Source organism: Zea mays, chromosome 1 (assembly GCF_902167145.1).
Source record: "Zea mays cultivar B73 chromosome 1, Zm-B73-REFERENCE-NAM-5.0, whole genome shotgun sequence".
Lineage (NCBI taxonomy): Eukaryota > Viridiplantae > Streptophyta > Magnoliopsida > Poales > Poaceae > Zea > Zea mays.
The window spans coordinates 295,679,756-295,751,545 of NC_050096.1; the positions used below are offsets into that span (position 1 = coordinate 295,679,756).

Sequence of the window (71,790 nt, forward strand, 5' to 3'; positions counted from 1 at the left end):
TTGGTGTTCCTTTCTTCAAAATCATACTATGTGAAGGAAAGTTGTTACTGTTGATGGAGTTTAAAAACTCTATTGGATATAGCATATCATAGGATGCATGCATATTGGGTCCTTTTGCAATGCTATCACAGCTTAGGTATTCCTTTGTGTCACCAGGTAGGGTTGAGACCATATAGTTATTGACAACGTCGACAACTTCATTTGTTGGAGCTAATATGACACGTTCCTTTAGATATTCAATGTTATCATACATTGTTATTTGTTTCTATATTTGGATATGCAGTTTGGACAATGCATAATAGATTGTCTTTGATGGGCATAAGAAGTATTTCAGGGGGTAATTTTATCCAACATTTCTCTGTTTCATTCTCTCTTGCTCTTGCTGGTACTTTTCCTTCACCAATTGCTAAAATCCATTTACTGAATGACTCGACCTCTTTTTTAGCATCAATACTAAGGGCAGTTGAAGATAATCTCATATTTTGTGTTAGGTATAACACGATGATAGAGTGCCATAAATATGAATTAGTTATAGCTGCACCAACAACCTATGATCTAGTGCCGCCTTCAATGACAAGTAGAATTTGTCTTGCATCACCTCCTAAAACAATTACTTTACCACCAAAAGGCATATTTTCACTATTAGATGATTCAAACGACAGTATATCACGGAAGCTTCTATCCGACGCCTCAAACGTCATACTATGAGCCATAAAAGCTTCATCCCAAATGACCAATGAGATACGCTTAATTAATTCAACAAGCATCGTTCCTTTCTTGATATTGCAAGTGCTATTAGAATCTAGATCACATGGAATTTTGAAACGTGTGTTGTGCGACCAACAAGAAGTAGAAGGGAAGCAACTCCAGAAGAGGCAACAGTTAAAACAATTTTCCTTCAGATCGTAAGTATAATACAATTGCATTCCATAAGAATGTTTTTCCAGTGCCACCATATCCAGAAACAAAGTACAAACCAGGTCGACCAGAAATGACACATTCAACAATTGTCACTACAAGAAATCACTTAATCAATGACGGATTTGTGGTGACATATCTATAAAACGTCATAGATAAGTTATTATGTGTGACGATTATCATTTTTTGTCATGGATTTTCTAGGGTGGGCTTCATGGCCCATATTTTATGACACAACCATCGAGATCGTCATAAAAGGAAGTTGTAGTGACGAATTTAAATTGGTCACCATAAGGTGGAGAAAATTATGGCCACGTATACGATAGGGCCTATTAGCCTATTATATATTACTGATGAAATCTCTTACATATAATTTATGATGCGGTAAAAAATAGTAGCAGGTGCATGAAAGTTATGTTTTGTATTTTAAAGATAAATGAAGGAATATCTAAAAACGGAACAAAATATTAGTTGGTGCATGATAGTAATTTTGTGTATCTTAAATACAAAATAAAGGAATATAATGGAACAAAAAATTAACAATATCTAAGATTCAAACCCAAGATGTGATGTTCTGGTTGGATATTTGAATTTAAATATTGATATTTTGTCATTATAATTGTTATGTTATGTGCTGATTGTGCTTTTGGTGTGAGAATGAAATTATTGAAAATTATTGTGCGCTATAGTTATAAATGGTCGATACAATGTCTAGATTTTAGCCTTGGCAAAAATAATCAAACTGAATAAAATAAATGCACAAAATCAACCCACCAGCCATGTTTGCCACGTCAGCATGCATATTGCCATATGTGCCACATGAGTGTCCATGTTGGCATAAATACCTTGTGGCAACTATTTTTGTGACATATTTTATCCTATGTGGCAATAATTTGTGATGTTTATTTTCATCACTAACTGTGGGCTTGGGCTGGATTGTGTGGGCTTAGGAGCATTCTATGACGATCACAAACTGTCACTGATTGCCATGACCTATGATGATTATAGAGAAACGTCACAAAATACAATTTGTGACCCCCATTCCATGACGTTATCAAAATCCATCACAATCTTGGCTTTGTGACGTTTTTTCGCTAATCCATGACAGAATTTGTCTATCATTGATTAAGGGATTTCTTGTAGTGTGTATTGAAGGCACTTAATTGATCATCATTAAGTTGTGAGAAGAGACTTTGGGATTCACTGTGAAGATTTTCACGATCATAAGAAGTTTCCTCTTCAATTAAACGATTGAATTCTTGATGTTGTGTTCCATGTACCTTTTGAGGTAGGTTAAAGTCATGTATATTCCCACCACTTTTGTTAAAGAGAATAGTCAATCGCTCTAGTAATTCATCTTTAAGTTCATTATCTGTCATTTGAAATTTAGGGCAACTAAGTGCTCTTTGTATGTTATATTCAATATCATCAGTCATTAGCTTCCAAATCTTTTCAAAGAATGAATGCTCGTTGTTGATTTGACAATATAGAAGCATTGTAACAAATAGTTGGCATAGTTGCGGAACTGTGGCCCAAGTTGTTGCTTTTTCAAAAGCATGTAACCATTCATTGTCATCACCAAGAAGGCCACGTGCTTGACATGCCTCTTTAAAACTTGGATATACAGTATTGTTAAAAGTTTGAAGAGCTTCGTAGCTACATGCACCTTTACTGTAACTAACAACATCCTTAGATAATATATCTCGCCTGCTGATGGATGGACATAATATAAGCGCCCTATTTTGCTCTCTCTTGCTAGTTTGGCCTCCAACTCCGCGTTTTTTCTTCCCATCTCCATTTCGATGGAAACTCACAATAAGTCAAGTCTCTAGCATTTGAATTATTTGAGTTGCAGACAAACCATTCAGTCAACATTGTTCGACGAAGGAAAGGTTCTGACAATATTTGTGCCATGTTTGATGTAGAGTTATATATAATGTGATTTTGGTTAGGTAAGTGAACATGCATTCTTTCCACAGTAGGATAATGCATATGGATTTCAAAACGAAACACTCGCCAGCAAGCATCCTTGTCACAAATGTATCTATTATCAAGATACTCTTTGACTTCATCCTTTGCATCTGTTTGTTCATTGTATGGAACATCTTCACCAGCTTGTACCCTTCTAAGAAATATTTTGCTACGATCTGGTCCCTTTGTGACATATTTGAAAAGATATTTTATGAAAATGCTTTTATTGCACCATTCAACATTTATATGAGCCTGAAATCTTTTTAGCAATAAAAGGTTATTTGGTACAACTGATCTGTTGTCAAATCTAACACCTCCTTTGGTAATAAAACGACTGAAAGGGAATTAGGCTTACACCTAGTCCTTAATTAATTTTGGTGGTTGAATTGCCCAACACAAATTAATTGGACTAACTAGTTTGCCCAAGTGTATACATTATTCAGGTGTAAAAGGTTCACTCTCAGCCAATAAAAAGATTAAGTTTTGGATTCAACAAAGGAGCAAAGGGCCAACCGAAGGCACCTCTGGTCTGGGGCACCGGACTGTCCGGTGTACACCGGACAGTGTCCGGTGCACCACCGGACAGTGTCCGGTGCACCAGAGGACTCCAACCCGAACTCGCCACCTTCGGGAATTTCCAGAGGCGACTCCGCTATAATTCACCGGACTGTCCGGTGTACACCGGACAGTGTCCGGTGCTCCAAGGGAGAGGCGCCTCAGGAACTCGCCAGCCTCGGGAATTAACTTCAGCCGCTCCGCTATAATTCACCGGACTGTCCGGTGTACACCGGACTGTCCGGTGCAACAGCGGAGCAACGGCTATTTCGGCGCCAACGGCTACCTGCGCTGCATTTAATGCGCGCGCAGCGCGCGCAGAAGTCAGGCGCGCCCATACTGGCGCACCGGACAATGAACAGGAGATGTCCGGTGTGCACCGGACACCCAGGCGGGCCCAGAAGTCAGAAGCTCCAACGGTCAGAATCCAACGGCATTGATGACGTGGCGGGGGCACCGGACATGTCCGGTGTGCACCGGACATGTCCAGTGCGCCATCGTGCAGACAGCCCCCACCAACGGTCAAGTTGGTGGTTGGGGCTATAAATACCCCAACCACCCCCACATTCATTGAATCCAAGTTTTCCACTTCCCAACTACTACAAGAGCTCTAGCATTCAATTCTAGACACACCAAAGAGATCAAATCCTCTCCAAATTCCACACAACGCCATAGTGACTAGAGAGAGTGATTTGCTTGTGTTCTTTCGAGCTCTTGCGCTTGGATTGCTTTCTTCTTTCTTGATTCTTTCATTGCGATCAAACTCACTTGTAATTGAGGCAAGAGACACCAAACTTGTGGTGGTCCTTGTGGGAACTTTGTGTTCCAAGTGATTGAGAAGAGAAAGCTCACTCGGTCCGAGGGATCGTTTGAGAGAGGGAAGGGTTGAAAGAGACCCGGCCTTTGTGGCCTCCTCAACGGGGAGTAGGTTTGCGAGAACCGAACCTCGGTAAAACAAATCCGCGTGTCACACTCTTTATTTTGCTTACGATTTGTTTTGCGCCCTCTCTCGCGGACTCGTTTCTTTATTACTAACGCTAACCCGGCTTGTAGTTGTGTTTATATTTGTAAATTTCAGTTTCGCCCTATTCACCCCCCCTCTAGGCGACTATCAACGACCATTATTTCTTCTTCTATAAACTGTGAAGCCATTTGCATCAATTGTTGTTTCTTCTCGAAAATCTTTTGGATAACCTTTTGAGCATATTCCATTCTTCATACATGGAGCATTCATATTGTTAGGACCACATGGACCAAGGATCATGTGTGCAGCGACCAATGTGTAGCCTAAAGGATCTTGTTGTGGATCCGAAATTTCTACGGTTATAATAGAGTCAATAAGTGTGGGCGTTGGTTGCGAAGTATCAGTGGATACCCAAAAGATGATGTGAACATGAGGCAAACCACGCTTTTGGAATTCAATAGTATACATAACTGTAGGAATTAGGAAAATGCTTAGTCAGCCATGTAATCAGCTCTCTATGAATATATGAATTGGGAATTAAGAATTAGTTTTAAAAATTCTTATTGTAGTTTGCAAGGGCTGAAGTGGTGTGATAGTACCTGTCAATTGTCGACCAAAGATATCTCCAAATCGAATATCATTTAAAAGGTCATTGTGTTTTAAATGGAAGACTCTTACAATAATGTCCGGTCTATCTGAAGTTTTTTTGGCCAGGTTCAAACATGCTTTCTAGTATTTCTGGCCAGTTTGGGTTGCACGTAAACGTTACGAAAAAATCCGGTGGACTGTAGACTCGACAAATTGCTAACCCATCATGATAATTTTGGAACATATATCGTCGTCCACCAATATGAGATGCAGGTAGTACTACTCGTAAGTCCATTTCCTCGCCATCAATACAACCACGACCTACAACGTCTGATATCCCTTCAATACTCTGAGTTCGTAGATTATTCTGATTTTGGAGTATATACTGCAATCTATTTTCATCTATTGCTGCTCGAGCATCCACCTTTGCTTGACTTGATAGAGGTCTGTAGCATAGAAAATGATTTGGTTCATTTTTCTTATAATGGAAACGATAGGAAAAGAAATCATGCATAGCCATGTGAGACCTTGCACTTCTTTGTGCATTTCCCATTCCAACATATGGAACACCAATTTGGAATCCACGCTCACCAAAAGGAAATAGCAATGGATATTGCAGGGCCATACAAACTGGATGTAGAGAAGAAATACGTTTGAGATCTCTGTTATGTTTTGGAATGATAATGTCTCTTTTAAACGTATCAAGAGATAAGTCTCCACAAACTAACATGGCAAGTTCATCAGTAGTTGGAAGATTGTACTGAACTGGATCACCTTCACGTGCTCCTACAATCCTTATAATGAAGTCTCCATCTTCATAATCAGATAATATGTCCCTTGCCGTTCGAAATTTCTTTGCGAATGGGTTGTGTTCGTCAAGCATTTTAATTAATTTTTGAACCATTAAAGGATCGATATTTTGGATAGGCTCTTTTGTAGGATTTAGACACCTCAACCTGTTTTCAACCTCATTGACAGTATCATATATGTAAAGTTGAAGAAAATGAGGAGTAGATCATTCTTGACAGTATCATATATGTAAAGTTGAAGAAATTGAGGAGTAGATCATTCTTGAGGTAAGAGGGAGCCAATTCGATGATGCACCTGACCACATATTTTGAAGAGGGGTGGACCACTACCATCATTTACAACATTATCAATATTAGCACCCATGGATGTGAAAGCAAACAAACAATTGTATTGCCTTATATTTGCTATAAATTTTTTGCTCTTGCATCACCGTCAAATCTAGCGAGTGATTTCAATGGCTCTGGTCTTTCCCTATATGGAGGGAGGTACACTTTGTCTCCTTTACAGCAATTGTAGTATTGGATGACCCTATTTCTCACGGTGCCATGTGTTATTTCCCCGTACCAAAATAATGCACCACACATTTGGCAAGTGTAATCTGGAGTTCCGTGGTCTGACCTCATAGGATACGAAGCTATAGTTTTCATGGGAAAAAAGAAGTCTATGAGTTAATAGATTTTTCTTAATGTTCATGTGTAGTTTTTAATATTGCATCAGGTACAAAACAGTCAAATCCTTATGGTTCGTACCTTTCAGGGCTGCAACATATTCATCAGAGAAAAATCTACATTGCATAGGAACTTCAATATTACGTGGAGGGCCTATATATATAAAAGTTTTAGTGTGTTTCCTTTGAAGGGAAATTATGTGTTTTTTCATTTTCCTTGTAACAGTAGAAAAAATGTATTGGAAACTAATTGTGTGAGGAAGACATAGAATAATATGAATTTAGCAGTTCTAAGCCAATATGGTTTACTGTTGAAGCAGGTAAGCAGCTATTACCTCTAAGAATCAACCGGTGCTATCAACCGGTGCTGATTTAGAACTTGCTTACGATATTGTCGTGCTAAGTTCGCATTTCTATGTGACGGCATAGTATGTATTGGTTCTCCAAGGTTAGAGGTAGGCATTGTCAATGACATTGTGGATGTAGAAGTCTCGCGCATTATTCTCTGTCTATGACCCTGATCGGTTATGGGCACTAAATCAGAGGCGCAGGCATGATTGGAGGTGTCATGCACTACTGATCGCCTTTCACCTTGGCTAGTCATAACCTTAATATTAGACTTGTTGCTCATGTCCTATTAAGGCCATACACAACATAATCCTTATTAGAATTATGAAGGACACATCGGACCACTAAACATGATTTGTATCAGCGAAGACAATGCTATAACATGAACTTAAATGTATTCTATGAATACATCCCCAAGTAACATATCCTGCAGAAGCTTCGAAAAAATAACATTGGACCACTAAACATGATTTGTATTAGCGCGTACCGATCCACCTCTTATTTTAGAGAAACAATACATCCTATTAGACACACATGTAACATAATGCTCATAATTATAAAAAGTAAATGTTAGTAATGTCCCCCCTATATAATATAATGTGTAAAATTGTAAAAGCAAAGATAAGTATCTTTCGAGAGTTGTAACATAATATTAGATGAACACACGCACACCACGTACAAAATAAAATATGAGATAAAATAAAAAGATAATAGCAACATAAAAGAAGAAAGGATGAAACATTTACATATGTAGTAAGAAATAACACAATGTTTACCTATATGATTCTGGTCACTCAAAGATCCAATTCCAGCAAATGTACGCCTTGACTCCTAACTACAAACCACCAAGGAAGCAAATCTAGAACATCACAAAGGGTTTTGGAACATTCGTAACATTTTTTCAGATGCTGTAAGAGTCTTTGAACATTTTTCAGATGTACTAACAAACATTTACATGTGCAGTAAGAAATAACACAATGTTTACCTATGTGATTCTGGTAACTCAATGATCCAATTCCAGCAAATGTACGCCTTGACTCCTAACTACAAACCACCACAGAAGTAAAGCTAGAACATTAGAAAGGGTTTTGGAACATTGCGTAACATTTTTATCTGTTGTAAAATTAGGTTTTCGAACCTTTTCAGTTGTACTAACATTAGGGTTTTGCAAAATAAAACATTAGGGTTTTGCAAAATAAAAAGTCACGGACCTTAGAATGGTATGCTCGGAGGAGACAAATGTCGATGGGAGCAGCTACGTCGTCGCTGTCGATGCCGAGTACGGAAGATGCAGTGAGCTATGGAAAGGGGAAAATGAAGAGAAAGGGATGGTCGGAGGAGGTAGAGCCAGCGGAAGCAGCTTCCGCGTTGGTCGCCCTCGGCAGCGTTGTCTCTTCCAGTATTTGGTCTGCTGACACCATCAAGGAAGAGTGTGGGGAGTTCTTTCACCTTTTTTAATCGAAGGTGGTGGTACATATGTGGCCGAGTTCTTTTCTCTTTTTTATTGCAGTCTTGGCTCTTGGATGTGCAGTCACACACAGAAGCATCATTGTGCTTTAGAACGAGAGTGGAGGCTAGAGTGACACAGGACACGTGGACGACTTTGATTTTTTAAATGAACGGCAGTGATATTTGGAACGACGTGGATACATTGATTGGCCTCGAAGCCGCAGCGGCTTAATAAGAAGAAATTGCAAATTCTTGCTGGTAGCGTACTGCGAATTGCAAATGTTATTGCTCTGCGAATTTCTATCGATTCTTGTTGGTAGCATAGTGTCGGTGTTTAGAGTCCGATCGCACACCTAGGGTTACCCTTGAGGTGCTTTTTGGTAGGACGGTGTTGTTGATTGTAACTCAATGGTTCGTGCTGGACGCACAAGAGAGGGACAGGCGATTTCCTGCAGGTTCAGGCCGCTTGGAAAGGCATAATACCCTACTTCCTGGGGTGGATCTGTATGTGGTGGGTTACAAGCGATGTCTCCTGAATGGAGAAAAGCTAATGAGATAGGTAGATGGTCGATGAAAATGATGGGGTTCCCCCTGGGCCTTATATACACGACCGTGGAGCACTCCATACGTACATGAGGATCACATGTCTCCTAAATAATAGTGAACCGACTGAACTGATCTCCCGACAATCTTGCCGACTTATCCCTAATTCGCCCTGATATTTGAGGACAGCATGCGCGAGAAAGTTGGATGGTAACTGGCCCATGGCCCCGCGCAAGGCCTTTTCGCCTTCTAGTGACCCGGGGGATATCTGTCCCCCACATGCCCCCAATCTTTGAGTTGATTTTGAAATAATCAGCCCAAAGATTCTTGGTCCGGCTTATGGGTTTGTTATATGACCTAATTTCTGCTCAAGGTGCACCCATTGGGTGTAGCCCCCGAGCTTTGAGTGGATTTTGGAAATAATTCATTCAAAGGTCTTCATCTTATGCTTTAGAAATCAGCATTTTGTTTTCATGGGACTATAAATCTATTGGGTGCACCGAAGGTGCACCCAATGGGTGTAGCCCCCGAGCTTTGAGTGGATTTTAGAAATAATCCATTCAAATGTCTCATCTTATGCTTTAGAAATCAACATTTTGTTTTCATGGGACTATAAATCTATTGGGTGCACCGAAGGTACACCCAATGGGTGTAGCCCCCGAGCTTTGAGTGGATTTTGTAAATAATCCATTCAAAGGTCTTCATCTTATGTTTTAGAAATCAACATTTTGTTTTCATGGGACTATAAATCTATTGGGTGCACCGAAGGTGCACCCAATAGGTGTAGCCCCGAGCTTTGAGTGGATTTTGGAAATAATCCATTCAAAGGTCTTCATCTTATGCTTTTGGAAATTCAAACGATGCCATCTGTCCATGCCTTGTTAGGTCTAAAATCAATTTGATCGGTGATAGATTGGACATCTGGCTCGTTGAGGCAGATGGTTCTTAGCTGGACATCACCCTGCTTTGTGCTTCAATGCTTCTGTTGATTAGACTTGTGCTTCAATAGCCACATTTGGACTTCCTTCCATCTCAGTCGATCTCCTCCTTTTGTCGTGGTACATTCATTGCGTATATTTTGTGGATATGACTTCTTCAGAAAATCTTTGAAAATTCTGGGTGACACACCCAATGGGTGTGCCCAAGGGGTGTCTTGGTACACAGAGTGTTTACCACACTGTCCTGGAGTAGTAACTTGATGTGACCGAGAGGTGTAATCATTTGCCTGAGCAGTTGACTTAGGTCCAACCGGTGCCGCGTTACGCGGAGCGGTGCCTCTTGCCTGACTCATTTTCAGGCGGCTTGAATTGCTTATTGAATTCTTGTGACTGTTCGGCGAACGGGGTGGGAAGTGGACGGTCACCCCCAGCCTCTATAAATAACCTGCTTGCCCCGGTTGTTCTCTTCACTTGCTCATTAATCACTTGCTTTCTTCTTCTTCTTCTTCTTCTTCACTCCCTCCCTTTCCAACCGACCATGGGCAGGGGTAGGAGAGGCATTGGTTGGCCTCATCGTGCCAACAGCAAGAGTAAGTGCGCTCTGAGTCCTCCCTCGAAGGACTTCGGTGACTCAGAGTACTCGAAGGAGGCCTCCTTCGAGTATGATCAATCGCTCGCTCCGGCTTCTCCCCCGGTGTCATTTAAGGATTCGGATGACTCCATAGGGCTATCCACCGTGGCCCGGGCGTACTGGCGCTCCATCGAGCGCGCTAGGCTCAGTGGGTCAGACGAGTCGTAGGAAGTCTCCTCGGAGGAGGTGGACTCCTCTAACTCCTCCAAGGAGTGGAGCAGCGGCGATGGTGACGGCAGCAGCAGCGACGACGACGACGAGGACGACGGCAGCAAGGGCGACGACGGCAAGGGTGACGGTGGCAGCGATGATGGCGAGGTCTACGGCAGCAAGGGCGACAACGACAAGGGCGACGGTGACGACAGCAGCGGCAAGGGCGACGGCGGCAACGGCAAGGCCGGTGGCATAATGCCACTGGTTTAAATATTAGTATAGATAGTAGTAGTAGTAGTAAGTAGCAGTAGAGTAAGGTAGTGTTAGTTAGTAGTATAGTGTAGTGTAAGTAGTAGGGTAATATAGTGTAATGTAATGTAGTGACAGGGGTAGAAGAGACCGACTCATAATGAGTCGGCTTCGAGTTTGTGTTAATTCCCCCATTACGAATGAAGGATGAAGTTACTCCACCGTTTACCTGCTTTTTGTTCATGTGCTTGAAAGTTTGTTCGTGTGCTTGACAGTGACGGTATTTTAGAGGTAATGCCCGAGTGACGAGTGCAGCCCTCACTTTTCCGAGTTGTGATCTGGCACTTTAGAGGTAATGCCTGACCTAAGGAACCAACTTATACTCATGCCGACATGCCTTCTTGAGTCCTGAACCCTAAATCTTACTTTTTCTTCTGTCTCTTCTCCGTTTTCTAAATTCTCGAGCCCGCTCGCTCTGCCTGAGAGATTGTCATGGCTCCCAAGCGGAAGAGACAGAGCATCGTTGTTCCGATCATTCCACCCATCGATCCCAACAACCAGCTTCCGTTCGTTGGTAATCACATGTCCATAATTTCTGTATCAGATCTTTTGCATCTTGTGGAGACTGGGGTTTTGCCGCCGAAAGAACTGTGTTCTTGGTGGATCTGGCGCGGGGTCACTGTTCCGGCAGAGGAGACCCACGAGGCTGTTGTTTATGTGTCGTTCCTCATCCGAGGGCTTGCTCTTCCCGTTTCTCCCTTTTTCCGCGGTCTCCTCGACTTCTCTGATTTAAATCTTACACATTTAAATATGAACTCCATTCTTCAAGATGTCATTTTCGTACACCTGTGCGAGGCCTTTCTTGGAATTCTTCCCCACTTTGGACTCTAGAGGTACCTTTACCACTATCGGCCTGGTATGGTTGGTGGACAACATCAGCTTGTTGGTGGTGCCAGTTTGGAGCTTCGCTGGGGGAGGAAAGTGGAATACCTTGACATCCCGCTCAAGGACAGCATCAAGGGATGGCGCCTCGGGTGGTTCACCATGGAGAATCACAACAAATCCCTCCCCCTCGATCAGGAAGGCAGCCCGACGTTCGCACGCCCATCTGGGTAGAATCCCCCACTTATTCAGAGGTAGCCGAAGCCAAGGTGCAGCTTGCTGAAATTTGCCCGCTGAAGGATAAAGGCCTAACTACCGAAGCCGTGGTTGCTGACTTTGTCTTCAAAAACATTCAACCTCTAAAGGACAGAGTCTACCCTGCTTACTTGTATATCGGCGTCAACAATTCTACCCGAGTCACTAACAGGCAAATTCCCAATGAGGACCTGCTAAGCCGACTTGATATGATGATGAGGGGCAAGGTTTTGAATGTTGGTGCTCCCTTATCCTACTCTGCATGGAACCTGTCTCCGCATAGTCCCTTCTCTAACTATGTCTCCAATCCTCCTGTTCGAGATGGTAGCCTGGGTCATAGAGTGCGACCCTCCTCAGAGGACATTGAGGCCTTAATTGCTCCCCTCCGAAATCTTTCCGAGGCTGAGAAGCAAACTCACTTCGAGATGACATCCAGTACCGATGATGCTGAGATGGATGTTGTTCTTAGCCTGCTGGCCGGAGAATCATCTGACTCTTCCCACACTGAAACGATGGCAATTGCGATTGGGCAAGAGTTTGGCGAAGACGAGGAAATTCAGAAACTAGAAGGTGCTCGACAGAAGCGTTCATGCCGAGTGAACCATCCAGCTGCACCTATCGAGGAGAAGAAAAAGAAAAAACAACTCGGACGGTTGTCATGCCTAGAACAAGATGCTAGCCCCTGCACATTATTCCTTGGTGATGGCTCGGCGGGCACCATCCCTGAGGACAATGCTAGAGGTCATTGTGATATCCTGACCCCTGGGATGGTGAAGTCCTGGCCCAAGGCTTAATAGAATTAATAGAGTATCCATACCAACAAGGTGCATCTTCTTTTTCAGAAGCCTATCTCGAAAGAACCTCCAAGTTAAACGTGCTTGACTTGGAGCAATTTGGGATGGGTGACCGATCGGGAAGTTTTCTCGGGTGCGCATGAGTGAGGACAAAGTGTGCACAAAAGACCTGTGTTGGTCCGTGGGGACAATATATGATCCTAGAGAGCTGCCAGGAGTAAGTACCACCGGTCCAAGGATTGGACGGGGTGTTACAGGTGGTATCAGAGCCAACCCTCGAGGTTTCACGGGCATGTGTGGGCTAGGGGGTTCGGGTATATGGCTCATGGCGCATGTGGGCCCGGAGTGGTCACATGGCATGGCATATGACGACACTAGACACACAGACATGGCTAAGAGGGGAGGTTCCTGGATTGGTGTTGACCGACGAGGACGTCAGTCTTCTAAGGGGGTGGATTGTGATATCTTGACCCCTGGGGTGGTGATGTCCTCGCCCAAGGCTTAATAGAATTAATAGAGTATCCATACCAACAAGGTGCATCTTCTTTTTTAGAAGCCTATCTCGAAAGAACCTCCAAGTTAAGTGTGCTTGACTTGGAGCAATTTGGGATGGGTGACCGACCGGGAAGTTTTCTCGGGTGCGCATGAGTGAGGACAAAGTGTGCACAAAAGATCTGTGTTGGCCTGTGGGGATAATATATGATCCTAGAGAGTTGCCAGAAGTAAGTACCACCGGTCTAAGGATTGGACGGGGTGTTACAGTCATGATTATGCTCAGGTTGCTGACGGTGTGCTTGATGAGGAATAAGAGGAGGAAGAAGAAGAAATTCCGCTGATCCACAAGAATAGTCGACGCCACAGAGACAGCGACATTCCCGCGCAAGCTTTGTCAGCACTTGTGAGCCTTCAAGGGTTGTCAATATCTGATTTTGACCAAGCGCTGGAAGAGATCATCCCTGAAGACCTTCTATCAGAGCCTCCTAAAGGTGATAATCCCACTATCTGTTCAGAGGTCCCAGATGATGGTCATATGCCGCATGATTCTGCCGGGCAAGAGATAACACGGGTAGTTTCCCGTGCCTCGTCGACCTTAGAGGGTGGTCTTCCTCGCGAAGACGCTGATCCGAGTCACCTGGCTCCTATGGACGTGGTCGAGGGATCTTCAGTCTTAGAGGTGGCTGCCACGGAGGACCCAGCCCCGAGGGTGGTGTTGGTAGCGACCTAGCCCCCGAGGGTGTTGGGGCAGGTTCCCCTTCTTCTGCTTCTGTGGACATCCACGTTGGATCGCCACAAGTCCAATTCGATGAGGCTGCGGTGACACATCTATCTACGGCTCTTGCTGGTCTGGTTACTTTAGAGGTCAGTGAACCAGACGCCAGAAATCTGCCGCCTGCTGATGGGGTTGAAGTTCCTCCGAGTCATGCCACTGATATCATTACCGCTGATCTCCCCTCCTCAAGCTATGTATCAAATCTTCCTGCATTGGGTCTTCTCTTGTTCGTCTCCAATCTTCAGGTGAGTCAACTTTTGCTTTTTTACTGTTCCCACTAGCAAATTAGCTTTTTTGCTTATCTTTTCATATTCATAGGATGTTCTTGGTGGTGTATCTGCCCAACTGAGATCCTACAGTGCTCCTGTCACCGATCAAGTTTCGTCTCTGATGCAGTGGAACCCTCTACTGCTTCAAAAACAAATAGATGATCTGAGGGCATCAAACATTAGTTAGTGAGCTCATGGTTTCCTTATTTGCTTTTATTGCTCGGCTCATTCTAAATCTTGTGCTTTTCTTCTGTTGCTTTATTAGATTTGGCTCGGCGGTGCTCTGACGTTGAAGAGAAGTATTCCCAGAGCCAGGCCGACTTAATCCAAACTTTTGCTTTCTTGGATGGTGCTCGCTCCTTGAACTCCTCTCTGAATGCACAACTCGACTCCGAGATGATGGCACATGAGGTAAACTCTCTTGGTTGCTCCCGTTTTGCTCCCCTTGCTTCAATGCTTATTGTTGTTCTTGCTTGTAGGAGGAAAACGAGCACTCGTTGCTTCTCGAGATAATTTGGACAGGATGTATCGTGATGCCACCACCTCCTTGACCATTCTGGAGAGGAGCCATCGCTTTAACATATCTGACTTGGACTATCATCGCAACGAGTTGCGGGCATCTCAGGATGAAGTCTCCCGACTCGGCAAGCTATTGTCCACCAAAGATTCCACCATCAAGGAGTTGCGCGCCTCCAAGAAGTTTGTCACACAAGAGTTGGAGGTCGCCTGCCTCACTATCAAGGCCTTGGAGGATGACTGTGTCGTCATGAAGGCAATGTGTGACAAGGCCATGGATAAGGTTGTTCGCACCGGGCGGATCCTGATGAGGAGGCCCGACGTCGTGGTGCCTGAAGACATTATCGCTGATGTCGTGGCCGCGCCTGATGCCGCAAGCCGCCCGTCTTCTTCTGTTGCTCCTGCAAACGATGCTTCCTGCAAGAATACTCCATCACAATGATTTGCCTAAAAAACACTTGTTTATCGAGTTAGCATCTTTTAGAGAAAAAGTGTAATGTGAGTTCGGCATGTGTGCAACAGTTATGTTTGAACTGATTGTTCAGTCGGTAGGGTGCTGAAAAAACATCCTTGACACTGTAAGCGAGATATTTCTTTTTTTGAAGTACTTCCGATTTGAGTTAGCTATTTTGCTACTAGGGTATAGTGATCACCCTAATTTGTTTTCGCATGAGCATGCCACACCGACTTAAGGCGTTTCCGGCTTAGGCCGATTTCTCCGTTAGTAGGGCATAGTGATCACCCTGATTTGTGTAAGCGTGAGCATGTCGCACCGACTTAAGGCGTTTCAGACTTAAGCTGATTGCTCCGTTAGTAGGACATAGTGATCACCCTAATTCGTATAAGCGTGAGCATGTCGCACCGACTTAAGGCGTTTCCGACTTAGCCCGATTGCTCCGTTAGTAGGGCATAGTGATCACCCTAATTTGTGTAAGCGTGAGCATGTCGCACCGACTTAAAGCGTTTTCGACTTAAGCTGATTGCTTCGTTAGTAGGGCATAGTGATCATCCTAATTTGTGTAAGCGTGAGCATGTCGCACCGACTTAAGGCGTTTCCGACTTAAGCCGATTGCTCCGTTAACAGGGCATAGTGATCACCCTAAGTCGTGTCATGCCGATTTGATAGTCGCCTAGAGGGGGGGGTGAATAGGGCGAAACTGAAATTTACAAAAATAATCACAACTACAAGCCGGGATTAGCGTTAGTAATAATAAATGAGTCCGCAAGAGAGGGCGCAAAACAAATCGCAAGCAAATAAGGAGAGTGACACGTGGATTTGTTTTACCGAGGTTCGGTTCTTGCAAACCTACTCCCCGTTGAGGAGGCCACAAAGGCCGGGTCTCTTTCAACCCTTCCCTCTCTCAAACGGTCCCTCGGACCGAGCGAGCTTTCCTTCTTCTCAATCAACCGGGAACAAAACTTCCCCACAAGGGCCACCACACAATCGGTGCCTCTTGCCTCGGTTACAATTGAGTGTTGATCACAAGAGCAAAAGAGAAAGAAAGAATGCGATCCAAGCGCAAGAGCTCAAAAGAACACGGCAAATCTCTCTCGCTAGTCACTAAAGGCTTGAGTGGAATTGGAGAGGATTTGATCTCTTTGTATGTGTCTAGAATTGAATGCCTAGCTCTTGTAAGTGGTTAGAAGTTGGAAAACTTGGATGGCAATGGATGTGGGGTGGTTGGGGTATTTATAGCCCCAACCACCAAACTTGACCGTTGGCTGGAGGCTTCTGTTCGATGGCGCACCGGACAGTCCGGTGCACACCGGACAGTCCGGTGCCCCTGCCACGTCATCACTGCCGTTGGATTCTAGCCGTTGGAGCTTCTGACTTGTGGGCCCGCCTGGGTGTCCGGTGCACACCGGACATGCACTGTTTGATGTCCGGTGCATCGGTATGGGCAGCCCTGACGTCTGCGCGCGCTGCGCGCGCATTTAATGCTGCGCAGGGAGCCGTTGGCGCCGCAGAGAGCCGTTGCTCCGCTGGCACACCGGACAGTCCGGTGCACACCGGACAGTCCGGTGAATTATAGCGGAGCGGCTGTCGTGAAAACCCGAGGATGACGAGTTCCGGAGGCCGCGGTTCGTTGGCGCACCGGACATGTCCGGTGCACACCGGACAGTCCGGTGAATTATAGCGCGCCGGCCTCCGCGAATTCCCGAGGGCGAAGGGTTGGAGTCTGAGTCCTCTGGTGCACCGGACAGGTACTGTTCACTGTCCGGTGGCACACCGGACAGTCCGGTGCGCCAGACCAGGGGTGCCCTCGGTTGCCCCTTTGCTCCTTTATTGAATCCAAAACTTGGTCTTTTTATTGGCTGAGTGTGAACCTTTTACACCTGTATAATCTATACACTTGGGCAAACTAGTTAGTCCAAAGATTTGTGTTGGGCAATTCAACCACCAAAATTATATAGGAACTAGGTGTAAGCCTAATTCCCTTTCAATCTCCCCCTTTTTGGTGATTGATGCCAACACAAACCAAAGCAAATATAGAAGTGCATAATTGAACTAGTTTGCATAATGTAAGTGTAAAGGTTGCTTGGAATTGAGCCAATAAAACTACTTACTGGATATGCAAGGAATGTTTCTTTCTTATGTAACATTTTGGACCACGTTTGCACCACATGTTTTGTTTTTGCAAATTCTTTTTGTAAATCTATTTCAAAGATCTTTTGCAAATAGTCAAAGGTACATGAATAAGAGTTTGCAAAGCATTTTCAAGATTTGAAATTGTCTCCCCCTATTTCAAATGCTTTTCCTTTGACTAAACAAAACTCCCCCTAAAAGAGATCCACCTCTTAGTGTTCAAGAGGGTTTTGATATACCTTTTTTTTTTTGAAATACTACTTTCTCCCCCTTTTGAACACAATAGGATACCAAATGATAAAGACTTTTGGAAAGCACTAAGTTTTTGAATTTGGTGGTGGTGGTGCGGTCCTTTTGCTTTGGGCTCATTTCTCCCCCTTTTTGGCATGAATCGCCAAAAACGGAATCATTAGAGCCCTCGAAGTGCAATCTTCCCCTTTGGTCATAAATAAGTGAGTTAAGATTATACCAAAGACGAAGTCCTTTTGCGTTTAAGCTTTTACTCTCTCCCCCAAGGATGAAGTCCTTTTCCTTGATGCTCATTTCTCCCCTGAGGAAGAGAGAGTTGCTCGGAGTGATGGCGAAGCATGAGTTACGGAGTGGAAGCCTTTGTCTTCGCCGAAGACTCTAATTCCCTTTCAATATACCTATGACTTGGTTTGAAATAGACTTGAAAACACATTAGTCATAGCATATAGAAGAGATATGATCAAAGGTATTCAAATGAGCTATGTGTGCAAGCTTAGCAAAAGAAATTTCTAGAATCAAGAATATTGAGCTCATGCCTAAGTCTGGTAAAAGATTGTTCATCAAGTGGCTTGGTAAAGATATCGGCTAATTGATCTTTAGTATTAATGTAAGAAATCTCGATATCCCCCTTTTGTTGGTGATCCCTAAGAAAATGATACCGAATGGCTATGTGCTTAGTGCGGCTATGCTCGACGGGATTGTCGGCCATTTTGATTGCACTCTCATTATCACATAGCAAAGGGACTTTGGTTAATTTGTAACCGTAGTCCCGCAGGGTTTGCCTCATCCAAAGCAATTGCGCGCAACAATGTCCTGCGGCAATGTACTCGGCTTCGGCGGTGGAAAGAGCGACCGAATTTTGCTTCTTTGAAGCCCAAGACACCAAGGATCTTCCCAAGAACTGGCAAGTCCCTGATGTGCTCTTCCTATTAATTTTGCACCCCGCCCAATCGGCATCCGAATAACCAATTAAATCAAATGTGGATCCCCGAGGGTACCAAAGCCCAAACTTAGGAGTATAAGCCAAATATCTCAAGATTCGTTTTACGGCCGTAAGGTGTGATTCCTTAGGGTCGGATTGGAATCTTGCACACATGCAAACGGAAAGCATAATGTCCGGTCGAGATGCACATAAATAAAGCAATGAACCAATCATTGACCGGTATACCTTTTGATCCACGGACTTACCTCCCGTGTCGAGGTCGAGATGCCCATTAGTTCCCATGGGTGTCTTGATGGGTTTGGCATCCTTCATCCCAAACTTGGTTAGAATGTCTTGAGTGTACTTTGTTTGGCAAATGAAGGTGCCCTCTTGGAGTTGCTTGACTTGGAATCCTAGAAAATACTTCAACTCCCCCATCATCGACATCTCGAATTTCTGTGTCATGATCCTACTAAACTCTTCACATGTAGACTCGTTAGTAGACCCAAATATAATATCATCAACGTAAATTTGGCATACAAACAAGTCATTTTCAAGAGTTTTAGTAAAGAGTGTAGGATCGGCCTTGCCGACTTTGAAGCCATTAGCAATAAGGAAATCTCTAAGGCATTCATACCATGCTCTTGGGGCTTGCTTGAGCCCATAAAGCGCCTTAGAGAGCCTATAGACATGATTAGGATACTCACTGTCTTCAAAGCCGGGAGGTTGCTCAACATAGACCTCTTCCTTGATTGGTCCGTTGAGAAAGGCACTTTTCACGTCCATTTGATAGAGCTTAAAGCCATGGTAAGTAGCATAGGCCAATAATATGCGAATTGACTCAAGCCTAGCTACGGGTGCATAGGTTTCACCAAAATCCAAACCTTCGACTTGTGAATACCCTTTGGCCACGAGTCGAGCTTTGTTCCTTGTCACCACACCATGCTCATCTTGCTTGTTGCGGAAGACCCATTTGGTTCCTACAACATTTTGGTTAGGACGTGGAACTAAATGCCATACCTCGTTCCTCGTGAAATTGTTGAGCTCCTCTTGCATCGCCACCACCCAATCCGAATCTTGGAGAGCTTCCTCTACCCTGTGTGGCTCAATGGAGGAAACAAAAGAGTAATGTTCACAAAAATGAGCAACCCGAGATCGAGTAGTTACCCCCTTATGAATGTCGCCGAGGATGGTGTCGACGGGGTGATCTCGTTGGATTGCTTGGTGAACTCTTGGGTGTGGCGGTCTTGGTTCTTCCTCATCCTCCTTTTCTTGATCATTTGTATCTCCCCCTTGATCATTGCTATCATCTTGAGGTGGCTCGTCTTCTTGATTTTGCTCTTCATCATTTTGAGCCTCATCCTCATTTTGAGTTGGTGGAGATGCTTGCATGGAGGAGGATGGTTGATCTTGCGTACTTGGAGGCTCTTCGGATTCCTTAGGACACACATCCCCGATGGACATGTTCCTTAGCGCGATGCATGGAGCCTGTTCTTCACCTATCTCATCAAGATCAACTTGCTCTACTTGAGAGCCGTTAGTTTCATCAAACACAACGTCACAAGAGACTTCAACTAGTCCAGTGGACTTGTTAAAGACCCTATATGCCCTTGTGTTTGAGTCATAACCAAGTAAAAAGCCTTCTACAGTTTTAGGAGCAAATTTAGATTTTCTACCTCTTTTGATAAGAATGAAGCATTTGCTACCAAAAACTCTAAAATATGAAATGTTGGGCTTTTTACCGGTTAGGAGTTCATATGATGTCTTCTTGAGGATTCGGTGAAGATATAACCGGTTGATGGCGTAGCAGGCGGTGTTGACCGCTTCGGCCCAAAACCGGTCCGGTGTCTTGTACTCATCAAGCATGGTTCTTGCCATGTCCAATAGAGTTCGATTCTTCCTCTCCACTACACCATTTTGTTGTGGCGTGTAGGGAGAAGAGAACTCATGCTTGATGCCCTCCTCCTCAAGGAAGCTTTCAATTTGAGAGTTCTTGAACTCCGTCCCATTGTCGCTTCTTATTTTCTTGATCCTTAAGCCGAACTCATTTTGAGCCCGTCTCAAGAATCCTTTTAAAGTCTCTTGGGTTTGAGATTTTTCCTGTAAAAAGAATACCCAAGTGAAGCGAGAATAATCATCCACAATAACTAGACAGTACTTACTCCCGCCGATGCTTATGTAAGCGATCGGGCCGAATAGATCCATGTGTAGGAGCTCCAGTGGCCTGTCAGTCGTCATTATGTTCTTGTGTGGATGATGAGTGCCAACTTGCTTCCCTGCTTGGCATGCGCTACAAATCCTGTCTTTCTCAAAATGAATATTGGTTAGTCCCAAAATGTGTTCTCCCTTTAGAAGCTTGTGAAGATTCTTCATTCCAACATGGGCTAGTCGGCGGTGCCAAAGCCAACCCAAGTTAGTCTTAGCAACTAAGCAAGCGTCGAGTTCAGCTCTTTCAAAATCTACCAAGTATAGCTGACCCTCTAGCACTCCCTTAAAAGCTATTGAATCGTCACTTCTTCTAAAGACAGTAACACCAGTATCAGTAAAAAGACAGTTGTAGCCCATTTTACATAATTGGGATACGGAAAGCAAATTGTAATCTAAAGAATCTACAAGAAAAACATTGGAAATAGTATGGTCAGGTGATATAGCAATTTTACCCAAACCTTTGACCAAACCTTGATTTCCATCCCCGAATGTGATAGCTCGTTGGGGATCTTGGTTTTTCTCATATGAGGAGAACATCTTTTTCTCCCCTGTCATATGGTTTGTGCACCCACTGTCGAGTATCCAACTTGAGCCCCCGGATGCATAAACCTACAAAACAAATTTAGTTCTTGACTTTAGGTACCCAAACTGTTTTGGGTCCTTTGGCATTAGATACAAGAACTTTGGGTACCCAAACACAAGTCTTGGAACCCTTGTGCTTGCCCCCAACAAATTTGGCAACTACCTTGCCGGATTTGCTAGTAAGCACATAAGATGCATCAAAAGTTTTAAACGAAATGGCATGATCATTTGATGCATTAGGAATTTTCTTTCTAGGCAACTTGGCACGGGTTGGTTGCCTAGAGCTAGATGTCTCACCCTTATACATAAAAGCATGGTTAGGGCCAGAGTGAGACTTCCTAGAGTGAATTCTCCTAATTTTGCTCTCGGGATAACCGGCAGGGTACAAAATGTAACCCTCGTTATCCTGAGGCATGGGAGCCTTGCCCTTAACAAAGTTAGACAAATTTTTAGGTGGGGCATTAAGTTTGACATTGTCTCCCCTTTGGAAACCAATGCCATCCTTGATGCCAGGGCGTCTCCCATTATAGAGCATGCTTCTAGCCAATTTAAATTTTTCATCTTCTAAGTCATGCTCTCTAATCTTAGCATTTAGTTGAGCTATGTGATCATTTTGTTTTTTAATTAAGGCTAGGTGATCATGGATAGCATCAACATTAATATCTCTACATCTAGTACAAATGGAAATATGCTCAACATTAGATGTAGAGGGTTTGCAAGATTTTAGTTCAACAACCTTAGCATGCAACATATCATTTTTAGTTCTAAGGTCGGAAATAGTAGCATTGCAAACATCAAAATCCTTAGCCTTAGCAATCAGTTTCTCATTCTCATTTCTAAGGCTAGCAATGGAAACATTTAACTCATCAATCCTAGCAAGTAAATCAACATTATCATTTCTAGGATCAATGCAAACATGAGAATCTACCTTAGCAATTAATTTAGCATTTTCACTTCTAAGGTTGGCAATAGTGTCATGGCACATGCCTAGCTCACTAGATAATTTGTTACATTTTTCTACTTCTAGAGCATAAGCATTTTTAACCTTAACATGTTTCTTATTTTCCTTGATTAGGAAGTTCTCTTGGGAGTCCAAGAGATCATCCTTTTCATGGATGGCACTAATTAGTTCATTTAATTTTTCCTTTTGTTCCATGTTAAGGTTAGCAAAAAGAATGCGCAAGTTATCCTCCTCATTTTTATCATCATCCTCATCACTAGATGTTTCATATTTAGTGGAGGACCTTGATTTTACCTTCTTTTTGCCGTCCTTGGCCATGAGACACTTGTGGCCGACGTTGGGGAAGAGAAGGCCTTTGGTGACGACGATGTTGGCGGCGTCCTCGTCGTCGGAGGAGTCGCTTGAGCTTTCGTCGGAGTCCCACTCCCGACAAACATGGGCATCGCCGCCCTTCTTCTTGTAATACTTCTTCTTCTCCTTTCTTCTTCCCTTCTTGTCGTCGCCCCTGTCACTGTCACTAGACATAGGACATTTTGCAATAAAGTGACCGGGCTTACCACACTTGTAGCAAACCTTCTTGGAACGGGGTTTGTAGTCCTTCCCCTTCCGTTGCTTGAGAATTTGCCGAAAGCTTTTGATGATTAGGGCCATCTCCTCGTTGTCGAGCTTGGAGGCGTCAATTGGTTGTCTACTTGGTGTAGACTCCTCCTTCTTCTCCTCCGTTGCCTTGAAGGCCACCGGTTGCGCCTCGGAGGTGGAAGGCTCGTCAAGCTCGTTGATCTTCTTGGAGCCCTTAATCATGCATTCAAAACTCACAAAATTCCCGATAACTTCCTCGGGGGTCATTAGTGGATATCTAGGATTCCCACGAATTAATTGTACTTGAGTGGGGTTAAGGAAAATAAGAGCTCTTAGAATAACCTTAACCACTTCGTGGTCATCCCATTTTGTGCTCCCGAGGTTGCGCACTTGGTTCACCAAGGTCTTGAGCCGGTTGTACATGTCTTGTGGCTCCTCCCCTTGGCGAAGACGGAAGCGACCGAGCTCCCCCTCGATCGTTTCCCGTTTGGTGATCTTAGTGAGTTCATCACCCTCGTGCGCCGTCTTGAGTAGGTCCCAAATCTCCTTGGCGTTCTTCAATCCTTGTACTTTGTTGTATTCCTCCTTGCTTAGGGAGGCAAGGAGGATGGTTGCGGCTTGGGAGTTGAAGTGCTCGATTTGGGCCACTTCGTCCGTGTCATAGTCCTCATCCCCTATTGATGGTACCTGTACACCATACTCAACAACATCCCATATTCTTTTGTGGAGAGAGGTTAGATGAAATCGCATCAAATTACTCCACATAGCATAATCTTCACCATTAAAAGTTGGTGGTTTGCCTAATGGGACGGAAAGTAAAGGTGTATGTTTAGGAATGCGAGGGTAGCGTAGGGGGATCTTACTATACTTCTTGCGCTCTTGGCGCTTAGAAGTGACGGAGGGCGCATCGGAGTCGGAGGTAGAAGTTGATGAAGTGTCGGTCTCGTAGTAGACCACCTTTCTCATCCTCTTGTGCTTATCGCCTTTCCGATGCGGCTTGTGGGAAGAAGATTTTTCCTTCTTCTCTTTGTGGTGAGAAGAAGATTTCTTCTCCTTCCCTTTGTTGGAGGAGCTCTTCTTCTTCTCCCTCCTTTTGGTGCGGGACTCTTCCGATGAAGTGCTCCCGTAGCTTGTAGTGGGCTTTTCGCCGGTCTCCATCTCCATCTTGGCGTGATCTCCCGACATCACTTCGAGCGGTTAGGCTCTAATGAAGCACCGGGCTCCGATACCAATTGATAGTCGCCTAGAGGGGGGGTGAATAGGGCGAAACTGAAATTTACAAAAATAATCACAACTACAAGCCGGGATTAGCGTTAGTAATAATAAATGAGTCCGCAAGAGAGGGCGCAAAACAAATCGCAAGCAAATAAGGAGAGTGACACGTGGATTTGTTTTACCGAGGTTCGGTTCTTGCAAACCTACTCCCCGTTGAGGAGGCCACAAAGGCCGGGTCTCTTTCAACCCTTCCCTCTCTCAAACGGTCCCTCGGACCGAGCGAGCTTTCCTTCTTCTCAATCAACCGGGAACAAAACTTCCCCACAAGGGCCACCACACAATCGGTGCCTCTTGCCTCGGTTACAATTGAGTGTTGATCACAAGAGCAAAAGAGAAAGAAAGAATGCGATCCAAGCGCAAGAGCTCAAAAGAACACGGCAAATCTCTCTCGCTAGTCACTAAAGGCTTGAGTGGAATTGGAGAGGATTTGATCTCTTTGTATGTGTCTAGAATTGAATGCCTAGCTCTTGTAAGTGGTTAGAAGTTGGAAAACTTGGATGGCAATGGATGTGGGGTGGTTGGGGTATTTATAGCCCCAACCACCAAACTTGACCGTTGGCTGGAGGCTTCTGTTCGATGGCGCACCGGACAGTCCGGTGCACACCGGACAGTCCGGTGCCCCTGCCACGTCATCACTGCCGTTGGATTCTAGCCGTTGGAGCTTCTGACTTGTGGGCCCGCCTGGGTGTCCGGTGCACACCGGACATGCACTGTTTGATGTCCGGTGCATCGGTATGGGCAGCCCTGACGTCTGCGCGCGCTGCGCGCGCATTTAATGCTGCGCAGGGAGCCGTTGGCGCCGCAGAGAGCCGTTGCTCCGCTGGCACACCGGACAGTCCGGTGCACACCGGACAGTCCGGTGAATTATAGCGGAGCGGCTGTCGTGAAAACCCGAGGATGACGAGTTCCGGAGGCCGCGGTTCGTTGGCGCACCGGACATGTCCGGTGCACACCGGACAGTCCGGTGAATTATAGCGCGCCGGCCTCCGCGAATTCCCGAGGGCGAAGGGTTGGAGTCTGAGTCCTCTGGTGCACCGGACAGGTACTGTTCACTGTCCGGTGGCACACCGGACAGTCCGGTGCGCCAGACCAGGGGTGCCCTCGGTTGCCCCTTTGCTCCTTTATTGAATCCAAAACTTGGTCTTTTTATTGGCTGAGTGTGAACCTTTTACACCTGTATAATCTATACACTTGGGCAAACTAGTTAGTCCAAAGATTTGTGTTGGGCAATTCAACCACCAAAATTATATAGGAACTAGGTGTAAGCCTAATTCCCTTTCACGATTTCGAGTCAAGCCCAATCGAAGTCAGTTGTCAATCAAGAGTTTGAATTCCTTTGGAAGATGAAAGCTTTATTGATGATGAAATCTTCTGATTACAGAGTATAACCTGCCCTCGAGACTTTTGAGGTATCACTAAGGGTAGAATTTTCTGAGGTGCTCGATATTCCAAGAGTTCCCCACCTTAGTGTCGTCCATCTAAGTGAGCCGGTAGGATCCCGGTCGCGTGACCTTTGCTACGACGAACGAACCTTCCCATGGTGGTGATAGCTTGTGCCATCCCTCCCCCGTTAGTACTCGGCGGAGGACCAAGTCTCCCACTGCAAAGGATCGGTGTCGCACAGCTTTATCGTGGTAGCGCCTCAAAGTCTGCTGGTACCTAGCTGACTGGATTACCATGCTAAGTCGTTCCTCATCCAGCACATCAATGTCCTCTTGCCTGGTTGCTTCTGCCTCAGCTATGTTTTCAAAGGTCAGCCTAGGCGCCCCAAAGAACAGATCGACAGGCAGCACTGCCTCCGACCCATACGCCATAAAAAATGGGGTGTTTCCATGCAGAGCTCGGCTAGGCTGGGTTCGTAGGCTCCAGATCACGTACGGGCAGTTCCTTGATCCACTTCCCTACAATTTTTTCGCTCTCGTTGAATACCTTTTTTCTGAGTGTATCCAGTATCATTCCGTTGGCTCTTTTCACATGGCCATTAGCTCTTGGGTGTGCCACTGATGCGTACTTGATCTGGATGCTCCTTTGCTCGCAGAAATTGAAAAACTTCGAGCTGGTGAAGTTGGATCCCAGGTCGGTGCTGATACTATTTGGTATTCCAAACCTGAACATTATCTCCTGGATAAACTCCACTGCTTTTGCTGAGGTCAAGGAAGCAATTGGCTTGTATTCTATCCACTTTGTGAATTTGTTAATGGCAACCAGTATATGAGTGTAACCTCCCTAAGCTTTCTTGAAAGGTCCGATCATGTCCAGCCCCCATCATGCGAACAGCTAGGTCACATGAATGGTCTGCAGCTGCTGTGTGGGCAGGTGTCATTGTTTTGACAAGAATTGGCATGCCTCACACTTCTGGACTAACTCGGCAGCGTCACTCTTCGCAGTTGGCCAGTAGAAGCCGGATCTGAAAGCCTTTCCCACCAGAGTCCTTGATGCAGCATGCACACCACACTACCCAGCATGAGTTTCATCTAATAGTTGTCTCCCGGTGGTCGAGTGGATGCATTTCATGAAGACTCCTCCTACGCCTCTTCTATACAGCAAGCCCCCTATGATGGTGTAGTGGGCTGGCTGTTTTGCAATGCGCTCTACCGCAGCCTTGTCATCTAGCTCTTCTTCTTTTTTATGTACCTGATGATTTGCTCTCTCCAGTCATTGGGATCTGCCTCTGGCTGACTCAGGGCGTTGCATTCTTCCATCTGGTCCGTGACAATGCTTGGTTGTTGTATTTCTTGGACGAAGATCTCAGGTGGAGCCTGGGCCAAGGTTTACAAAACCGGTAAAAACCGGCGGTAAACCGGTCGGTTTACCGAAACCGCCGGGGTGCGGTTTTGGTTAACCACCGTTTTTTTCAAATTCGTTCCAAATTCAAAAAATTTGAAAAAATTCATAAAAACCGAAAACCGTCGATAAACCGTTTTTGGGACCGGTAAACCGTTATTTTAGACCGGTAAATCGACATTTTTTGCCGGGAAACCGGATTTAATGCCACAATTAAGTATTTAATGATCAATTTAGGTATATATTAGTCTTGTTTAATGTTATAAGTTATATGTGAAGATGTTATATGCTATATATGAAAATGAATCCCGTAACTCAAGTCAAGTTTAGACATTTAGTGGTCAAATTTGGTTTCATTTCCTGTCCAAGATGGATTTCGTGGATCAAGTAGCTTTAGTTCTTCTAATAAGTATCCGTCTGGACAAAACTCAATCTAGAACCCTTAGCTCCAGTTCTTCTGTATGTGTTCCTAAGATTTGCTGATCAGAAGAAACATTCAACACTTGGTGAGGTGCACATGCAATACACAAACACCAAACACACATATCGGTATATTTTTTGCTTTGTGGATAAGTATTTGTTTGTCGTTCTTGTTTTCTCGATAATGTATCTCATATCTATAGACCTATCACTATCACTATGACGGATTGGAACAATATCACGATACTTCCAACATGCCTAAGTACTATCACTATGACTCGAGTTGAACATGTGAGTATTGTGAAATAAGTTGACATATGTGTAATTGCCTTGTTGGAGAGTTATAAAAGAACTTGTATTTGAGTATTGCGAAGTTCGCTGGTTGTTTGTTGCATGAGAACTGGAGTTTGTGGTTGCATATGTATGTTGTATGTTATTTTGGTGAACACATGTCGTGTAGATCAATTAATATTTACTATGCAATGTGAATTGAGCAAACTACAAATAAATCTTGTCAAAATTTTTATTTTTGCTGTAAAAAACAGCAAAAACCGGTTTGTTTCACGGTTAACCGACGGTTTAGAGCGGTTTCTCACCGGTTTTCCACCGGTAAACCGTTTCGAATTCAAATTGATTTGAATTGGTCAAACTGGTCGGTTTTTTACCGGTTTTCACCGGTTTACCGACGGTAAACCATTACCGGTGGGTAGCGGTTTTTGTAGGTTAAACGGTTTTGTAAAACGTGGCCTGGGCTCGACTGGATCCCAGCTTCGATAATGCATCAGCTGCTGCATTACGATCCCTTTCCACGTGATAGAACTCCAATCCTTCGAACTTGTCTTCTAGTTTCCGCACGGCTATGCACTACTTGCCCATTGAGTCAGTCGAGCAGTCCCAACCTTTGTTTATTTGACTTATGACTACCAGTGAGTCGCCATATACCATCAGCTTCTTGATGCCGAGCGATACCGCGATACTCAGCCCATGGACCAGTGCTTCGTACTATGCTGCATTACTGGACACCGGAAACAAAAGCTGGAGTGCATACGTAAGTTGCTCACCTCCGGGAGCAATAAAGAGGATCCCTACACCCGCTCCTTACAGCTTCAGTGAGTCATCAAAGTACATTTTCCATACTTCAGCAACTTCTAAGCTTTCCGGGACATGGTGCTTAGTCCATTCTGATATGAAGTCAACAAGTGCCTGAGTCTTTATTTGTCGTGCGTGGCCGGAACTCTATGTCGTGAGCTCCTAGCTCGCATGCCCACTTGGCTATTCTTCCCACAGCTTCTTTGTTGTGAAGAATATCTCCTATCGGAAATCCTGTGACTACTATGACTTTATAGTCGTCAAAGTAGTGCCGGAGCTTGCGAGCGGCCATAAGTACCGCGTACAACAACTTTTGGACTTGAGGATACCTTATCTTAGAAGGCCCGAGGACTTCGCTGATGAAGTAAACTGGATGTTACACCGGGTATGCGTGTCCTTCCTCCGCCCGCTCGACTACTAATGCAGTGCTTACCACGTGAGTCGTGCAGGAGATATACATGAGCAGATCTTCTGCCGGCTGACCGGGCGTAGCTCGACGCGGTGGCTTGAGTACTGGTGGAGCGATCAAGAACTTCTTCAGTGCCTCTAGAGTTTCATGTGCCTCTGTGGTCCACTGAAACTTGTCCACCTTCTTGAGTAATTTATAAAAAGGCATTCTTTTCTCGCCTAGCCTCGATATGAACCTGCTCAGAGCTACCATGCATCCGGTAAGCCTCTGCACCTTTTTATGCGACTGCGGCGCTTCCATTCTCATGATGGACTCGATCTTCTCCGGATTTGCTTCAATTCTCTGATGGCTGACAATGAATCCAAGCAGCTTTCCGCCTGGTACTCCGAAGAAACACTTTTCTGGGTTCAGCTTCCACCGGTAGCGCCTCAGGCTGTTGAAGACCAGTTGCAGATCCTTGATGAAGTTTTCTATCTTGATAACCACATCATCGACGTAAGCTTCCACCCGCTTGCCCCAGTGATCGGCTAAGCATGTTTGGATGGCTCTCTAGTACGTCGCTCCAGCATTCTTGAGGTCGAACGACATGGAGGTATAGCAGAAAGCTCCAAATGGGGTGATGAAAGCAGTCTTCTCATCTTCTTTCACCAGGCTAATCTGATGATATTCGAAGTAGCGGTCTAGGAAGGAGAGCATAGAACAACCAGCGGTTGAGTCAACTACCTGATCTATTCTAGGGAGCCCGAAGGGATCCTTCGGACAATGCTTGTTAAGATTAGTATAGTCGACGCATATGCACCAATCAATTTTATTCTTTTTGAGTACAAGAACATGATTTGCTAGCCACTCAGGGTGCAGTACTTCCCTAATGAACCCTGTTGACACTAAGCGGGCTAACTCAGTGTGAATAGCTTCCCTTTTGTCAGGCGTGAAACGACGTAGCTTCTATCGAATCGGCCTTGCTTGAGGATACACCTTCAATTTGTGCTCGGCCAGTTCTCTCGGAACTCCCGGCATATCTGCAGGTTGCCATGCGAATATGTCCTGGTTATCTTGCAGGAACCGGACGAGCGTGCTTTCCTATTTATCATCAAGGCTGAAACTGATGATGGCAGTCTTGCGCTCATCAAAGAATCCAGATTAATCCTCTTAGTCCCTTTAGTCGGTCGTATAGAGGTCACAGCTTGAGCTTCATTGGTGGGTATTGTGAGATCCTCCTTCTCCAGCCTGGTGTTCGCCTGCGTAGGAACAACTGTCGAGGGCCCGACAATGAGAGCTGTTTGAATGGTTCTTCAGAAGCACTCTGCGGCGCCTTGGAAGTCAGCGCACATAGTTATGATTCCTTGAGGTCCCGACATCTTTAGTATCATGTACGGGTAATGTGGAATGACCATGAACTTTGCCAGTCCTGGCCTATCGATGATGATGTTGTACCCGCAGTCGAAACGCGCCACCTCGAACCTCATGAACTCAGTTCTGTATTTCTCTAGGGTCTTGAAGGTGACGGATATGTAGATTTGCTGTGATATAAAGTAATAGGATCAGAACTATATATATCGATGAGAAAGGATGAGAAATGACTATGTGTAAGTCAGAATTGGATATGCATGTGACGCATGCAAGGCAGAGACAGGCCTAGGTAGAGATTACCGTGAGACCGACCCTTTGTGCCGTGGAGGAAATATATACTATCCAAGTCGGCACAGATGATGTGCTTGAGTGTCAGCGCGTGCACGTCTCACCACGGTTTCAACCTCGGCTTACAGATGATGTACACACGCACGCAGACGCAGCCGGTAGTAGGGTCGGCCTGTGTGTCTACAGGGACCGGCCGGTCTCGCAGCGTTCCCTTCATTCCTCTTCGTCCCCTGCAGCGACGTCCCGGTCGACACAACGCCACCAACACGAGCTGGTTTTCCGTCGCCGGATCATCGGATATCTCTGTGTGGTTTTGTACGGGGAAGGGACGCGTCGAAGTCGAAGTCATCAAGGGCAAGGGCGCCGCCGAGATCCAAGACCCCGGGAACTTGATCCAAGGCAGCCAGGCGCAGGTTCCACCTCGACCGTCACTGCCCTGCGCCGCGCCATCAGCGCCGTGGAGGTGGATCGGATCGGGGACGGAGATGATTATCACCATTTCGCACCACGGTAGTTAGCTCGTCCTTACGATCGAGCTCGAGAGTTCAGACTGTGATCTCCATGGATGAAGGTACTCTCCACGACTCCACGTATGGCGTGTCCGCAGCTCGGGTAAGCAACCACGGAGGACGACGACGCACCTGCTATGCAGCCGTAGCTATCTTAGTACCCGATCCCCTGACGATCCGATCCGATCCATCATCCACACGCGTGTTCATCCGCCACGACCACTCACTCGCGCCGATTGCAGTTCCGCAGAGCTATTGGAGCGTGGATTTGACGCCGCCCGTTTCCATCACGCGCGACGACGCCCAACCACGGCCCTGCCTGCTTTGACCTCTTCCAGGCCACCTCTGTAACAAAAAAAAACTCTCCAAACTCGCCCAGTTCATCTCCCCAACGCGAGATCAGATCCAACCATTCGAACGGATTCGTGCGCCGTCGAGCATCTCCAAAGATTTCGTGGACGAAACCAGTTGAAGGAGGTAGCTCGTGACGCCCGGTACACTTTCTTCCCGCAACACCATCAGCAGCAAGAGCTCGGGTCACTCTCCATCGATCATCTCCAGAGATCGGATCGGAGCGTGGCAACGCAAATGCAGCTACGACGGCGGGCCTCCCCGTGGACGGGCACGCCGCAGGGCGGCGGAGCTCCGACGAGCCGGCGCAGAAGGTGGCCGCGAGTCACACACCACCAAGGACGGGGTGCTGCTCCGGGCGTGTGTCAGTTGCCTCGCGTTCCGGCCGGCCGTAGCCCGCCGAAACGACGTCGGTTCGGCGAGACCCGGGGCTCCCCGCCTTCCTCTGCTAGCCTGCTACGCGGCCGTGCCGAGAAACCGCATTGTTCGCCGCCGCGCCCGGTGTCGCCGGCCGGAAATCCCGTCCAAACTCACACAAACGCGCCGTCCGGACCAGTCCGGGTTCCCGAGCCAATATCTCCGCGTACACTGAATGGAATCCATGGGCTGTACGCTCGTTCGGAAGCTATGTTCCGTTACTACGAGGCTGCAGAGTTTGAGACAGATATGTTCATCAGGCGAAGAGATATTCGATCGCAAATCGGGAGGAGAAGCACACTCTGAGCCCCAGCATCGCGACCCCGGCGGCCGGCTGCGCCTGCGGGGCAGGAATCCGCGGCACCGCGTGGGCGCGATCTGGCGGCCGTTGGATGTGGATGGAACGGACGGGCCAGGTTCAACGTGGGGGCGTTGATGGGAGCGATCCGAGGCGAGGCCGTGTGGACCAATCAGCGCGCTGCGTGGGACTCTGCTCGTCTTCGTGCCGTCGCCACTATTTAAGCACCGCTTCGTCTACTCCGGCCTACTCACCCAGCACCGCAGAGCTCTCATCCTCTCTCTCTCTCTCTTTCTCGCGCTCGCTTTGCTTCCTCGTCGAGGTCCAAGTTCCTGCATTGATGGCGACCGAGGTGGCTGAGACTCCCGCGCCGTTGGCGGAGGCGGTCCCCGAGACCCCCGCGGAGGCACCGGCGGCGCCCGCCGCCGAGGCGAAGCCTACCAAGGCCAAGAAGGCCTCTGCGCCCAAGAAGCGTGCCAACCCGACCCACCCGCCGTACGCCGAGGTAATTGCAGCCTTTGTGCCACGTTAGCTTGCACCCATGTCGTGTATGTCGCGTCTGGATCTGACGGAATTGTGGACGGTTTGCTGGTGCGCAGATGATCTCGGAGGCTGTCACGTCGCTCAAGGAGCGGACGGGGTCCAGCCAGTACGCGATCGCCAAGTTCGTCGAGGACAAGCACAAGGACAAGCTCCCGCCCAACTTCCGCAAGCTCCTGCTCGGCCAGCTCAAGAAGCTCGTCGCCGGCGGCAAGCTCACCAAGGTGAAGAACTCCTACAAGCTGCCCGCACGCGCCCCGGCCGCCGCCAAGCCGAAGCCCAAGTCCAAGACCGCTGTGAAGAAGCCCAAGGCCGGTGCCAAGAAGCCCAAGGCCGCCACCAAGCCCAAGCCGAAGCCCAAGGCCAAGTCCCCCGCCAAGGCGAAGCCCGCCGCAAAGCCCAAGGCAGCCGCGAAGCCCGCCGCTAAGCCGAAACCCGCAGCGGCCAAGCCCAAGGCGGCCGCCAAGCCGAAGGCCAAGCCAGCTGCCAAGGCTAAGCCGAAGGCTGCCGCGGCCAAGCCGAAGCCAGCTGCCAAGAAGGCCGGCCGCCCCGCCAAGGCCGCCAAGACGTCAGCCAAGGACACGCCCGGGAAGAAAGCGGCGCCCGCCAAGAAGCCCGCCGCTGCGGCCAAGAAGGCCCCTGCCAAGAAGGCCGCCCCAGCCAAGAAGGCTGCGACCCCGTCGCGGAAGGTGCCGTCCCGTAAGGCGAAGAAGTAGAGCGGTGGTCTTGGCAGGAATCTAGGGTTTCGTGCTCCTTCGATTTTAGATGTTTACTCGTTTTTGCTCTAGTTGTGGGTGGTGCGCGGGGTGGGTTACTAGGTTGTAAATTTGATGTCGGAGGCTGGGGTACACATGGGCATTCTGTACCAGCGGTGGAAGGCGCCGGCGACGATGACGAACCAGTGTGTGTTATTATTATTAGAAGACAACGTTGTATTTCTGTAGCTGAATTGTTGAGTTGCGGATATCATTGTGCTGCTAAGGTTAATGTGACGATAAAGTTAATGTCAAGAGTTACCTTCCTTCGCGTGTATGTACTCTGATTATTCAGGCTGTTTTTGGCTGGGATTAATCTGGTCTTATCTGAATTCCCTATCTGAAATAGAGAATTGTTCGGTGTGCATTTTGTGACCAACCTGCTCATGCAAACATGTTGCTTTCGTTGTACGTCACGTGTAAGGCATTCTACGTGGCTTTATGAGCTGTAATAACGGTCTTATATTATTGTTCTCGGGATTTTCGTATCTTTTCGGATGAGGGTATATGCGGTTTGATGGGCTGAGCTGCTGTGGTTGTTTGAAACCCTAGCGGGCCTCGCGTTGCATATATCTTGACGGCCCGCGGCAGGCTAGGTCTGCTGGGCGTTTCGGAGCCGTAACAGCCCTAACCCTAGGTAGCTGTTGATCCTCTTGTTGCTGTGAAACTTTCTTCTTTTGCCTTGCCCTGCCCTCTACTGCTTTTCCACCTTTGTTTGGTCGTTCTTGCATCTCGTCGGGTTTTGCTGGAGTGAGAACGAGTTCACTCGCCTTTCCGTGCATCGCGTCGTTCTGGACTGGAGGAGTCGGGGTGGACATCTTCCTCAACCTCGTGATGTGATACCGGTAACTGGACTCAAATCTGCTTTGCTGTGTCCTGTCTCGAATGGGCACACACACGAATCCACGGGACCAGCTGGCGAAACAAGTTTACTCGACCCGATCCCTATACGATACGGCAGGTGGTGCTTTCCGACCTGCATCCTCTTACCCTTCTGTGGAATGTGGTCCGACTTTTGTGACATTGTCAGTCCACTGACGTCCGGTGCGTTGCACGGGAAGCACGAGCTCGCCTGCTCGTGCGCGCGGAAAGCTCTCCGTGAGACCGTGACGGCATCTACGCCTCGCCATTTAGTAGCAAACTCGGAGCTGGGCGAGTTGGCGCTGGTGAACCGCGACCGGGCACCTGACGAACGGACGGAACGGACGCACGCGGCTGGAGCAGGAACGAAACCTATGGTTTTCTCTACTGGACTTCAGTTTGGGATGGGCCTAGCCCAGCTGTGTGTGACGATACCTGGGGGGCCCTGGCTGGTCCCCGGTTAAGAATCGTTAGCCCACGAGTTGCTCTCTTGTCGGTTTGGCCGGCCCAACCCAGCGCGAGACCAAGCGACTGGCGCCGCTCGCTGTGAGTCTGTGACACGACTACACGAGATACGAGTGGCGGACTGGATGTCAAATTGAAATCTTGTCGGTTTGGATTTTTATGCGCCAAATGGAGTAACAAGACATATGTTTAGAGTGTATCTATTTTATGCTTTGATAACATCGTGAAAAAAGATTTGATCAAACATATGGTCGAGGATAAAAAAAACTAGGCGTCAAAACTTTGATATACTCTGCGCGGTAGCTCAAGCTTCACCATCAAGCTCCTTCAATTTTTGTGCATAGTACACCGACAAGAACGGCTTGCTTTAAAAGAAGCTAAAGTTAGCATTAGATTGTACCATAAGACATGTATGATGAATGGAAAACAAGTAGTGTAAGCTTTGCTTTGGTGCAAAGAGTCACCTTTTTTTCGTAACAGTCCAAGGAGATGAGCCGTCATCAAAGGCTAATTGCCACTCCTCACCTGTGTTACGGTATGCGGCTATGCGAATCGTCGATAGAGCCTGGAAACGTATACAAAGCAACGTTATTCAGTCAGGTTGCAACGTCGTCATCTCGACGTACGTAATGTTTATAAAACATCGCACTTCAGTTGCCGATTGAATGAAGTAGTACTAATTTCTCTCTCGTATCACCGTACCCTCAAAGAATCTCATAGCAGGTGTCAAAGAATCTCATGGCGTTGAGTCGGGTCTACGAGTTTCAACGTCGATGGTGTTCATGCTTATGTGCACTACGCACGCTTTAGATGGGATCAGAAGAGGTGCAGTGGCACGACTGATGATTTATTGGCATCGGCTACGTTGTTAAGCAGTCGTAGAGTTGCCGTGCCCCCGTTTCCGCACCTGCTACTGTTCGATGTGAGAGTAAATTAAAAAGAAGCTGTCCTTGAGAGCTGCAGCTGCAGTCCACACTGTGCCGAGCGTAGGCACTCGTTAGCCTGTGCGCTCAAGTAGTTTAATCTATATCAACTTCTACAGTTCTACTGATTGTATAATATTTTGTATAGATAAATTATCGTTATAGTAGTCCGAACAGTTTGGAATTAATCTTCTAATTTAACGACGACGTTCTGACCTGTGAAAGAAAAGGCTAGTTTTGCTCGTGCTGAAACATCTTGGTACCTACTACTATACTGTGGCGTGCTGCGCGTCTACCGAACACGTCGGTGGGCCAAACAGAAATGGGGGTGCACGTCCGGAAGCAGAGCACCGATGAATTGGGGGTGCTACCGCTGCGGCGAAGGGTTACGGTTGACTGGCCTAACTGCCGGTGCCAGCTACAAGCATCCGATGTTGTGTTGCTCACAGTACAGTGGCCAACGGGGACCGGATCGGCCACTCCCACTCCCTACCCGCTGACCGAGCGGTCGCGACTCCCCGTCTTCCTCGCGGCACCGCGGGGCTCCAGCATCCAGCTTTGCTGTGGGCCTGTGGCTGCCATGGCCAAGGCGCTGTGCTGAGCAGCAGCCAGCAGGGCATGGAAGACGTGCCTCTGCCAGCACAGTGAAAACGGACACTTTACTGCTACCGTTACTGCATGTGCATCACATTTTGAACAACCTAACCCAACCCAACCCAAGTACCCAACCCAACCCAAGTACCCAACCCAGGTAGGCAGGTACCCTCGACCGCCACTTACACGTGGGCCCGAGCGGCGAGCACGGCACACTCTTCGGCCCTCCCACTGCGCTACTGAATGAAACGGCCAGTGCACGGGGGAGCCCCACACGGACGAGCCATTGGCAATTTTGCCATTATCATTTGTGGGCTTCGCCAGTATGCCATCGGACCCACAAATCATAGACACAGACGGTCCCACCAGTCATAGACACGGGATGGCATAATAACAGACAGCCAAAATTGAGAGTGACAAAATAGCAAATTTCTCCACACGGACACAGCAGCGAGAGAAGAGAGTCCACTGTCCACCCCACCAGAAAAACGCATTCCGCAGACGCGCGGCGAGGGAGTAGGAGGGGACGGCGGGTGCCGAGGCCCGCAGGCACGGGGAAGCTACCTGCTTGCGTAGCCGGGCGGGCTCGCGCTGTGCTGTCGCTCCATGTCGGTCGCCGGCGAGAGCGGCGGGGATCCGGCGGCGGCACGCCGCCGGTGGGATCTCTCCAACAAGGGCCCCGACAGCACGTAATGGCACCACTGCCTCCAGCTGCATCCCCCTTCGTTTCCGTTTGCTTCAGTGTGTTAAGTGTGTGGTCGTGTAGTGTAGGCCTGGAGCAATGTCGCTGTCGGAGTTCATCGTCTACCTCTTGTTAGTAGATCTGGCGGAGGTCTCCGTGATTTACACGGTCTTTAGTGATTTCTGGGGGTAATTTTTTTTTTTTTTGGCTTGGTCCGGGCTGGCGAGTTAGGGTTTGGTTGCTCTAGGAGATAGATTGACGAGCTTCGAGATTTGGAGCTGGCGGGGAAACAGAAGGTCAAGTGTTGCCGCCCGTATAAATTGTCCCCTGTTTTAGCTCATGCTGCATTGCGTTTGCGTCCCTCACCGAGTCACCGCTGTCCGTGCCTGTGCTAATCTTAGTATAAGATTATTACAGGCAGTATTTCCCCAGCAATGTGCTCTTCAAGTGGCCCAGTGGGGGGCCCCTGCGACATTTTTCAATTTATGTGAATGCGTGGAACCGTTGGGAATCATCAAGCGCGATATTTTGGACCTGAGCTGCTTCTTCTTCCTTTTGAATAGGCAAATTTGGACTCTCTATGCCTGTTCAAAATGCTGAAATCATTCCATGGTGCTTCAAAGTTGTCTTGTGGATGTGATTATTCTGAACTTTTGCATACATGAAATGTTTCACATGCATCCCTTAGGCATCTCATCTGATGTTCGAAATTTGTATCCCTAGCTTCCTGTTAGGACTGCCGAGTTTGCTTATGTTTTCTTTTTTACATATCTGATGGTCGCCTACCCTTGAATTCCACTGAAAATTGTATGCAGCATACTAGTTAACGTTTACTTTTCCAAGGGTTGCTCTCTTCAAATGTTTTCAGTTTGGATAATAAATAGGTTTGTTTCCAGGTATACCTTTGTAGTCACATACTCCCTCCGGTGCAGTAAAAGAAGTCATCCTGCGCGTGACCGAGCGTGCACAAAAAGAAGTCATAGCGCGCGTGGGTCTGGGATTTGGACGTTGTTGCCCCTAGTAATTGCACAAAAAAGATGCATTTAAGAGGAATCGAACTTGAGACCTCCAGTCTAGAATGCCTTGGAGTTGCTGCAGCAACCAATCAAGTCTGATTATTTTAGTGATGCTAATGCACCCATATCCCTATTTAATAGGGGCAAACAGGGAAAACTCTATGATAATTAATCACTCCTTGGTATGCACAATCATGTCCTAAACGACTACCTTTACTGCACTGGAGGGAGTACCTCAAAGACTACCAAATATGTACTGTACAACGACGAGTCCTTTAGTTATCCGGAGAACGTGATTGCAGAATTTTGAATGTAGGGAGCATGGTATTTGTCAATAATATTTTATAATATGTTCTTTTTGTCCATGATGGTTGCTCAAGCCATGTTTTCTATATCCATTCATCTCTTCTTTCTCTAGGCTACATGCATATTTATTCTTTATTAATTTCTTTTCTGCAGTCCAATGTTGAAAGAGGCTGTGGAAATGTCTACAGATGAAGAATCGGATGGCGTTGTTATATGCCATCCGAATGGTAACACTGATGGATGTGACGAAGCCATTAGTGGCAGTCATGATGATGATAGCCCAGAAGGCCAGGAAACTAGTTCCATCAAGGACCCTGATGTAGAAGGTGACACACAGGAAGACAAGTGTGTAAATCAAGATTCACTGAAGTTGATTGATCAAGAGACGTCTGCTCCCCCCAAGTCCCCAGCGAAGTCCGCGACTGCGAGTTCTGGACCAGAGAAGCCTAAACGTGTTGTCACCCAACCATTGTCTCTTTCTACTCAACGAAGGTCATCTGGAGTAAATGGTGGTGTGACCAATCCATCACCCAATAAGGATAAATCTGGTGATAAAAGTAGCATCTCTCCAGCAAGCATGACAAAGAAGGTATGGTTGCTGCCTTCTGCACATCTATCATTAAATGTTGGCGCTTCCTTGAAACTACCTGATCATGGATTTCTTCCATGTTTAAGTTTTGTACCAAACAGGACCATCTAAACAATTGTTGCACAAACTTCTTCTCTTGTCTGAAAATATGCTGCGGTCTACTTTTGTGAAATCGGAGGCTGTACTAACTATGTTCTGTCTATTTGTTTCAGTGTACGCCGTTGGCACCTAGGAAGACTTTGCAGCCTGAGCAAGCATTTCACCCTCTGGAAGAGGACTCTTGTTCTGTGACTTCCTCGTATCCTTTTTCTGTGTGCTAAGATTTTGTTGAGCATCTCATCCCTTTTTATGCTATTTCATAGCTATGCAGCTAATATTTTTAACTTTCGGTATATAACCTTCGGATGTTTCATACCTATACTTACATAAGGATGGAATAGTAAATATTCATGTTTGTAGATGACCATAAAATCACATGGTGTTTTTCTCTTAATTAAGCACCAGATTCTTCGATGTTTCACAGTAAATAATGATGAACGCTCATACTCATGCACTTCTCTTCTGTGAACATGAAAAAGTTTTCAAAACGATGCTTTTCTGTATCTACTGAACTTACAATGTTTTGTGGTGCTCAATATTTTTTCAAGATGATGACCATTTCATAGTTAAATGTTTAAATTCAGAAACACATGAATTTTACAAGTGTTCTGAGTTGCATGTGGCCCTTTTCCTAAGCTGTGTAAAGGACTACAACATCATCAAGAGCTGGCAGAACTAAGACAACTGTTCCTGTTGCCCCATCATTTGTGTGTGCTAACCGTGCTGACAAGAGGAAGGAGGTGTGTATATAGTTTTCTTGCTTTATTTTCAGATGATTGCTTAATTCATGCTGATTATTCAAACTAGCAAGCACTTTTTTTACCAAAAAGGGTCTGGTAGTGACACTGTTGTTAATTACCCAGTTCTACACAAAATTAGAGGAGAAACATAAAGCTTTGGAAGCAGAGAAGGACGAGGCTGAGGCCAGGAAAAAGGTAAGAACTTCTGAATTCTGATCTGTCTCTTGGAAGCAACCAATTGTAGGTCAGGTCACTTGATTTTATTTATAATTCTTTTTATCGATATAGTAATTATTGCTTCAAAAATAAGATCAATAAGGGTAGTATTCAAATTGATTTGTTTCTGGGTACACTCAAGGGAGCTTTATGCTACCTGTTCTTTATAAAATATATGGAAGATTCAAGATTCTTGCTCAACACATAGTACTTCATTCTGTTTTACTTGCGCACCAGTCTTATAATTCTTAATTCTTCCGTTTCCTTGTTGTTTTAAGTTTTCCTTTATATGTAACTCCTGAGATCTCAAATGGTTTTCAATGTTTCCTATAAGCAATTGGAATATGTATCTATTAAATTTCACATATTTTATCTATTTAGTTTCATCACATGGAGTCCTGTTACATAATCATCCTGCCTGCTGTTGTAATCATTTCCTGTCTCTCAATCTGACATGCCAATAAGTTCTTCAAATGAAACCCAAGTTCTACACAAGCAATATCAGCACGTAGTAGATAAAGATTCAATATTTGGTTGTTGTGAATATCTAAGCAATGATGTGTTCATTTACATATAGTTGGTTCAATGCCATCTACTATCATATGCATCTAGTTAATGTTGTGTTAAGTTAGGTATTGTTATTTCATGCCATTGACCATCATATGCTGTTTCATTCAAATTTTACAATAGTCTGATTGACTGTCCATATGCGCTTTTCCTTTAGTGAGGGCCTGTGCTAGTTTTTTTCTAGTCCTGTCTATATGGAAAGCACTTACAGACTTACTGTATTTATCATTAATTAATCTTATAGTGTTCATTATTTTGGTAGGAAGAGCAAGACGTTGCTATAAAGCAACTAAGGAAGTCATTGGTGATTAGAGCGAAACCCATGCCAAGCTTCTATCAAGAAGGCCCCCCACCAAAGGCTGAACTTAAGAAGGTAATTCCAGTTTGATGTTTCTAATTCTCAATAAAGAGTGTAGTTGTGAGTCTGTGACTTTTATCATTTTTTGCATGTCATAACCATGGTTATTGTTGAGGGTATAGTAATTCCAAGAATGGAATGTGCACACTATTCTAAAATGAAGGACAGTTTTTGTGCCCCCCTTCTTGCTTGAACAAAAAATGGATAACATAACGATGTGGGTATAATTAGTATGAGCCTTGAGAACGTTTTTGTCTGGCAAAAGTAGAAATGCATGATTGTTGCTTGTGGCATGAATACATCGCGATACTTTTCGATGGTTCTGATGGTGAAATTATTTTTTTGCCTTCTGTTCCGTCAAGGTGCCTCCTACTCGTGCCAAATCACCAAAGTTTACAAGCTCAAGGAGAAAGAGCTGCAATGACACACCACAGACACCCGAGGGAAAAAACACCAACGCAACATCTACCACCCGGCCACATCGTCACAGCATCGGGGCTTCTAAAGATGCCAGCAGAGTACAGTGCTCGCCGAAGAGCGGCGTGGCGACCAAAACTAGATCTGTCAAGCCTGAGCTGAAGGCCCTCTGAAGCGCATGCGTAGCATTCAAGTGCTGCGATTGTCTCTGTACAAACAGAATCGCCTGACTCTTAGCCGTTTCCATTTGCATGCATTTTTTTTGTTTTGTTTTGTTCTATACCCAGCATCTCCACCAAAAAGAAGGCTGTAGGGCCAATGACGTTGTTCGCGCTGCTGGACCTTGTCTCCATTTTCGTCTTGTACTCGTTAAGAACTCTGTTGCTGCTGGGACCATGTGACATTCATTCCATGTAAATTACCTGGGGATCCCGGTAGGGAGCTCGACTGGTGTTTTGGTCTTGTGAAGTCCTCAATGCCTTAACTAATCTGTGAGCTGAAAAACTATCGATTTGGCATTGTTACGTTTGATGCATCCCCAGGTTTTTGAAGCCCTGTTGAAGGTTGTGGTGGTGGTGCCTGCAGATCCTGAAGACCCATCACTACAGTAAAACGATACAAGTCCGACGGCTCCATTATGTCCGACGGCTGCCTAGGAGACCGTCGGACATAAGCGTATGTCCGACGGCCGCTGGCAGCCGTCGGACATAAGGGAGAATATCCGAGGGCTGGGAGGCGGACCGTCGGACATAAGCTTATGTCCGACGGCTGTCAGATAAGCCGTCGGACATAAGCTTATGTCCGACGGTTCCCTAGGTGGCCGTCGGAAGTAAAGGATTTTAACCGACCCCCCGCGCCCGCGTCGGTTTCATTTCTGTCTGTCTCTCCCGCTCGCCGCCTAGCACACGCCTCCGCCGCCGTCGCCGCCTAGCACACGCCGCCGCCACCATTGCCCAGCCCCGTCCCGAGGACCTCCAGCCCCGTCCCGACGCCCAGCCCGCACCCGACCGGCGACTCCACCGCCGCCCAAGCGACACCACCGCGTCGACCGGCAACTCCACCGCCGCCCAAGCGACACCGGAGCCGCCCCGACGCTGCCCGCGGCCGCCGGAGCCTCTGCCCCCGTCCCCGACGCCACCGGTGCCCGCCCCGACCCCGCCGGCGTCCGCTAATCGTCCGGCAAAGTAAGGAATTTTATAATATTTAGTATAATTTTGTATATGCATATATTGTTTGATAGCAATGTTTAGTTTTGTTATGTACGACGGCTTAATTTAATTATGCAATTAAATTATCTTGTTTTAATTTATTTATTAGTGGCTATATAATTTAAACTTTTAATTTCCGAGGGTAATTATTAAGCCCTCGGAAATAAGGTTGTTTTATTTGATTTAGTGTCCCGTGAAATGATTTTTTTGTAGTGCTATTGTATTAGTTTGGTTAATTAGTGACTATTGTATTAGTGTGGTTAATTAGTAATCATAACTAATTAAGTTAACGAAACCTAGGCGTCACCCGTTTCGGCCCAACACACCTTACAAGCGACGCATGTGAGGTATGTTGGGCCGGAATTGTCCCTTTATTGGACAGCCTCGGGGTGACCGACAGAGTCTGTGTTTATGACAAAAGCATGTGCTCCTGCTTAGTTTCGGCAGCATAACCTCTCTGTTCTCCAATTGCACCATTTTTAGGCGTGCGATTGGAGAACAACGGGGTTATGCTGCCGAAATTTCGCACGACCACATGTCTTGTCATAAACACGGCCTCGTCGGTCACTCCTGGGTGGGTTTAGGACCTATCCTTTTCTACAGATGTAGGGGCGTGATTTCTTCGTAAAAACGGATGGCCCGTGCATTACTTATCTAATTAAGTTAATGTCTCGTAGCTAGTATGGAGGAGAATCGTCGATGGATGTATGAAGGTTGGAAGAAAAGAGGTGCTCTATCAAGTGAGTGGGTGGCCAAGACTGATGCTTTTCTCGACCATGCTTTTGCTCGGTCAGAGACTGGAACCGATGTTAGGTGCCCTTGTAGCAAGTGTCGGAACATTAATTTCCTTGACAGGAGGACTATGTCGATACATATTTGCAAGAACGGTTATATGTCAGGCTATGAGGTGTGGGTGCACCACGGTGAGGACCCACCTCCTCGTATTGTATCGGAAGTTCAGTCACATGAAGAGGAGGACTACGATAGGATGGAAGAGATGCTTGACGATGTACGCCATGAGTTTCTAACCGTCGATTCGGAGAACCCCGGTCAACCCACCGAGTTTGAGGATCCAGCTACACCTGAGGTTCAGAAGTTCTTCGAGCTCCTTAAAGCTGCCGAAGAGCCGTTGCATGAGCACACAAAAGTGACCGTCCTTGTATTTGTGACTCGACTTATGGCTATTAAGTCTAAGTTTGCATTCTCAAACAACTGTTACAAGGAACTTTTGAACTTGATCAGTGATGTACTTCCGGAGAATCACAAGATGCCAAAGGACATGTATCAGTCTAAAAAGCTGTTATCTGGCCTCGGTATGGACTACGAAAAAATCGATGTCTATGAAAATAATTGTATGCTTTTCTGGAAGGAGACCGCAGGTGAGAAGAAGTGTACTGTATGTGGTGAGCGTAGATTCGTTGAGGTTGAAAACGACGATGGTTTGACCGTGACTACGAAGATTGCACGTAAGCAGCTTCGTTACATGCCTCTCATACCTCGGTTGAAACGTTTGTTCATCTCCAAGAATACAGCCAGACACATGAGGTGGCACAAAGAAGGGGTACGTGAGAATCCAAATGTCATGGTGCACCCAGCTGATACAGATGCATGGAAGGCACTAGATGCTTTTGATTCCAGCTTTGCTGATGAAGTGCGGAATGTCCGCTTCGGTTTGGCAACAGATGGTTTCTCACCATTCAATCTAACTGCAACGTCGTACTCATGTTGGCCCGTCTTTGCTGTTCCATACAACCTTCCACCAGCTCTTTGCATGAAATATGAATTTATTTTCTTGTGTCTTATAATACCTGGTCCGGATCATCCTGGAACAAAGATCGATGTGATGATGAGACCCCTGATTGAAGAATTGAAAATTTTGTGGGAAGGAGTCGAGGCGTACGATTGTTACAAGAAACAGAAGTTCAACCTGAGAGCCGCGTTTTTATGGTCTATTCATGATTTTATGGCTTATGGTATCTTTGCTGGATGGAGTTGTCATGGGATTTTGACATGTCCTATATGCGTTGAAGACACTTTATGCTTTCGACTAAAGTTTGGTGGAAAGATATGTTACTTCGATTGCCATAGATGTTTTTTGCCAGAGGATCACCCGTTCAGGTTCGATAGGAACGCTTTTAAAAAGGACACAATTGTGACGAGGGTGAAAGTCGCCTAGAGGGGGGGGGGGTGAATAGGGCGAAACTGAAATTTACAAATATAAACACAACTACAAGCCGGGTTAGCGTTAGTAATAAAGAAACGAGTCCGCGAGAGAGGCGCAAAACAAATCCCAAGCGAATAAGCAAGTGAGACACGGAGATTTGTTTTACCGAGGTTCGGTTCTTGCAAACCTACTCCCCATTGAGGAGGCCACAAAGGCCGGGTCTCTTTCAACCCTTCCCTCTCTCAAACGATCCACGGATCGAGTGAGCTTTCTCTTCTCAATCACTTGGAACACAAAGTTCCCACAAGGACCACCACAAGTTTGGTGTCTCTTGCCTCAATTACAAGTGAGTTTGATTGCAAAGAAGGATCAAGAAAGAAGAAAGCAATCCAAGCGCAAGAGCTCGAAAGAACAGAAGCAAATCACTCTCTCTAAGCACTATGGTGTTGTGTGGAATTTGGAGAGGATTTGATCTCTTTGGTGTGTCTAGAATTGAATGCTAGAGCTCTTGTAGTAGTTGAGAAGTGGAAAACTTGGATGCAATGAATGGTGGGGTGGTTGGGGTATTTATAGCCCCAACCACCAAACATGACCGTTGGCTGGGCTGTCTGCTCGATGGCGCACCGGACAGTCCGGTGCACACCGGACAGTCCGGTGCCCCCTGCCACGTCAACATTGCCGTTGGATTCTGACCGTTGGAGCTTCTGACTTGTGGGCCCGCCTGGGTGTCCGGTGCACACCGGACATCTACTGTTCCTTGTCCGGTGTGCCAGAATGGGCACGCCTGCCATCTGCGCGCGCAGAGCGCGCATTAAATGCGCGGCAGAGAGCCGTTGGCGCGGAGATAGCCGTTGCTCTGGAGTCGCACCGGACAGTCCGGTGCACACCGGACAGTCCGGTGAATTATAGTGGACTAGCCGTTGGAGTTTCCCGAAGCTGGCGAGTTCCTGAGGCCGACCTCCCTTGGCGCACCGGACACTGTCCGGTGTACACCGGACAGTCCGGTGAATTATAGCCGAGTCGCCTCTGGAAATTCCCGAAGGTGGCGAGTTTGAGTCTGAGTCCCCCTGGTGCACCGGACATGTCCGGTGCGCCAGACCAGGGGCGCCTTCGGTTGCCCCTTTGCTCCTTTGTTGAATCCAAAACTTGGTCTTTTTATTGGCTGAGTGTGAACCTTTTACACCTGTATAGTCTATACACTTGGGCAAACTAGTTAGTCCAAAGATTTGTGTTGGGCAATTCAACCACCAAAATTATATAGGAACTAGGTGTAACCCTAATTCCCTTTCAATCTCCCCCTTTTTGGTGATTGATGCCAACACAAACCAAAGCAAATATAGAAGTGCATAATTGAACTAGTTTGCATAATATGAGTGCAAAGGTTGCTTGGAATTGAGCCAATATAAATACTTACAAGATATGCATGGATTGTTTCTTTCTTAGATAACATTTTGGACCACGATTGCACCACATGTTTTGTTTTTGCAAATTCTTTTGTAAGTCCATTTCAAAAAATCTTTTGCAAATAGTCAAAGGTAAATGAACACGAGTTTGCAAAGCATTTTCAAGATTTGAAATTTTTCTCCCCCTGTTTCAAATGCTTTTCCTTTGACTAAACAAAACTCCCCCTAAAGGAGATCCTCCTCTTAGTGTTCAAGAGGGTTTTGATATATCATTTTTGAAATACTACTTTCTCCCCCTTTTGAACACAATAGGATACTAATTGAGAAATACTTCTTGGAAAACACTAAGTTTTTGAAATTGGTGGTGGTGCGGTCCTTTTGCTTTGGGCTCATTTCTCCCCCTTTTTGGCATGAATCGCCAAAAATGGAATCATTAGAGCCCTTAAAGTGCTATCTTCCCCTTTGGTCATAAATAAGTGAGTTAAGATTATACCAAAGGCGAAGTCCTTTTCTTTGATGCTCATTTCTCCCTAAAGAATAGAGAGTTGCTTGGAGTGATGGCGAAGTATGAGTTTACGGAGTGGAAGCCTTTTTCTTCGCCGAAGACTCCAATTCCCTTTCAATGTACCTATGACTGCTTTGAAATAGACTTTGAAAACACATTAGTCATAGCATATAAAAGAGACATGATCAAAGGTATACTTGAGTGCTATGTGTGCAAACTAGCAAAAGAAATTTCTAGAATCAAGAATATTGAGCTCATGCCTAAGTTTGGTAAAAGTTTGTTCGTCAAGAGGCTTGGTAAAGATATCGGCTAATTGATCTTTAGTATTAATGTATGCAATCTCGATATCTCCCTTTTGTTGGTGATCCCTAAGAAAATGATACCGAATGGCTATGTGCTTAGTGCGGCTATGCTCGACGGGATTGTCGGCCATTTTAATTGCACTCTCATTATCACATAGCAAAGGGACTTTGGTTAATTTGTAACCGTAGTCCCGCAGGGTTTGCCTCATCCAAAGTAGTTGCGCACAACAATGACCTGCGGCAATGTACTCGGCTTCGGCAGTGGAAAGAGCGACCGAATTTTGCTTCTTTGAAGCCCAAGACACCAAGGATCTCCCCAAGAACTGGCAAGTCCCCGATGTGCTCTTCCTATTAATCTTACACCCCGCCCAATCGGCATCCGAATAACCAATCAAATCAAATGTGGATCCCCGAGGGTACCAAAGCCCAAACTTAGGAGTATAAGCCAAGTATCTCAAGATTCGTTTTACGGCCGTAAGGTGGGATTCCTTAGGGTCGGATTGGAATCTTGCACACATGCAAACGGAAAGCATAATGTCCGGTCGAGATGCACATAAATAAAGCAATGAACCAATCATCGACCGGTATACCTTTTGATCTACGGACTTACCTCCCGTGTCGAGGTCGAGATGCCCATTGGTTCCCATGGGTGTCTTGATGGGCTTGGCATCCTTCATTCCAAACTTGCTTAGGATGTCTTGAGTGTACTTCGTTTGGCTAATGAAGGTGCCCTCTTGGAGTTGCTTTACTTGGAATCCTAAGAAATACTTCAACTCCCCCATCATAGACATCTCGAATTTCTGTGTCATAATCCTACTAAACTCTTCACATGTAGACTCGTTAGTAGACCCAAATATAATATCATCAACATAAATTTGGCATACAAACAAGTCATTTTCAAGAGTTTTAGTAAAGAGTGTAGGATCGGCTTTTCCGACTTTGAAGCCATTAGCAATGAGGAAATCTCTAAGGCATTCATACCATGCTCTTGGGGCTTGCTTGAGCCCATAAAGCGCCTTAGAGAGCCTATAGACATGGTTAGGGTACTCACTGTCTTCAAAGCCGGGAGGTTGCTCAACGTAGACCTCTTCCTTGATTGGTCCATTGAGGAAGGCACTTTTCACGTCCATTTGATAAAGCTTAAAGCCATGGTAAGTAGCATAGGCTAATAATATGCGAATTGACTCAAGCCTAGCTACGGGTGCATAGGTTTCACCGAAATCCAAACCTTCGACTAGGGAGTATCCCTTGGCCACAAGTCGAGCTTTGTTCCTTGTCACCACACCATGCTCATCTTGCTTGTTGCGGAAGACCCATTTGGTTCCTACAACATTTTGGTTAGGACGTGGAACTAAATGCCATACCTCATTTCTAGTGAAGTTGTTGAGCTCCTCTTGCATTGCCACCACCCAATCCGAATCTTGTAGTGCTTCCTCTACCCTGTGTGGCTCAATAGAGGAAACAAACGAATAATTTCACAGAAATGTGCAACACGAGATCTAGTAGTTACCCCCTTATGAATGTCGCCGAGGATGGTGTCGACGGGGTGATCTCGTTGGATTGCTTGGTGGACTCTTGGGTGTGGCGGCCTTTGCTCTTCATTCTCCTTGTCTTGATCATTTGCATCTCCCCCTTGATCATTGCCGTCATCTTGAGGTGGCTCATTTGCTTGATCTTCTACTTCATCAACTTGAGCTTCATTCTCATTTTGAGTTGGTGGAGATGCTAGCGTGGAGGAGGATGGTTGATCTTGTGCATGTGGAGGCTCTTCGGATTCCTTAGGACACACATCCCCAATGGACATGTTCATTAGTGCTATGCATGGAGCCTGTTCTTCACCTGTCTCATCAAGATCAACTTGCTCTACTTGAGAGCCGTTAGTCTCATCAAACACAACGTCACAAGAAACTTCAACAAGTCCTGAGGACTTGTTAAAGACTCTATATGCCCTTGTGTTTGAGTCATATCCTAGTAAAAAGCCTTCTACAGTTTTAGGTGCAAACTTAGATTTTCTACCTCTCTTAACAAGAATAAAGCATTTGCTACCAAAAACTCTAAAATATGAAACATTTGGCTTTTTACCGGTTAGGAGTTCATAGGATGTCTTCTTGAGGATTCGGTGAAGATATAACCGGTTGATGGCGTAGCAAGCGGTGTTGACCGCCTCGGCCCAAAACCGGTCCGGTGTCTTGTACTCATCAAGCATGGTTCTTGCCATGTCCAATAGAGTTCGATTCTTCCTCTCCACTACACCATTTTGTTGTGGAGTGTAGGGAGAAGAGAACTCATGCTTGATGCCCTCCTCCTCAAGAAAGCCTTCAATTTGAGAGTTCTTGAACTCCGTCCCGTTGTCGCTTCTTATTTTCTTGATCCTTAAGCCGAACTCATTTTGAGCCCGTCTCAAGAATCCCTTTAAGGTCTCTTGGGTTTGAGATTTTTCCTGTAAAAAGAATACCCAAGTGAAGCGAGAATAATCATCCACTATTACAAGACAATACTTACTCCCGCCGATGCTTATGTAAGCAATCGGGCCGAATAGATCCATGTGGAGTAGCTCAAGTGGCCTGTCGGTCGTCATGATGTTCTTGTGTGGATGTTGGGTTCCAACTTGCTTCCCGGCTTGACATGCGCTACAAATCCTGTCTTTCTCAAAATGAACATTTGTTAATCCTAAAATGTGTTCTCCCTTTAGAAGCTTGTGAAGATTCTTCATCCTAACATGGGCTAGTCGACGGTGCCAGAGCCAACCCATGTTAGTCTTAGCAATTAAGCAAGTGTCGAGTTCAGCTCTATCAAAATCTACCAAGTATAGCTGACCCTCTAACACTCCCTTAAATGCTATTGAATCATCACTTCTTCTAAAGACAGTGACACCTACATCAGTGAATAGACAGTTGTAGCCCATTTGACATAATTGAGAAACGGAAAGCAAATTGTAATCTAAAGAATCTACAAGAAAAACATTGGAAATGGTATGGTCAGGTGATATAGCAATTTTACCCAATCCTTTGACCAAACCTTGATTTCCATCCCCGAATGTGATAGCTCGTTGGGGATCTTGGTTTTTCTCATATGAGGAGAACATCCTTTTCTCCCCTGTCATGTGGTTTGTGCACCCGCTGTCGAGTATCCAACTTGAGCCCCCGGATGCATAAACCTACAAAACAAATTTAGTTCTTGACTTTAGGTACCCAAACTGTTTTGGGTCCTTTGGCATTAGAAACAAGAACTTTGGGTACCCAAACACAAGTCTTTGACCCCTTGTGTTTGCCCCCAACAAACTTGGCAACGACCTTGCCGGATTTGTTAGTCAAAACATAGGATGCATCAAAAGTTTTAAATGAAATGCTATGTTCATTTGATGCATTAGAAATTTTCTTCTTAGGCAACTTAGCATGGGTTGGTTGCCTAGGACTAGATGTCTCACCCTTATACATATAAGCATGATTAGGGCCAGAGTGAGACTTCCTAGAATGAATCTTCCTAATTTTGTCCTCGGGATAACCGGCAGGGTATAAAATGTAACCCTCGTTATCCTGAGGCATGGGAGCCTTGCCCTTAACAAAATTTGACAATCTTTTAGGAGGGGCACTTAGTTTGACATTGTCTCCCCTTAGGTAGCCAATGCCATCCTTAATGCCAGGGCGTCTCCCATTATAAAGCATGCTACGAGCAAATTTAAATTTCTCATTTTCTAAGTTGTGCTCGGCAATTTTAGCATCTAGTTTTGCTATATGATCATTTTGTTGTTTAATTAAAGCCATATGATCATGAATAGCATCAATATCAACATTTCTACATCTAGTACAAATAGTGACATGCTCAATGGTAGATGTAGATGGTTTGCAAGAATTAAGTTCTACAATCTTAGCACGAAGTATATCATTCTTATCTCTAAGATTGGCAATTGCAACTTTGCAAACATCAAAATCTTTAGCCTTAGCAATTAAATTTTCATTCTCTAATCTAAGGCTAGCAAGAGAAATGTTTAATTCTTCAATCCTAGCAAGCAAATCATCATTATTATCTCTAGGATTGGGAATTGAAACATTACAAACATGAGAATCAACCTTAGCATTTAAACTAGCATTTTCATTTCTAAGGTTGTCAATCATCTCACGGCAAGTGCTTAGCTCACTAGACAATTTTTCACATTTTTCAACTTGTAGAGCGTAAGCATTTTTAACCTTAACATGTTTTTTATTTTCCTTGATTAGGAAGTCCTCTTGGGAGTCCAAGAGATCATCCTTCTCATGGATGGCACTAATTAGTTCATTTAATTTCTCCTTTTGTTCCATGTTAAGGTTGGCAAAAAGAGTACGCAAATTATCTTCCTCACTACTAGCATTATCATCACTGGAAGACTCATATTTAGTGGAGGAGTTGGATTTAACCTTCTTCTTTTTGCCGTCCTTTGCCATGAGGCACTTGTGGTCGACGTTGGGGAAGAGGAGTCCCTTGGTGACGGCGATGTTGGCGGCGTCCTCGTCGTCGGAGGAGTCGCTAGAGCTTTCGTCGGAGTCCCACTCCCGACAAACATGGGCATCGCCGCCCTTCTTCTTGTAGTACCTCTTCTTCTCCTTTCTTCTCCCCTTCTTGTCGTCGCCTCGGTCACTGTCACTTGATATAGGACATTTAGCAATAAAATGACCGGGCTTACCACATTTGTAGCAAACCTTCTTGGAGCGGGACTTGTAGTCTTTCCCCCTCCTTTGTTTGAGGATTTAGCGGAAGCTCTTGATGACGAGCGCCATTTCCTCATTGTCAAGTTTGGAGGCGTCTATTGGTTGTCGACTTGGTGTAGCCTCCTCCTTCTTTTCCTCCGTCGCCTTGAATGCGACGGGTTGAGCTTCGGATGTGGTGGAATCATCAAGCTCGTTGATCTTCCTCGAGCCTTCGATCATGCACTCAAAACTTACAAAATTCCCGATAACTTCCTCGGGGGTCATTTTAGTGTATCTAGGATTACCACGAATTAATTGAACTTGAGTGGGGTTAAGGAAAATAAGAGATCTTAGAATAACCTTAACCATTTCGTGGTCGTCCCACTTGACACTCCCGAGGTTGCGCACTTGGTTCACCAAAGTCTTGAGCCGGTTGTACATGTGTTGTGGCTCCTCCCCTTTGCGAAGCCGGAACCGACCGAGCTCCCCCTCGATCGTTTCTCGCTTGGTGATCTTGGTGAGCTCGTCTCCCTCGTGCGCGGTTTTGAGCACATCCCAAATCTCCTTGGCGCTCTTCAACCCTTGAACTTTGTTATACTCCTCTCTACTTAGAGAGGCGAGGAGTATTGTTGTTGCTTGAGAGTTGAAGTGCTCGATTTGGGCCACCTCATCCTCATCATAGTTCTCATCCCCTACCGACGGTACCTGTGCACCAAACTCAACAACATCCCATATACTTTTGTGGAGCGAGGTTAGATGAAATCGCATTAAATCGCTCCACCTAGCGTAATCTTCACCATCAAAAGTTGGTGGTTTGCCTAATGGGACGGAAAGTAAAGGTGTATGTTTGGAAATGCGAGGGTAATGTAGGGGGATCTTACTATACTTCTTGCGCTCTTGGCGCTTAGAAGTGACGGAGGGCGCATCGGAGTCGGAGGTCGATGTTGATGAAGTATCGGTCTCGTAGTAGACCACTTTCCTCATCCTCTTGTGCTTGTCGCCTTTCCGATGCGGCTTGTGGGAAGAAGATTTTTCCTTCTTCTCTTTGTGGTGAGAAGAGGAAGACTTTTTCTCCTTCCGTTTGGAGGAGTTCTTCTTCTTCTCCTTCCTCTTGGTGCGGGACTCTTCCGATGAAGTGCTCCCGTGGCTTGTAGTGGGCTTTTCACCGGTCTCCATCTCCTTCTTGGCGTGTTCTCCCGACATCACTTCGAGCGGTTAGGCTCTAATGAAGCACCGGGCTCTGATACCAATTGAAAGTCGCCTAGAGGGGGGGTGAATAGGGCGAAACTGAAATTTACAAATATAAACACAACTACAAGCCGGGTTAGCGTTAGTAATAAAGAAACGAGTCCGCGAGAGAGGCGCAAAACAAATCCCAAGCGAATAAGCAAGTGAGACACGGAGATTTGTTTTACCGAGGTTCGGTTCTTGCAAACCTACTCCCCGTTGAGGAGGCCACAAAGGCCGGGTCTCTTTCAACCCTTCCCTCTCTCAAACGATCCACGGATCGAGTGAGCTTTCTCTTCTCAATCACTTGGAACACAAAGTTCCCACAAGGACCACCACAAGTTTGGTGTCTCTTGCCTCAATTACAAGTGAGTTTGATTGCAAAGAAGGATCAAGAAAGAAGAAAGCAATCCAAGCGCAAGAGCTCGAAAGAACACAAGCAAATCACTCTCTCTAAGCACTATGGTGTTGTGTGGAATTTGGAGAGGATTTGATCTCTTTGGTGTGTCTAGAATTGAATGCTAGAGCTCTTGTAGTAGTTGAGAAGTGGAAAACTTGGATGCAATGAATGGTGGGGTGGTTGGGGTATTTATAGCCCCAACCACCAAACATGACCGTTGGCTGGGCTGTCTGCTCGATGGCGCACCGGACAGTCCGGTGCACACCGGACAGTCCGGTGCCCCCTGCCACGTCAACATTGCCGTTGGATTCTGACCGTTGGAGCTTCTGACTTGTGGGCCCGCCTGGGTGTCCGGTGCACACCGGACATCTACTGTTCCTTGTCCGGTGTGCCAGAATGGGCACGCCTGCCATCTGCGCGCGTAGAGCGCGCATTAAATGCGCGGCAGAGAGCCGTTGGCGCGGAGATAGCCGTTGCTCTGGAGTCGCACCGGACAGTCCGGTGCACACCGGACAGTCCAGTGAATTATAGTGGACTAGCCGTTGGAGTTTCCCGAAGCTGGCGAGTTCCTGAGGCCGACCTCCCTTGGCGCACCGGACACTGTCCGGTGTACACCGGACAGTCCGGTGAATTATAGCCGAGTCGCCTCTGGAAATTCCCGAAGGTGGCGAGTTTGAGTCTGAGTCCCCCTGGTGCACCGGACATGTCCGGTGGCACACCGGACAGTCCGGTGCGCCAGACCAGGGGCGCCTTCGGTTGCCCCTTTGCTCCTTTGTTGAATCCAAAACTTGGTCTTTTTATTGGCTGAGTGTGAACCTTTTACACCTGTATAGTCTATACACCTGGGCAAACTAGTTAGTCCAAAGATTTGTGTTGGGCAATTCAACCACCAAAATTATATAGGAACTAGGTGTAACCCTAATTCCCTTTCAGAGGGGACCACCCAAGCGTCTAAGTGGTCCAGAGATTCTCGCGAGACTTAATGATTTGAAACTAAACGAACATGGAAATCGTTTTGAAGGTTATGGAACGGAGCATAATTGGACTCACAAATGTGGTCTATGGGAACTCCCTTATATGAAAGCCTTGATTCTAATGCATAACATTGATGTCATGCACCAGGAACGAAATATGGGTGAAAGCATTATCAGCACTTGCATGAATATCACTGACAAAACAAAAGACAACCCTAAGGCAAGGAAAGACTTGGCCTTAATCTGTAGAAGACCAACTATGGAGATAGGAGAGAATCAGAAGAAGCCACGTGCTCCTTTCAGTATTAAACCTAAAAGGAAGAAACAATTGATGAAATGGTTGAAAAACTTAAAGTTCCTAGATGGTTACGCCGCGGGCTTTAGAAGGTCTGTGAATTTGAAGACGGGCAAGTTTTTTGGGTTGAAGAGTCATGACTACCACATAATAATGGAAAGACTCCTTCCTGTTATGTTTCGTGGTTTTGTAAAAAATGATGTCTGGAAAGCATTAGCGGAGCTAAGCTACTTTTATAGACATCTTTGTGCCAAAGAAATAAAGAAAGAGATGATGGAGAAGCTTGAGCAAGAAATACCGATTTTGGTATGCAAACTTGAAAAAATATTTCCACCAGGTTTCTTCAATCCGATGCAACATCTACTTGTTCACCTACCATACGAAGCTAAGGTAGGAGGTCCTGTGCAATATAGATGGATGTATCACATCGAAAGGACACTAAAGAAGCTACGTGCAATGGTTGGTAATAAGAGACGAGTTGAAGGGTGCATCGCTGAAGAATTCAAATACAAAGAGATAGCATCGTTCACGGGCCTGTACTTTGCAGAGGAACACAATGTCAATGCCCATACGTTGCGGTATCATGTCGACGAGCCCCCTATTAGTGATATTGAAATTTTTCAATGGAGGGGCAAAACTGTAGGACCCAGCACAACATACTGTTTCACCAACGACGAATGGAAGACTGCTTTACTCTACATGTATAACAACATGGAAGAGATGAGTCAGTTTCTCCTGTAAGTGTAAACTTTATTTTAGTCATTGCCGCTAGACTTTTTGTTGTGATACTAAAAGGTTTGTTTCCTTGTACTAACAGGGAATTTGATTATCAAAATTGCATCTCTGGCTGTGAACGTGACCAGATTCGTCGAGAGGGAAAAGATGGGGGACTTAATTTCTTGTGTTGGTTTCGAGATTATGTAGATAAAAATGACAATATACACCCGGACCTTCGACAATTATCCCTAGGAGCAGTAACTGGCAGACGTTATGGTCGGTATGATGTCAATGGTTTTAGATTCCGTTCCACAAGGTTCGAAGATGATCATCCTCTAGCAGCCACGACAAACTCCGGAGTTGTAACTAGAGCTGTCGATGATGAAGGGAAGGTGACTAATTATTATGGAGTCATTAATGATATAATCGAGTACAAGTTTTTTGGAGATAAACAACTCAAAGTGGTGTTCTTCGATTGTGATTGGTTTTCTCCAAATACAACGCGAGAAAATCAATATGGCATGGTGGAAGTCAAACACAACGATAGATTAAAAGGCCACGACACTATAATCCTTGCCCACCAATGCGAGCATGTGTATTATATGACATATCCATCTAAGAAAAACAGTTTGGTTGATTGGAGGGTAGTGTACAAAGTTAATCCGCGTGAACGACTATATGCTCCTGGTGATGCTGGTTATGTTGAAAGTCAAATCGAGCAGGAAGTGGGGGCTGCTGAGATTTTCCAAGACGAAGAACTTACAAGCACGTTTAATGTACAAACTGAAATGTTGGAAGAATCTTTATTAGGCGATCAAAATGATGTAGAGGTTCCTCCAAAAAGAAAACGAGTGACGAGAAAGAAGAAAGCTACTTGGCGTCCATTAAATCGACGAAAGCAACTAGATCCTGATTTTGATTACGATTACGATTGACGAGTATGGATCATGATTTTATTGCATATTTTATGATTTTATTGCATATTTTATTATTTTATTGTCGATTTATGTACTAACTTGTTTTTGTTAAAATAGGATGTCAAAGAAAATGAAGTCTTTAGCTCGTAGTTTGCTTGGGTCGAGGAGTAGCTCGAGGAGCAGCTCGAGGGGTGAGGATTCAGTTTTTCAGGGCACAGGTTCTACCATGAGCAGACGGAGAGCGCTGGCAGAACATTTGCCTCCACAAGATGTAAGTTAGTTGTTAAATTACATTATTTGAGTTACTTAATATTGTATGATGTAAGTTATTTGTTTCATAGGATGCTGAAATTGAGGAACCAGTGGTAGAGGATCATGCAAGAGATGATGTTGAAGATGATGGTGGAGATAATGTGGGAGATGATGCTGGAGACGACGCTGGTGGGGATTCTGGGGCTGGGGATTCTGGGGCTGGTGGAGATTCTGCAGCTGGGTCTGGAACTTCTCGAGTTAAGAGAACGAGGAAGCTGCATTTTGTTGGACCACCTCCAGAGCTTCCACCCGAATCTCGGGTTGTGATAAAGCCTAGTGGAAAGTGAGTGACATATCTTTGCTTAAATGTTATTGAAAGTTATGTTTTAATTTCTACATTGATTTCTGTTTGCAGGACTTGGATCGACGACTCGTTCACAGGCACAGGACACTACAGGCAGGTGAACATGGTTCTTGGTAATCTTGTTCGTCTGCACTGGCCTGGTCTTGTGACTTTGCCTACTGGCGAGTCTGTCCCCGCCACCACTTGGGAGCATTATCGCTATGGTGTCTGTAGAACGTTTGGCAACACACAGGCACTAGTTTGGGATGCATTCTGGGTATGACTTGTTTATACTATTTTAGTTATTCCATATATGTTTGCTTTTATGATAACACTATGGTTTTTGCAGAAACGGTACAAGTTGCCGGACGATGGATCATATGATATGAACGCTCGTTACGTGTTTGAGTTTAACGCGAACGATGTCGTTGCAGATGCAATGTACTATGCACGAATTCAGGCTATAAAGGCATGGTACAGAGCAAATGCTGATGATCGACCGATGCCAAATACAAAGGCCGAGTGGTCATCAATTTACTTGACGGAGGAGCAATACCTAGAGGTAAACAGGTTGTTGCCTCTCATATCGCACAAAGTCATGTATTTGCTTGCTTTATTTAAAAAATTTCATGTAGGTGTCGGTGCCGTGGATGGCCACCCGATCAGACGGTTATCGGGCATTGTGCAGATGGTGGGCTTCCCCTGAGTTTCGTGCCATTTCCGAAAGGAACAGGGGAAACCGTGGGACTGAGTCGTTCCACAACTACGGCGGTGATGGTCATGTGCGCTTGGCTAAGCGAATGGTAAGTCACAGTTTGTCGTAACTTTGAATCACATAGAAATGTGTCATTATAACTTTTATGTACAGGAAGTCAAATCCGGCCGTACGCCCACGGATGTGGAGGTGTATATGCAAGGGCATAGGGGTTCTGATCCTCAGAATTCTGATGTGTTATGCACTCAGACGGCCACCGACCGTCTAGTGAGTTTTTGATACTCTATTATGTGTGTTGATATTGTTTGCAAGGGCATAGGGGTTATGCACTTATATTTGATATTGTTTGCCTCCAGGCTTCGTATGGGCAGGAGATGGTTCAACGCCATGGGGAGGAGTACGATTGGAGGAGCCAGCCAATCGACCCTCAGGCAGCATATGCTAGCGCAGGAGGACAAGCTCATGGACGGTGAGATTATTTGATTTGGTTTTCAAAATTGTCATCATATGCTTGCGATTCAACTGAGCCATGAGTTACTATACTAAGTGCATGGTTCACTCTTGTAGGTTGGGTATTTTTGATTCTACGATTGATTCCAGAGAGCTGAGACGCCGTGGACGACAATCCACATCGTCGTCTTCACAGTCGTCCCGTTCACGATCAGCAGCCCATGAGATAGAGCTTGCAGTGTTGCGTCAACAGGCAGAGTACCATCAATCAGTCTTGAGGGAACAATTGGAGTACCAGAGGCAACAATCTGAATACCAGAGACAACAAGCCGAGTACCATAAGAAGAGGGACGAGTATTATGCAAGCCTCCAGGCCCAAAATCAAGCTCTTCTCTCGGTAAGTTGAAGTAACATTTTGTAGCTTATTTTGCAAAACACTTGATGTGTATCTTGTTTGTTCAACAATGACTTGTATATAATTTGTAGCAACTAGCCCAACAAGCGGGCGTCCCGATGCCGACATATGGGATGCCGCCTCCGGACTTTGCACTGCCAATGCCAATGTTGGCGCCTCCACCTCCGCCTCCGCCTACGTCACAATTCCCTATGGTATGTACACATATGCGTGTGTGACATGTTCATAGATGTCTTATGTGTTTAAATGAACAACTGAGTGGTTACTATTTCATGTGCTTGTGTTATAGGGATTTCAGACACCACCCGCTTCAGTTGCCGCACCTGGAGATGGGTCTGGGCATGACGACACAACACATTCGTGGGTCAACAACCTTTTCAACACGCAGAGTCCAGCCGGAGGAGGTGGCTACTCGAACCATCCAGACGATGGATATGATTGATGTGTCGTGATGTTTATTTATGAAACACTTTGCAACACTTGTTTGTGAGACACAATTTCAGTTTGCAACAGCCGTCGAACCTATATGTTGATGTTAAATTTGTGAATGTTATTATTTATGTGAGAATATTTGTGATTGTGAATACTTATTAGAATGTGTATATTTGTGATTGTGAATGTGAATGTGAATGTGTATATGTGCATGAATCTGTTTTTGTTTTGTAAATGTCAGATTTTTTAAAAAACAGAATTTTGTGTAAATTCTGTAATTTGTTATGTCCGACGGCCTAGTGGTAGCCGTCGGACATAACCATGTGTTATGTCCGACGGCATTAAATACCGTCGGACATAAGGGATGTTTATGTCCGACGGCCTAGCTATGGGCCGTCGGACTTAATCCTGTGGGGCCCACATTCCGACCGGTAAAACGGTTGGGATTTGTTATCTCCGACGGGCACACGCAGCCGTCGGAGATAGCTTATGTCCGACGGCTGCCGTCGGACATTGCACTATTTCCGACGAATTATCGCCGACGGCTTAAAGCCGTCGGCGATAAGGCTTTGCCGTCGGAAATAACCTATTTCCGACGGTTTAGTTCTTATGTCCGACGGTTTTGGCCGTCGGACGTTGTTCCGTTTACTGTAGTGCATGCATGGTAAATGAAGCTGAAGGAGAGTGCAAGATCGATCGACTGAAACAACAAATCGATCTCCCTGGACCGCAGGTCGGTAAGCCGGCGTCAGCTGTGGTAGCGAGCCAAACGATGGTCATGATCACTCGACTGCAGATCAGATCAAGCCCAAGCGTCCGAAGCGCCACACGCTGAATCCGCGCTACATGCTACACCTCAATCCATCGGAATCGAGGTAAATCCGCCGGGCCCTTCTCCGGTCTGCATCACCACGACCCGAATGATTGCCGTAGCGGTGACTGGTTGCTGTACTTGATCAGGAGCTCTCAAGTTTTGGCCGCTTCTACCTCCAATCTGCACCTTCAAGCTGAGGTCGAAGGCTACACGATAGATCGGTTACTCGTCAACCACACGCGCCTTTCACGTCCCAAGGAACATGCTGGCTCTGGCATCTCCAGAAATAGATCGCTCGCTGGTTTTGAGGACGAGAAGACGTACATCGCGAAACGTTTGCGGGAGTTGAGGAGGAAGCTTCGTGAATTCTCAAACAACAGCAGGCGTGTTACAAGACTGAAGATGTTATTGTCTGAACTCTGAAATTAGAAGGCTAAAGAAGAGATTTAGTGTGCAGGCTTTTAGGCGTGTGTGGTGTTGGGCCGAGTTGAGAAAGATTTGGATCGACCTCTTGTAATAGCTATAAGTATGATTTCCGGTTAATGGAGAAGGGGGGCGAAATTAGTAACGAAAGGCTAAACAATGTGTTCTATGAAATGCCACTTGAGAATGTGATTTGGGACGAAGAACTTCAACAGTTAGATAGAGAAATGGATGACCTGCTGGAGTGCAAACAAGCGATGTTCAAGGCATCAACTATGCCCAACCGTGATGTCGAGGGTGTGATCGGTGAATTTTGTACCCGAGTGGAGTTGGTACAAGAGGTTGAGTCACATGATAGTATATTGCAGCTATTAGCTCATGTAGAGTGTCAGATTGCCATGGAGGATAATCCACTTGGTCTCTTACGAGGCTCCAATAGTGACAAGTGATGATGAAGGAGAGATATTCGATGTAAAGAATCGCACGGACGTCATGTGGGAGGAGGAGCCACATCATGGCTAGTTGCGGCAGCATGCTTAAGCGATGGATAACCAGATGTCTGGCAAGCAGGAGGTGTCCGTTGAAATACTTTGTGAGAGCGTGTTACAGGATGCAGTACTAGCTGAAATTGACATGCACTATAGTTTACTGCAGAAATTAGCTCAAAGTGGAGATTATCAGATTACTATGATGAGCTCAACCAGGACAGCGACACTCCTTTTTTCTTGAGTCTCGGTATGAATTATTTGGTGGAGATGTCGGTTAGCTCGTCCAGCCTTGGCATGAATGAGGACTTGCCATTTGTACCTGACACACATAGCTCATTATTGCAGCAAGCGGCATGGGACAGGGAGCACTTCGATTATGAAATGCGAAAGTCTATTGCTGAGATTGTCCTAGAAGATGAGCTCTTTGATGTTGGTAGTTCCGTTCACAGTGTTGATTCATGCATGCAGTTCAGGGATCAAATTTGCATGTCTAAGTTACTCATCGATTCTTATCGAATGGAGTTGAAGTACAAGATAGCATACATTTCTATGTGTCAATGGGATCCTGGAATTTTGTCACTAGGTGATTGGCCTATAGGAGGGAATTTTAGTCCAAGGAAATCTGATTTGATCGGGTACTGTTATGAGAAAATGCCACCTTGGAATTTAACTGTAAACAACGACGATGGTTATTGGTTATGGAGATGCCAGTGAAGTCGGCGACTTGGTATATATATTTTTTTTTGATAGAACAGGAGGGGCAAAGCCCATACTGAAATATATTAAATATATAAAAATGTACATCAATTACAATTAATTACAAACAGAATTTATGAAACAAACAAATAAAAAAGATGCAAAGTGTCAAGATAGTTGTGCTCTCCAAATAGCGGCGGCCGGCAAGAAAAGATCTTTTCTGTTTCATTCTGTGCAGTGTTAGATCGAAAAAATGTTTAAAATTATTATAGCAAACTTAAACAGAAGGGTCCTTATTCCGCCTGATTGTGGTTGTGGTGGGTACAGATGCAAGGAAGTGCGCTGAGCACTCCGCGTGAAGCCAGCTGCTGCTGGATTGCGTTGCAGAGTTTCTAGTGCTTGCGATTTGACCCGTGTCGAAGTTGTGGTTGGTTTTTTTTTTTTTACTCAGTCGCCTTCTCCGGCCACGGCCACGTACACGTACCCTTGTTCACCGCCGCCTCCATTTCCTCCCGGTGGCACCGGGTGGACCACGCGCACGGCACACCTCGTGCATATGCACGAGGCAGCGCACGCGCGCGCGCGCGCGTTCCGGCGCCGACGGTGGCTGAGTCTGCGGTTCTGCCTCGCGCCCTCGCCCTCGCCCAACACCCGTGCGGACGAGGAGACGCACGCGACACGCAAAGGCTGCGCCGAAATTAGGCCCGTCCCACGATCCCCCCATGCCATTCTGCCAAGGCAGGCAAGCCTAGCGTCGACGTCGGCCCTGGTGGAGCGAGCTCAGGCGGCCAGGTTCGCCGACTTCCCTCTTGCCAGTGCCAGTGCCAGGTGGTGCTCGCCGTCCGTCCGTCCGTCCGTCCTCCTCTGCTTGCTTCCAGCACAGAGTCAAGCACGCGCACAACGAGGGCGCGGCGTACGCATGGCACGTGTATGGAAAAAAAAAGTAAGTCAAAAAGCCTCATCAGAGAATGCATTAGGTACTTTGATTTCCTAGACTGAATGTCTGAATCTGAATGAACTAACATGCCGGATGCATGCTGCGGAGTGCGGACTGCAAGTCTGAATCTGTGGAATTACCAGTGCAGCTTGCGGGTTCCAACTTCCAAACCAGCGACTGCGCGAGCGCGTCACTACTTGCGTTGCGTGTATTTATTTATACACGCGCATGCATGCATAATTGCATTGCATATACACAACACAGCAGCTCATCAACGCTTTACGCTTCCCTACTAGCTAGCTTAGTGTCCGAGGAGGAGTCAGAGGAACACGTACGGCGGCGGCGCTGCTAATAACACAGCCGTCTGCCGGCGCCGAGGATCTTCGCGAGCTATCTCTTCTCAGCCGGCCGGTACCAGTCGTCGACGCGACCCGTCGGCCTTCGATCATGAGGCCATCGTCGTCGACGGTTGCAGCAGCGGTTCTTGTCCTCGCCGCCGTCCTCGCCTCCGGCGGTACCGTCGGCGCGGCGGCGCGGCCGGTGGTGGGGCACGGCGGCGGCGATCGCGCCGCCGTCTTCGTCGCGGTGGAGGTGGCGACGGGCACGGATTCCTCGGCGCAGCCGTCCAACTGCACCTACGGGAACAACGTCGGCGGCGTGTGCCCTCCCTTTCCCCCCACCCCCAGCGCTCCCAATGCTGGGCACTAGCGGCCAGGTCAGGCCAGTGCCCCGGGCCCCGCGGCTACCGCGAGATTTCCGCGTTGCAGACGGACGGCCTGAAATTGATTCTGTTGTACTGTTCTGACTGAATGGATTGTATATGTGTTTGTCATGGAATAAAAGATTTGCTAACACGCTGAATTGTAACTTATTAGGACAGTTGTCCCTCGAGTATCTTGGAATCCAATTCTAATATATATCTGATTCTCGGTTAGCCATTGTTGTGTCAATGATGGCCCTAACAAAATGCTTCATAGGCTACTACACCCGTGGAATGGAACATTAAGCATTTGCCTTATGCAGGTAGATCGATTAGTACTGATCCATGTTCGAGCTCACTCTCACTTATGCATTGTTTGGCTGTTACTCTAGCCCACCCATATGTATTGAGATGGACCGGTCTAGAAAATAATTCTCAATAATATTTATCTTTTTCATATAAAAGTTGAATTTTTAAGTTTATATTTTTTTGGTGGTCGAGGAAACCATAACTTATGTTGAAAAATATATTCATAATTTTTATGATTATTTTATATTTAGTTTTTTTTATCATTAAAGATTTTTTAGGCAAAGTTATGGCATTACCTAATAGGCAATAAAATTTGAACTGAAAACTTAGTTTGTATATATAAAAAAATATGTTAAGAGATAGATTGAACCAACTTAAATATATGGAGGAGTAAATTATATTTAAAATTACTTTAGGAGGTTATATAGACATCTTCCATAGATGAGTGGAGGAATTTATACTTTTTTTAATAGTATATTCCATCTGTTTTAATTTATAATTCGTTTGATCTTTTATAACATAGTTTGATCGGTTCATCTTATTGATTTTTTTTCAAAAAGTCGAACAACTTAAACTCACACTTAAAATAATTTAAATACTAAATGATATCACAGTAAAAAAGAGTAATTATGATTTTTTTGAAAAAAAAAACAAGATGGATTACTTGGTAAAAAAAAATCAAACGAATTATAATTTAGAACAACGTAATCTATACTACTTGAAAGTCGCCTAGAGAGAGGTGAATAGGCGTAATCTGAAAATTACAACTTTAAACACACACTTCAAGCCGGGGTTAGTGTTAGAACTAAAATCAAGTCCGGGAGAGAGGGGAAAACAAATCAAATGGAAATCAATCGAATGAATACGGTGATTTGTTTTACCGAGGTTCGGTTCAAAAGAACCTAGTCTCCGTTGAGGAGGTCACAAAGACCAGGTCTATTCCAACCCTTTCTCTCTCTCAAACGGTCACTTAGACCGAGTGAGCTTTCTCCTTAATCAAACGAGTCACTTAGACCCTGCAAGGACCACCACACACTTAGATGTCTCTTGCTTTGATTACAAGTCACTTCGGAACAAGAATGAGGAAGGAAGAAAGAGATCCAAGCAGCAAGAGCGTAAATGAACACGAACACACACTCTCTCAAGTCACTGGGTGGTTGGAATGAATTTGGAACTTGGAGAGGCTTTGTTCTTTTGAATTGTGTCTAGGAGTGAATGCACTAGCTCTTGTATTGAATGAGAACTTCAGAAAACTTGGATGCTTGGAGTTATGGTGGTTGAGGGTATTTATAGCCCTCAACCACCGAATTAGCCGTTACGGAGGCTGCTGGCGATGGCGTACCGGACAGTCCGGTGCGCCACCGGACAGGTCCTGTTTACTGTCCGATGCGCTGCCACATCGCCCAACCGTTAGGGTTTGGAGCTCGGTTGACATTTGGAGCTTTGTCTCCTTGCGGCACCGGACAGTCCGGTGCCACACCGGACAGTGTCCGGTGCGCCTCTGACTCTACGGCTCTGACTCTGCGCGCACTGTTCTTCACTGTTCTCTGTCAGCGGCTTTTGCAGTCGACCGTTGGAGCGAGTAGTCGTTGCTCTACTGGCACACCGGATAGTCCGGTGAATTATAGCGGAGCGTGGCTCAATTTTCCCGAGAGTGGCTGGTTCATCTTCGTACGGATATGGTGTACCGGACACTGTCCGGTGCGCCAGTCCACAGCACACTCAAGTCTTTGCTCCGGTTCAGTTTTGTCCCTAACTTGAATCTTTTATTGGTTTGTGTTGAACCTTATGCACCTGTGATACATGAGTTTCTAGAGCAAACTAATTAGTCCATTTGTTTGTGTTGGACATTCAACCACCAAAATTAATTGTGGAAAAAAGGTTAACCCCATTTTCCTTTCACTACTCTATTAAGAAATCTAATGTGGGTACCCGGTGCCACCACAACTTCACCCTCTGCACCCCGCCTCAATGTCGTGCCATGTGGGACCCATGCCCAGCGCCCCCTCTACGCTGACACTCCGGGTCTATCCACGTGCCCCACCTCGACGTCAACATGTCGTGTCCTGTGGGCCCATAGTCATCTACTATGTCTGCCCAGCACCCGACCTCGCCCACACAGCTACCACATCGCACAAAAAATAGTGCAGAACGATCGTGCCCTGTAGGCCCCACGCTCAGCACTCGCCAGCTACTGTCTGCCCAGCACGCGATCTCGCTCACGCAGCTACCACACCACGCAAAAAATAGTGCAGAGCGATCGTGCCTGTAGGCGTCACGCAGGTGCGAAGCCAGGATCCGAAGACAGAGGGGCAGGCTTAGCCTCCAAGCGACCAAACCAGCAAGGACACAATATAAAAATGGCAAGGGAACCAACCATAATGCATATATTGATATATAATCTTCATTACAAAAACAGTATAATAAAACATCATCTATTTTGTCAAACAAAATAAAATTACATCTCAGTTATTTTGAATTTAGCTCTACGTGTATTAGCTAGATCATAGGCCTTGATAATATCATTAGAACTAATCATTGCCGCTAATTCCCTTTCAATATAAACGACCAGATAATCCCGTAAATAGGCATCTCCCATTTTTCTTCGAAGACGTGTCTTCACAAATTTCATAGCTGAAAAAGGCTCTCTCTATGGTCGCAGTTGACACAGGGAGAGTCAAGAGTAATCTCAATAATTTATCTACCATCGGATAAGAAGAATCTTTACCCATCTTAACTAATCCACTTGTTAAATCAGCCAAAGATGATAAACCCTTTAGTTTTGGATGGTTGCAAACATCAAGTTGAAAATGTGGCAATTGGCACTCTAATTGCATTCTTTCTTGATTTGAGAGATCTGCAGGATAATACTTTTCCACTAAAGAGCATACCTTTCCTATGTCAAAAGAGCCAAGTATTGGATTCAAGGAAGCACAAAGTGATAAAAGGTCTGTCGCTTGGCCACCAAATCGATCTTCTATCTCATTCAGTTGTTGATCAATTGCAACATTAAACACATCAAATTTATAATGATGAAAAACTGTGGTGTTATCATTCTTATTTCGAGATTTGGTCACATCAACAAACCTACAAATGTGATAAAACGCAAATAAGATCAATTCATATGATATGAATAATAATTGTGCAATAATTTAGCCAAAGGAAACATACTTGTGATTCAGATCCAAAATATCGATGTCATTCTTTTCACAAAAGTAATTGAGTTCCTGAAGAAGAGGATCCCAACCATCGTTTCGCAAGTTACCAAGTAAGACTTTAGTATTGGAAACTGAATCTAGTGCATTTAAAATATCAATTGACTTCTTTTAGAGTGTTTGACATAGCACATCAGTAATCTTCATAATCTTTTCCATCATGAGCAAAATAAACACAAAATCAAATTTGACAATAATTTGTAGTGCACCTGCAGCATCACCACAAGAATAGTTTGAAACTGAACGATCATTTGCAATACTACGTAGGACTGAAATTGTGGCGCTAAACATCTTCTTAAGCTTTGAATTGACTTGTAATGGGAACTCCATCTAGTGTCCCTGGCCTTTGTAGAGAGCTCATCTGATTTGCACCTTGTCCAGTGTCAAGCTCTCCCAATTCAATTTCACGAGCTATTTCTTCAGCTTGTGCAGCTAGTAACTCATCATTACGCTTAGTAGATGAACTAACAACATTTATGATGAAAGTTGCATGCTGAAAGAAGTTGTGTACCTCTTGCACTTCCCTTGATGCTGCCACTAGAGCCAATTGCAGTTGATGAGCCATGCATTTCTCCCTTTTTTCTACCCCGGGCTTTGCAACATTTCGAAATTGAGAAATTGCAACAGGAGCAGGCGCTATTAGAGAACAATTAGCGGATTTAGATTTGCGAATTATTATAGAGAATTCTTTGGTTGAATGGAAGGAATTAGAAGACGAGGGGTATAGTGGAGATGAATGGGAAGATACAAAAAGACGAATAAGAAAAGTTTTTTTGATTAGACGCATGCAATTGGCGAAACATTTTATTCAAACAAATGTAGAACTAGAATGGATGGTTTTGTGCTTATTACTGGTTATGAATGTAATATGCATATGGACACTCGTTTAGAATTAGAGCCTTCAATCCATTCCATTCCCCTCTCATATTACTTGCACCATCATAACCTTGGCCTCTGATGTCTTCTATACTCAAGATATTAGCAGTTAAGACAGCAAAATTGAGTTCTTAAGAGTCAATGCAGTAGTATCCTTCACATGGACGAGGTCAAGAAAACGTTCCTTGATAAGTCCTTCTTTGTTGACAAAACAGATGGCTATTGCCATTTGCTCCTTTTTAGATTCATCTCGAGCTTCATCAACCATGATGCAAAACTTGCTAGTGCCAATTTCTTCTCTTATTAATTTTTGCACTTTCCGTGCAACAATGCTTAGAATTTTCTTCTTGACATCAGATGAAGTGTATTTGGCATTTCTTGGAGCATTTTCTAACACAACTCCTTTCACCTCCTTGTTATATGAAGCCAAAAGCTTGACCATTTCAAGAAAATTACCTTGATTTAATGAATTCTGAGATTCATCATGGCCTCTAAATGGACAACCTTGAAATGTTAGCCACCTACACAGCATGCAAGGTTGTAAGATATTAAATTATTAAGATGATAATGTATACATAGGTATTGTCGGGTACCATAATTAGGGGTACCCCCAACACTCCTAAACACGGCTGATAAACACCTTCAGAACAAACCATAAAGACTTACAGTTCGGGTCAAAGTCAAAGCTTCGTCTACCAAGGGACGCGATCTCGCCTCGCCCGAGCCCGGCCTCGGGCGAGAACAGTGGTCCTGGACGAGTTCACGTCTCGCCCGAGGGTCTCCTCAGGCAGTGAGCACACCCTCGGCTCAGCCAAAGGCAAGCCTTGTCGTGCAAGCGACCTTGGCCAAATCGCCTTACCAGCTGACCGTATTGCATGCGCATTTAATGTTGGGATCGTCTGACACCTTATCCTGACATGCGTGCCTCAGTCGGCAAGGTCGAAGTGACCGCAGTCACTTCGCCCTTTCACTAACCGATCTGATAGGAAAACAGCTTCGTCTGCCCCGCTCCGGCTGCTGTGCCAACCGCCCGGGTGAAACCGACAACAGCCAAGTTCAGCCTCGGGCGCAACAGGAAGCTCCGCCTCGCCTGACCTCAGGCCTCGGCCTCGGCCTCGGGAGGAGATCTCCGCCTCACCCGACCCCAGGGCTCGGCCTCAGCCTCGGCCTCGGGAAGAGTCACGTCCTCGCCCGACCCTGGGCCTCGGCCTCAGCCTCAGCCTCGGCCTCGAAGGAGCCGCCGCCTCACCCGACCTCAAGTTCGGATCAACCACGCCACAAGGGATACATCATTACCCTACTCCTAGCTAGCTCAGGCTACGAAGGAACAAGACTGGCGCCCCATCTAGCATACCCCGGTAATAGGCAATGATGGTTCCCCGCATGCGTCCATGACGTCGGTGGTTCTCAAGCCCCCTACGGAAGCAAGGAGACGTCAGCAGGATCCATGCAGCACCAACAGTTGTGCTTCTACAGGGCTCATGCACTTCTCCAACGGACACGTCAACACGTGCATAGCGATCAGGCACTTCCCTGCTGGCCACGTAGCACATAGCTACACCCCCATTGTACAGCTGGGCCATCTCCTTATGACTATAAAAGGGGATGTCCAGGAGCACGGCAGGGGGAGGGAGGAACGTACGAACGTACGAGGGTACGAATACACGAACGCACGACAAAGGGACGGGAGAAGACGAGCAGGGCCAGACCCCCTCTCTCTCTCTCGTATTCGCCCTCTCGCAACGCTTGTAACCCCTACTACGAGCACCCTGGTGCAGGATAATACAAGTCTCATTCCCCCCTTGTGTTCCATCTCGCACCAACCCATCTAGGCAGGGACACGCAACGACAAATTTACTAGTCGGTCCAGGGACCGCCGGGTCCGAAACGCCGACAGTTGGCGCGCCAGGTAGGGGTCTGCTGCGTGTTAACGAACACTTTCCCGTTGAGTTCCAGATGGGTAGACTTCAGCAACCTCTTAAGCCCGGGACGGTGCTCCGCTTCGGGAGTCTCGAGTTCATGCCCCTCGATGGCAGCTATGACATGGTACTGCTCCCTCCGCAGCACGACAACAACGACAGTCAACGGCTCGCCCGGTGGAGGCGAACTCGACGACGGCATCTCCCCGTGGCGGAGGAGGAACACCCGGGTCGTCCCCGCCACCCTCCTCACCGGAGGAGACGGAGACGGGGCAACCGTGGCCACGCAGTAGGCGGCACCTTATCGGCTGTCGAACCAGAGCGAGTCGACGATGCCGGCACTCCTCCGGGGGACATGTCGGGTGTTGTCCTCATGCCTGAGACAACGACGATGAGCGTCGTTTCCCCGCAACGTGCCAGCCCCAAGCGGGCTGATGACGCCAGCACCCTCGCAAAGGACCTGCTGGGCGTTAGCCTCGTACCTGAGATGACGGTGCGCTCTGTCCCCGACGCGACTTCACCATCATCCATCGACCAAGAGGTATCGTCCGCATTCCACCCTGTTCCCTTTCGATTCAGCTTCGATCCACCTAGCGACCCCGCTTCGGTGAGCGCTTTCGCAAGGGCGTATCTAGACCTTTCGGGGTACAATACGTGGTCAACCTGGGATCGACTGACAGCCGTCTCAACCTCCGGACCGGCGGGTTCCGAGGAAGAGGATGACCCCGACTTCGGTTGGGATTTCTCTGGCCTCAGTGATCCCGATGCCATGCGGGACTTCATGTCCGCATGTGACCACTGCCTCTCCGGTTGCTCTGACGATGGCCACGACCTTGACGACGAGGGTTATGGCCCAAGTCGCGAATGTTTCCACGTCGATCAGGGAGATCACGACGAAGGCAACCACCTCGGCATGCCGGAGGTTGACGATCCCCCTGGGCCCGCATCTCGCGTTGACATCCTGCGGGAGCTAGTTGTGGTCCCAGTCCCTGCGGGGGGTCGGGACACATAGCTCGAGCAAATCCACGAGATGCAGGCCAAGGTCGATGAGGAAGCAGGGTGGCTTGTGCAGCTCCGACAGAACATCGAGCAGGAGTGGGCAGGCCGAACACTCGCCGGAGGAGCCCGTCATCAGGCCCGAGATATCCAGCGCCGTATCGTTGACAATGCCAGGGCAGCGCTGCCCCCGGTCGTCAGCGGGTCCGGCCAGGACCTAGCTGCAGCGGCGATGCTACTTCGAACCATGCCGGAGCCATCCACCACCGAGGGATGGCGCATCCAGGGCGAACTCAAGGATCTCCTGGAAGGTGCCGCAGTTCGACGAGCCGAGAGCTCTGCCTCCCGAAGGCAAGCTAACCCCTCGGAGCATCACGCGACGTCCTCCCGACGCATGCGGGAGGCCTCGGTCCATCCCGAGCGCACGCGGGACGAGACACCTGCCGCCTGGGATCGCCTCAGCAACGAGCAACACCGTCGCGACCATCGAGCCCGCCTCGAGGAGAAGGTGCGCTGAGGCTACCATCCTAGGCGCGGGGGACGCTGCGACAATGAGGAGGATCAGAGTCCCTCGCCCGAGCCGCCCGGTCCGCGAGTCTTTAGCCGGGCCATACGACGAGCGCTGTTCCCCACCCGGTTCCGAGCCCCAACTACCATCACCAAGTACTCAGGGGAGATGAGGCCGGAGTTGTGGCTCGCGGATTACCGGCTGGCATGCCAGTTGGGAGGGGCAGACGACGACAACCTCATCATCCGCAATCTTCCCCTTTTCCTCTCCGACGCTGCCCGGGCCTGGCTGGAGCATCTGCCTCCAGCATAGATCTTCGACTGGGACGACCTAGTCAAGGCTTTCGCGGGAAATTTCCAAGGCACGTACATGCGCCCTGGGAACTCATGGGATCTCCAAAGCTGCCGCCAGCAGCCAGGGGAATCCCTCCGAGAGTACATCCAGCGGTTTTCGAAGCAGCGCACTGAGCTGCCCAACATTACCGACTCAGATGTCATCGGGGCTTTCCTCGCTGGCACCACTTGCCGAGACCTGGTGAGCAAACTGGGGCGCAAGACTCCCACCAAGGCGAGCGAATTGATGGACGTCGCCACCAAGTTTGCCTCGGGTCAGGAGGCGGTCAAAGCCATCTTCTGGAAAGACAAGCAGCCTCAGGGAGAGCCGAAGGAAGATGCCCCCGAGGCGCCCGCCCAGCGTGGCGTGAAGAAGAAGGCCAAAAAGAAGACGCAAGCGAAGCGCAACGCCGCTGACGTGAATCTCGTCGCTGCTGCCGAGCACAGGAACCCTCGGAAGCCTCCTGGAGGGGCCGACACGTTTGACAAGATGCTCAAGGAGTCGTGCCCCTATCAGCAGGGTCCCGTCAAGCACACCCTTGAAGAATGCGTCATGCTCCGGCGCTACTTCCATAAGGCCGGGCCCCCGGTGGAAGATGGCAAGGGCCAAGGCAACAACAAGAAGGAGGGCGACAAGGAAGAGGAGTTCCCGAAGGTCCACAACTGCTTCATGATCTACGGCGGGCAGGTGGCGAATGCCTCAGCTCGGCACCACAAGCAGGAGCGCTGGGAGGTCTGCTCAGTGAAGGTGGCAGCGCCAGTATACCTAGACTGGTCCGACAAGCCTATCACCTTCGACTGAGGCGACCACCCCGACTTCGTGCCAAGCCTAGGGAGGTACCAGCTCGTCGTCGATCCGATCATCGGCAACGTTAGGCTCTCCAAGGTCCTCATGGACGAAGGCAGCAACCTCAACATCATCTATGCCGAGACCCTGGAGATCTTGGGGGTTGATCGGTCCGAGGTCCGGGCCGGTGCGGCACCCTTCCACGGGATCGCACCCGAAAAGCGTATCCTG

General features: G+C 46.5%; 3 protein-coding genes across 3 annotated transcripts; all 3 read left to right on the forward strand.

The window, feature by feature from the left end:
• Positions 1–32,296: 32,296 nt before the first annotated feature.
• On the forward strand, positions 32,297–33,756 carry LOC100382582 (histone one (H1)). Its single transcript, NM_001294305.2, has 2 exons — positions 32,297–32,553; positions 32,648–33,756. Exons 1-2 carry the CDS (start codon positions 32,389–32,391, stop codon positions 33,302–33,304), a joined length of 822 nt encoding a protein of 273 aa, NP_001281234.2. The 5' UTR covers positions 32,297–32,388; the 3' UTR covers positions 33,305–33,756.
• A 2,704-nt stretch (positions 33,757–36,460) lies between these two features.
• Positions 36,461–41,699, forward strand: LOC100282810 (seed specific protein Bn15D14A). Its single transcript, NM_001155716.2, has 7 exons — positions 36,461–36,875; positions 38,344–38,779; positions 38,992–39,077; positions 39,525–39,618; positions 39,742–39,813; positions 40,664–40,774; positions 41,122–41,699. The coding sequence occupies exons 1-7, from the start codon at positions 36,793–36,795 to the stop codon at positions 41,347–41,349; spliced, it is 1,110 nt and encodes a 369-aa protein (NP_001149188.1). The 5' UTR covers positions 36,461–36,792; the 3' UTR covers positions 41,350–41,699.
• A 19,450-nt stretch (positions 41,700–61,149) lies between these two features.
• On the forward strand, positions 61,150–62,851 carry LOC103644189 (uncharacterized). Its single transcript, XM_008667383.4, has one exon. The coding sequence runs from the start codon at positions 62,365–62,367 to the stop codon at positions 62,623–62,625; it is 261 nt and encodes an 86-aa protein (XP_008665605.1). The 5' UTR covers positions 61,150–62,364; the 3' UTR covers positions 62,626–62,851.
• Positions 62,852–71,790: the final 8,939 nt, after the last annotated feature.

Coding starts and splice junctions, on each gene's coding strand:
- LOC100282810 (NM_001155716.2), top strand. CDS start 36,793: ATGTCGGTCGCCGGCGAGAGCGGCGGGGATCCGGCGGCGGCACGCCGC. Junction 36,876..38,343: donor AACAAGGGCCCCGACAGCAC/GTAATGGCACCA, acceptor TCTTTTCTGCAG/TCCAATGTTGAAAGAGGCTG. Junction 39,814..40,663: donor AGGCTGAGGCCAGGAAAAAG/GTAAGAACTTCT, acceptor TTATTTTGGTAG/GAAGAGCAAGACGTTGCTAT.
- LOC103644189 (XM_008667383.4), top strand. CDS start 62,365: ATGAGGCCATCGTCGTCGACGGTTGCAGCAGCGGTTCTTGTCCTCGCC.
- LOC100382582 (NM_001294305.2), top strand. CDS start 32,389: ATGGCGACCGAGGTGGCTGAGACTCCCGCGCCGTTGGCGGAGGCGGTC. Junction 32,554..32,647: donor CCCACCCGCCGTACGCCGAG/GTAATTGCAGCC, acceptor GCTGGTGCGCAG/ATGATCTCGGAGGCTGTCAC.